At 36.8% G+C, this 72,089-nt stretch overlaps 1 protein-coding gene, 1 long non-coding RNA gene and 1 other non-coding gene across 6 annotated transcripts; 2 read left to right on the top strand and 1 right to left on the bottom strand.

Moving 5' to 3' along the window:
* Positions 1-16,292: 16,292 nt before the first annotated feature.
* Positions 16,293-31,180, bottom strand: LOC107535778 (uncharacterized). The gene is made up of 3 exons (XR_001603073.2): positions 30,755-31,180; positions 29,904-29,982; positions 16,293-16,669 (listed from the first exon to the last, which is right to left on the bottom strand). It is a non-coding gene; the product is annotated as an uncharacterized LOC107535778 (long non-coding RNA).
* A 3,660-nt stretch (positions 31,181-34,840) lies between these two features.
* On the top strand, positions 34,841-70,732 carry ITPRID2 (ITPR interacting domain containing 2). 4 transcript variants are annotated; one of them, XM_087819730.1, is made up of 18 exons: positions 34,841-35,066; positions 35,418-35,463; positions 38,596-38,645; positions 39,481-39,537; positions 41,620-41,659; positions 41,750-41,845; positions 43,051-43,259; positions 44,167-44,864; positions 51,054-51,126; positions 54,956-55,044; positions 56,434-57,639; positions 59,663-59,740; positions 59,819-59,946; positions 60,342-60,492; positions 61,541-61,606; positions 62,296-62,760; positions 68,539-68,656; positions 69,911-70,732. In XM_087819730.1, the coding sequence occupies exons 1-17, from the start codon at positions 34,856-34,858 to the stop codon at positions 68,641-68,643; spliced, it is 3,768 nt and encodes a 1,255-aa protein (XP_087675856.1). In that variant the 5' UTR covers positions 34,841-34,855; the 3' UTR covers positions 68,644-68,656; positions 69,911-70,732. The 4 variants fall into 4 exon arrangements, with proteins under 4 accessions (XP_087675856.1, XP_087675857.1, XP_087675858.1 ...); XM_087819731.1 differs by having other exon boundaries at positions 41,747-41,845; positions 59,831-59,946; XM_087819732.1 differs by having other exon boundaries at positions 41,747-41,845; positions 61,541-61,594.
* Positions 70,733-71,713: 981 nt separating this feature from the next.
* On the top strand, positions 71,714-71,870 carry LOC148092599 (U1 spliceosomal RNA). The gene has a single exon (XR_015714933.1). It is a non-coding gene; the product is annotated as a U1 spliceosomal RNA (small nuclear RNA).
* The last annotated feature ends 219 nt before the right edge of the window (positions 71,871-72,089 follow it).

Raw genomic sequence — 72,089 nt, 5'->3', positions numbered from 1 at the left:
ACATGATTTGCAAGTATTTTCTCCCATTCTGTGCTTTGTCTCCTCACTGTTTTGTTGTTTCTTTTGAAGCACAATAGTTTTAAATTTGAGGAAGACCAATGTGTCTGTTCTTTCTTTTGCTGCTTACTCTTTGAGAGTCATATTCAAGAAAACATTGCGTAACCCAGGGACACAAAAGTTTACTTTATGTTTCCTTTTAAGAGTTTTATAATTTTAGCTTTTTAGTTCTAGGGTCCATTTCGTATTAATTTTGTATATGGTATGAGGTGAGAGTCTAACTTCATTCTTTATCATGTAGATGTCCAGATATCCAGCACCATTTGTTGAAACTGCATGTGGTTTCAAACTACACTATGAACTGTTCTGTTAGTTTTCTATCACTGAGTGTCTTAGTAAGCAAATCCAACTCTGAAAGGCTTCAGATATCAGTAGTTGGTTCTTTACATTTGTGTAAACTCTGCATCTCTTCATGCTTCTGAATATTTTGTGAGTTTTTGTTCTGCTGAATACCTCAGATGTTCAGATGTACTTCTCTTCTCCAAAGCAAGTAATTAATATTCACCTACAAAGAGCTAGCAATTCACCCATTATTTCCTCAAGAAAAATTTACTGAGTACCTATTATGTGCTATGGATATAATGCTGGGAATATAGTAATGAAGAAAACAGACTGTGTTCTCAAGGGACATATTCTAGAGAGAAGAAGCAAAAGAAAAGTACACAAACAGATGTGCAATGTATGAGGGGCTGACACATGCTAAGAAGAAAGCTAGAGCAGAGTAGGGGGATGAGAGTGATGCAGAGAGGGGTTGCTAGTTTTTCTAGAATGTTCAGCGATCTCTTTGATTAAGGCAACATTTGGTTGGCGGTTGCAGGGAACTATCTCCGCAGTGGGAAAGCAGGTACAATGACCTGAGGTGGAATGTGCTTGGCTCAGCTCAAATTTTCCCTCTCCCTCTGTATTTCTAATGCAAACAGCATAATTTCTGTTCACAGCACAATTTTACCACAGTTTCTTTTCTGAGAATATTTTGCCAGAATGGATTATACATAGTACCATAACTAAAAAGATTCAGTTTAGAAAATGTTTCCAAATTAGATAAATTTAAAACTAATATATAAAAAAACCACAAACCAACCCAGTTTTTTACATTACATTCTGCATTCTTGCTGAAGCACTATTTCTTACGTTGTAGCTTCAGTCCAACTCAACCAACTTAATTGATGCCTATGGTGATACTTCTCAAATCATAATCTGTGGACCATATTTGTGGTTCAGAACTTTCACCAGGGACTTCACAATGGTTTGAGTAATTAACAATAGTCAGGCCTAAGGAATTTATGATACCTACATTTGTATTCTGACAACACAGAATATAGTGAATGCCACTGGGCTGACTTAATTCCAAGATGCTGTATGTGGAGGAATCTGGGTGGCTTATGAATAGCCTGCCTTAAGTGTCAGCGGCTATGAATCACCAGGTGTGTATCATGGGAGCATCAGTTAATCACTTACCCATATATGGCTGTGGTAACTCAATGACTCACGGGAGTTAATGTTAGAAAATTGGGTGTTTCTTATATACTACATTCCATTGAATATCAATATCCCAAGAGAAGATAACATTTTCAATGAATTTTATAGCCATTACTTCTCTTAAAAAGTCATCACTTTTTAGGAATAATGCCCTGAAAATCAATGCCCAACCTTCGTCTATTTCTCCTTGCCCATATTTGTGTTTTCTATTTCAGATGACTTTAGGCAAGTGGCAAATCTTAAGCGACCTGGATATGTGAATGTAAAATGCTTTAATACCTTCAATATTTAAACTTGGGATATTCCAGAAGGCCCTCAACTAAATTAAAATGCAATTATGGAATGCTCTCTTGCCTTTTCACCAAGTGTATTTAATTCCTACCCACTGCCTAAAATAAAATAATCCTTCTGCTCTGAATTTACATTGAAACTCTTTTCACTTGCCTAGCATTTCTTATGTCTTATTTCCCACACTGTCTTGTACATATATCCCCTGACTGACATCACTTAGGAGCATAACCTAGGGCTGTGGAGGATTCTCAATAAATATTTACTAATATATTATTTTTGTGGCTTGGAAGTATTAGGGAGATTAATATTAGGATGATCCCATGGGGTTCAACTGTGTTTCTATTTTGGTTTTTTAGTTTTGTTTGTTTAATTTGTATGGTTTTGGTTAAAAATAAATAGGAGAGGATGAGTGGGAAGAAAAGTTTAAAGTATGTTATTCTTCTAGGGATATTTTTCTTTGGTTTTACCTGCCCTGTGGTCAGAAATAGAATTAAACTTAAAAACAAAACAAAACATTGTATTGAATTGTAATGGCCATTTCTTTTAAATGTGGCTAGAATAATGGTCTTTAAAGGGTGTTACCAGATTAAATCTTTGCCAAGTAAGGAAGGTGGAGCTGTGTGGGAATGAGGCTTTGTTTAACCAGGTTGTCTGTCTAATGTTTTGCTGAGACATGTTAGGAAAAGCAACCCAAAGTAATGTGGACTCAGTATGAAATCACAGTCTGAAGCACACCTTATAAAATTTGAAGACCTTTCGCCATCCTCTTGGAAATTCGTATACCAGAAATTCTAGCCAAAGTCCCTTCCCTAACATCTGTGGGACCTGAAAAAGTACAAATAAAGGTCCACATACAATATATCAAGTTATCAATAATGGTAAATATCTTTAAATGAGGTGTCCTCTACCCTCCTACCTTATGAATATACCATTAGGCAAAGTTCAAATTTAAAATCCTCCTTGGAGCTTCAGTTTTAAAAAGTGGAGATACTGGTAGAGACAGCTCCAAATCCTACAGCGTAGCCCCCTCTTCTCTTCCCCTCTCCAGCTCCATCCCACAAGGTAAGAGGTCTCAAGACTATGCCTGCGGCCACATCTATTCACAGATCCATATCAGATCCCCTGCCAACACCTGCTGGCTTGGGCATCCCCGGGCCATACAGATAGAATCATAAATGCCTGGGAACAGATCTGGGGAAGAAGACAAGCAGGCTCATGGCTCTCTGGGTGGGAATTCAGGGTTCCTGATAACCAGAGAAGGCATAAAAGGGGGCTTGGCTCGGGCTTTGGGTGGGCACCGTCCTTCAGTTCCTGGGTTCTTTATCTTGTGCATGGGTCTGAAATCAGAGGAAGGGCAGAGAGATTCTCTAAGCATGAGATCTGGAACAGAGGATCCTCTTTCCATGGTCGAAGAGCCACACTCTATGGGTGTACATATATATGTGTGTTCCTGCCAACCACTGTTGCCTATATATTTTTTAAAGATATATAAAATTTAGTATATAATCACATATCAATTATCGTATCTAAAGGAGAGGTATAACTTTATGGATGACCTAAAAGGATGAGCAATACAACACATTTGTCTTTGGGTGTACTGCAATGATTAGTTGACAGGATATCTAAATACGTCATACAAATACAGTAATGAGACATTAAACAATAATGAGATTAAAGCCCTCCCGGAAAGGCCTGAAAGCTGTCAAGTCTACCTCATTTACGTTCCGAAGGATCAGCTTCACCTCGTTCCCTGCTGCACAGCTCTGCACTGGGGGAAGTGAGGCGCATTAGCTCCTGCTGAGCAAAGCCTAGCAGGGGCTGACTGGAGGGCTCCTTCGCGAAGTCCCTCCATCCCATTGGTGGCTTCGCAGCTTCTTCTCTCCAGTGCCTTCTTCTTGTATGCACTTTGGGAGTTTCCTTAAAACCTCATAACCTTAGTCTTTTAAACAAAAAATACTGAAGCCCTAGCTAAATTTACTTTTGTGGGATGGTGATATTGAAAGGATTTAATCAACAAAAATGTAGCGGGTGAATAAGAAAAAATTACTTTTTATGAGTTAACATGGCTGTTAATTTTTTAAGAGAGAATGTTTCAGCCGGTGTTTGCATTTTGGAGTCGAAGAAGTTAGACTAGAGGGTAGGGAAAGGAGACGCCATCGGGGGGTATAAGATGCAGTAATGAATTCTTAGTACAATGAACCGGATGTTTGAACAGATATTACAGGTGCATGTATGTGAACTACTCAGGTGTAAGACTGTATTTAATGTTCTTGGATAACTTGAAGTAGTGAGTTTAATCTGTTGTGATCCAATTTGCCAGGATTTATAATGAGACAAGATATTTTAAGTGACCAACACCCTGGATCATTATTATTATAACTATTTGTGAGTTTCCTTATTGCGTAACAATGTTCTCAAATATTTTATTACTCTTCAAAGAAGAAAGTGGGTAACTGGCATACATCAACAGAGTGGGAGTTCCCTGAGAACAAGGACACCTCCCTGGCTCACCACCCGGTTACCAGAACCAAGAATTGGAACCGGCTCTCAGTAGGGTCATTAGTTTTTGTTGGCTAACAAAAGAATGAGTGAATTAACATAAATAATTATATCGAGTAATAACTTCTGGCCCAGGGATTAGTGTTTTAGTTTGATTAGTGTTTTGTATATTGTATGACATTAAATCTTCTGTTATAGGTGAAGAACATGAGAATCCACAAGGTTATACAACCTGCCCAAGAATACACAGCTTGTGAAATAATGGGCTTAGTACCAACAACTGGTTTATTATTTCTATTCCCTCATATTTATATGTATCAGAAATTTAAATTTCCTTAGCTTTAATTGGCATATCAAGAGTACAAAGTGTTTCTGTAGCCAATAACTTCCTTTCGAGGCTAACAGCATAGTTTGAAATAGGGAAGTCAGTAATCTGGGACCTAAAACAGCAAGACCCTGTGCACTAAGTGATCCCGGTTCCTCTGCCTCAGCTGAGGGCAGAATTCCCAGGCAGACTCCTGGCCTCTTTCTGGTAGCAATCAGCAGTCAGGGACCTGTCAAGGCCACACACTGAAGGAAGAACAAAGTGTCACCTGTTCTCCAGAACCTTTCTTCCCAACTTGCTCTGACTTCCTGGACTCTGGGCACTTCGGTTACCTAGAACGACGGTGCATGCCAGCGAGGCTTGGCCTTACCTGACTTCTCTGGACTCCAGCCCGAAGTATAACAACGTTCTGCCCCTCCCAGCCTGTGTCTGCCTCCCATGGCCTTCTTGGGGCTCTTGAAGTGTGGTATCTGCTAGAACCTACCTGGCTAGTTTAGATTCCTCTGTGGGTTTTCTTGACTTGCATAACCTCAAAACCACCTAAGCACTAAACTGCAGAAAACCTTAGTAGTTCTAAAAAATAATTGGAAAAAAGATTAGATCTTATTCTAAACTGTCCTCTCTGTGACTATATTATAATACTTATGTGGGTTTACCTTTGTTCAGACAGGGCAGAGAGATGAATCAATCCTCAGTAATATAATGAGGATTGGGTGACCATTTTCTTTTATCTGCAGGTTTCTGATATTTGCGAAAGGACTGTAGAATGTGTGAGTGTGTGGGCTGGGTATGTGTGTGATGTGTGGGAATCTGTGTGCATGGGAGTGTGTGTATTAGATCAACTTTAGGCTGTTTTGTTAAGGCGTTGTTAAAGTTAGTTTGAACTGATATAAAACGGTCTTGTGAAAAATAAAATGAAATCTAAACTGTAAATACTGATAAAAACCAAACAAACCCACATCAGATACTGTTCCTACCATTAGCAACAAACCTCTTTATATGGGATAACACAGTGACTGCCATGGTTAGAGAGCAGTTTGAAAATTATTACATGTTTTTAATGTCTTTAGGGAATTGTTCTGCTTGTCATAGACAGAGGCAAAGAGGAGGAGAGAGAGAAAATGTTAACTAGCTTTCCATAATAAGAACTTGAACTAATGTTACTTACAGTGTCTTACTGTAAAATGATGTGCATTTAAAAAGATATTAGTTTTTCAATGTAAACTGTATTAATCATTAAAACTCTTTCGAAGTCCTCACGAGAAAGGTAAAGTGTTTTCTAGTTTCTAACCTGTGAAACTAAACAACAGGCAGATAAAATCTGGGAAGCTGTTCAACTGAACTAATTTGGTTTAAACATCTGATATTAAATATTTGATTAAAATTTTGCTTACCATGACTCAGTTTGGAATAGTAGAAAATGTTAATTCCAGAATATCTCAGACACTAAAAAAACTTGCAAGTTGTAACTAAATTGGTTTACAGAGAAAACATATGTTTTCAGAATATATCAGAGCTAAAACTATTGGCATCTGGAAGTTCTGTGAATTAACATGATGGTGGTATGGCTTAAAAAATAAGCAGGATACTGGGAACAAGAATTACATTTGCCTTCTGGTTCTAGCTTTGCCAATAACTAGTTTGGTGAGCTTGGGCGGGTCATTTGACCTACTTTGGCCTTAAATTTTTTTCACTGTAAAGGAGTGTCTGGGCTCTGATCTCTAAGGTTAATTAAAGCTATACACTCCTGTAATATTTCTAGAATTTTCTTTCAAACTACACATTGCCTTTTTATTTATGTCTGAGCCTATCCTAAATGTATTACTGGACTTTATCCAATCATAGCTTCGGCAAACAATACAGCCACAGAAAAGCTACTTGCGTCACTTGATTTTATTTTTTCACGCTCAAACAATACCTGGCAAATAAAGAAAGGTTCCTGAATTGTGATTGGCACAATAATACACGGTCAGCTGCACTGAGAATTTAAGCAAACTTTATATACTGTCAGGATGCAGACTGAAGGTGAGGGCTGATCTGCAATTACCTGCATTTGTGAACGAAACCAATGTTGTAAATTGTGGGTGTGGGACAAATGCCAAAACCCCAACTGCACAACAGTTTCTTTATGCATATATCCAGTTTTGTTATGTTAGCAGAATTTCCACCCTCTTCTACTTACTGGCTTTTTCACTAGAATGCACACATACTGAGCAACTTTTTCAGTCCTCCCATGCCTAGGTGTTTATTGGATTTACCACCCTAGTCCACTCTTTATACTTTGCAGTTTCTTATTTATCCCACTCTTCTCTCCATACCTTAAATTTAGTCATAATACAATATATATTCCTAGACCCTTTGCTCTTCTGTATCGGATCTCATTCCTTTAGGATTTTCTTGACTAATTATCACTAATATTTGGACAGCTCCAAAATTAACATCTTTATTTTTGATCCCTTGTTAAGTGCCCACTGACTATATTCTCACCCATTCATTTATTCACTAGGTAGACCACATACTGTGAAAGGGCTATTTTAGGGCCACTGGAGTATTTGAGGGATTTTTAAAAAAATATTTCATTTCTACAAAGACATGTTATGTGATGTATCTTGATACTTGCTCGATTTAACAAGCACTCTCAGGTTTTCAAAGGACTAAATTAGACGTCCTATTTTTTTTTTTTAAATCCTCACCTGAGGATATTTTTCCCGCTGCTTTTCAGAGAGAGTGGAAGGGAGGGAGAGGGAGAGAGAAACATCGATGTGAGAGAGACACATCGATTGGCTGCCTCCTGCACCCACACTATCCGGGGCTGGGGACTGAGCCTGCAACCAACGTGTATGTGCCCTTGGCCAGAATCGAACCCAGGCCCCTTCAGTCTGAGGGCCAGTGTTCTAACCACTGAGCAAAACTGGCTAGGGCTAGATGTCCTGTTTTTTTAAAGTTAATGACTCACATTTTTTATAATTTAGAAATTACTTAGGTGAAACAAAATTAAGTAATAAGACTTTTGGGTTTTTAGAATACATTAATTTTCAACTGAAGACTCTTGCTCTTGTATGTAAAATAGAAGATGCAGATATACTGCCATTACATGAAACATATCTGTAGCAAAATTACTCGTCCCCCTCTTCTCTCATCCAGCACCCTAAACCACTTTCCCTGCCTGCTGCCCAAATCGACTCTCCCCATTTCTGTTTATATTATCCTTTTTGGTCACCCAGCCTTAAAACAGAGAAACCCATGGCTTTTCTTCCCTTTCTCTCTTCCCCTGGATATTCTGTCAAGCAATGCATGGATTCTGACTTCACATTGTTTTCAGAAGCATCCCTCTGCATTCTCTCTGCCCCCCTCCAAGGGAGAACACCTGCACCCGCAATAATGCAACAGCCTACTAGCTGCAGTCTCAGTTCCCTAGGGGAGTTAGCCTTCTCAACCCCTCCTGACACCTGCCAGCTGCACCTTTGTGAAGCATTTGCAACATACTTATGTATCCTCAGTACCTCTCCAATGACTACAGAATGAAATCTAAACCCTTTACATTCAAGAGTCACCCCAACTACCTAATCTCTTCAAGAAAAGTTAAGCTGCTATGTTTTGAAAAAGCAAAGTGATTATTTAGAACTGATCACTTTAATGGAAGGGGAGTTTTGATCTTAGCATAGTTTGTCTAATCTATCTGCAGGTCTTTTGGGAGATAATCTTTCTCTGCAAACAGAAATAAGAGTCAACAACTTTGGAAATAGATTTTTAGAACAAATACATTGACAAAAGGAATAAGAAAGGCAGAGGCAGAGGTTTGACTTTCTGACTGAGTGAGCTTGGGAGCCCAAGGAGGTAATATCTCAAATGACAGCATTTAGTATCAAGGTCAGACCAGAAGTGAAGCAAGGCTTTAATGTATTTACGTATTAAGGCCTATGAGAAAGACTTACGGGTTGAGGTGAGAAAACTGTAATTATTCTATTTTATATTGCTCCTCCAATTGGAATAAAACACATTTTGAGAAGGACCTGTCTACTGAACAACCAATGGGTCAAAGGAGAAATCAAAGGAGAATTTAAAAAAAGACCTTGAGACAAATGAAAATGGAAATGTAACACACTAAAGTTTATGGGAGATAGTTCTAAGAGGGAAGTTCATAGTAATAAATACAATCCTTTTTTAGTCTATACAATTTAGTTTAAATTTACTCTAAATAGAAAGCAAAAGTACTGTCTCATGAGACTTCCTGAAAACTGAAAATACATGAAAATGAAGATCCTCAAATACAATATTCTTACATAACATAGTGGAACTGGCAACTCAATCCAACTGTTTGAACCAGACTCTAGAAGTTATGAAAGAAAGTGAAATGCAGTATAGAACTTAGGAGTGCCCTGGAGTCAGACTGCCCAGGTTCAAATCCTAGCTATGCTCTTATTAGCTGGCTATCTGTAGGCAATTTCTTATCTTTCTATGTTTCCTTACCTATAAAATGTGAGTAATAGCACTTCCTACGTCATAGGCTTGCACTGAGAAATAAATGAGATAGCGCATGTAAAGTGCTTAGAAAGTAGACAGTAGTGTATCTATTTCACAGATGAGGAAACCAAGACACAGAGAGATTGGAACTTGCCTAAAATAACACCGCTACTAAGCCCTACAGCCTTGGCAACTCCAAATCCATACTCTTTCTCCACACTGTCTCCTTGCTTTTGCATTGCTGGAGATATGATCGTGGATAAGACACTGGCTTTGTCTTCAAGGACAACACTCTAAAAAGGGAGAAAACAAGAAGTGGACAATTCTCAGTAGGCACTCCGGGAGCACTGGTAAAAGGATGTTTAACTCAGACTGGAAAGCCTGGGACTGGCTACCATTGAAGTTTACATCTAAACCAGGTGGTGAAGTGTTGGCAGGAATGAGATCATGGGCTTAGATGGGGTGGAGAGTGTCCCAAGCAGAGGAAACAGCAGGCAAAGGAGTGGAGAGGATGCTCTGCCTACAAAGCTACAGGGCTGTGAGAGAGGACACAGAACACTTGGTGTTTACAGTAGATCAGCTCAGCAGGAAAGTGGAATCTGGGGTAGGACAGGGGCCTTGTGTTGAGGGGAAGAAGTCGCAGCAGCTCTCCTCTACCAGCCATGAAAATACAAGTCAAGAAGAGGCAGCACAAATGCTTGTGCACAATGATGTATATTCACTGGCCCCAGACGCTCAGGACCCTTAGAAGTACAGGCCGGTACTCATTTATTTTGAGGCATAGGTCAAACTCCTTTTAAGTAAAATGTTTGCCCCAGGCCTGGGGAGGTCAGCTGTCTCTATAGGTACTGTATATTTTTTAGGGAAAAATAACCTCATTAACAATTGAGAGAAATCTCCCCAACTTCCCTCTTCCAGGTATTCTTTCCTAAGGAAACTTATCTACATTTGAATTATAGATTCAAATTCCTTTGTTTCTAATAGAAAAGCATCTTCCTGACTTCTTGTGTGAAAAATATTATTTTAGTGTTTTAATTTAACCATTCTCATGGCAGTAGATAATCTATAGAACAGGTTACACTCAATGCCCTATAATATATAGATGGGCTTACAGAGAAGTGCTGGTTAAAAGGTTTTTTAAACTCTACTCCTAACAATAGATTATCTCAAGATAATAGGGGGTTTCAATAGTCAGTGCAAGTTTATTATTGAAAACATTTACTAAAAAGAATTAAAATATCAGCTAATTAGTCACCTTAGGAAATTTTAGCACAGCACCCTCTTTACTCTGTAAGACAATTTTGTCTATCTAATGCCTTCTGGACAGTATGTATAAAAGTTATTTGTGTAATGCAAGCATATGAGAAATTACCTATCTTAGCAATGTTACTATAAATGACAGTGGAACTCCTTGTGGTATAATCTTTAATTCAATTTAACCAATAAAGTGTGACTAAGTGCCAAGGATATTGTGAGTTAAATACTAGGGATATTATGAGTAAGATACAGCTCTGCCCTTAAAGAACTCATTGTTTATGTTTAAAACATAAAATATCATGATGTAAGTACTAATATAGAAGTATGCATCAAATCTATATCACACTTGAGAATCTAGAGAGAACATCTGCAAACCTGAAGAAAAAAATGGTAATTAAGCAATTCAGAGTCTTGTTTTTTCTCTAGTAACTGGATGTGGGAGTGTTGAATCATTTTATATAGGTCAGAAAAACATCTGATTAGCACTAACTTGCCTAGTGTTTGATCATACTTCAAATGAGTGATAATGTTAGCTGGAATTGTTAGTTCTCTTATCTTCTTTTAAAACAGCCTGGTCTCCCTTATAAGTGTTCTGAAAATGCAAATTATGCAATATGCACCTGCTCCAGTAGAAATATTTCTTTAGATTATGTAATATATCATAAGATATTTTTAAAGCCAACCCACTATCTCAAGTCCGATAGTATTCGTAAGAACACAATGTGGATATCATCATTTATGAGACTCTGAAAGCTACAAAACATATTTTTCTAAAACCGTGAATTAATATTTTTGTTGCCTTTGGAGCACAGAAGTTTTCATGTGAATCTGTCAGCTTTGTTACTGTAATCTGAATGATTTAATCTATCATGGACAATTTATTATAGATAAATCACAATTTTTAACTGAACAGTCTTTACATTAAAATAATTTAAAGGAATGCCTTTTGTCTAGCCTGGGTCAGAACTTATAGTTACCAATTTACACGGAGAATTTCAGGTTTAGAATTTCTTTTACTTTTCCATGAAGGTGACATCAGCTTCTATTGTCAACAATGCTGTTACTGTCACTTCTTTAACTTATCTATTTTTTTTTAAGTTCCTCATCCCCAATAATCATATCACAGTGACATTGATTTTACAGTAAATTAATAGGGTTATTAGATATGGAATTTATATTTTATTTTAAGAATTAGTAACTTCCTCTTTTTTTTAGAGTAGAACAGAAAAGAAATAGTGGAGGTTCCATGTATTTAAAATGCAGTTTAAAAAAATGCCAAATTAGTTTCATACAAATTTCCTATTTATAATAGAATTAACTATAATAGAGGGTCATAAATAATAGATATTTCCAAATATCCCCAACTAATGGAAACATGAAAAAATTGTCATCCATTATAATATTAGAAAAGGTATTCTGATATGTTTGAAGGTAGATAATACACATTTTACATATTAATATTTTAACATTTCATATTTATTATTACATTGCCTTTCACTTCTTTTTCATTTCTGATTTTATTGCTTTGGGTCCTTTCTCTTTTTTTCTTAATGAGCCTGGTTAAAGGTTTGTCAATCTTGTTTATCTTTTCAAAGAACCAGCTCTTAGTTTCATTAATCTTTGGTATTGTTTTTTTTTAAGTCTATGTCATTTATTTCCACTCTAATCTTTATTATTTCATTACTTCTACTTACTTTGGGCTTTTTTTGTTGTTCTTTCTCTAGTTCATTTAGGTGTAAGGTTAAATTATTTATTTGAGATTTTTCTTGCTGTTTGAGGTAGGCCTGTATTGCTATGAATTTCCCTCTTAGAACTGCTTTCACTCCGTCCCACAGATTTTGAGCTGTGCGTTCATTTTCATTTGCCTCAAGGTAACTTTACCACCAAACCAGTATTACAAGAAATGTTAAAGGGTCTTCTTTAAGAAGAAGAAAGGGAAAATTAGAGAGAGATTGAGAGAGGAACATAGGTATAAAGAATAAAATGGCAATAAATAAAGAACCTATCAATAATTACTTTAAATGTAAATGAATTAAATGCACCAATCAAAAGACATAGGGTAGTAGAATATGGATAAGAAAACAATACCTATATATATGCTGCCTACAAGAGATCTACCTCAGAACAAAAGATGCACACAGACTGAAAATAAAGAGATGGAAGAAGATATTCCATGCAAATGGAAACAAACAAAAAAGCTAGGGTAGCAATTCTTATATCAGACAAAATAGACTTCAAAACAAAGACCATAACAAGAGACAAAGAAGGACATTACATAATACTAAAGGGATCAATCCAACAAGAGTATAGACCCTTGTAAACATATATGCAACCAACATAGGAGCACCTAAGTATATAAAAAAAATCTTGGAGACATAAAGGGAGAGACTGACAATAATACAGTCATAGAAGGTAACTTGAAACATCCCATTGACATCAATAGATAGATCTTCCAGACAAAAAGTCAACAAGGAAAAAGTGGCCTTAAACGACATATTAGATCCGATGGATTTAATTTATATTTGCAGAGCATTTCACCAGAACATTCTCATGGAACATTCTTTAGGATATATCACATGTCAGGACACAAAACAAGTCTTAATAAATGCCAAAAGATTGAAATAATATCAAGTATCTTCTCCAACCACAATGGTATGAAACTAGAAATCAATTACAAGAAAAAAAACTGAAAGACATAGAAAGACATGGAGGCTAAATAACATGTTACTAAACAATGAATGGGTTTACAGTGAGATAAAAGAAGAAATCACAAGCTACTTCTAGTTTTTAAAGTGTAACAATATATAATATATAATAACTATAGAGAGTAGGAAGTGTGAATCAATCATCTTTGTTAAACAGAAAAAATGTAAAGGTTTATATGTTCTACAATAGTGGTGAGCAAACTATGGCCCAGAGGACAAATTTGACTGACAACCTGTTTTTAAAAATAAAGTTATATTGGAGGAGAGCCAACCTTATTAATTTATATATTACCTATGGCTGCTTTTGTGCTACAATGGCAAAGCTGAGTAGTGACAGAGATCAAAGGACTCACAAAGCCCAAAACATTTACTAACTGGCCTCTTAACAGCAAAAACAAAAAAATGTTCTGACTCTGTTCTACAGAAAATTGTCCTTATGAACCATATTTAAATAACCCCACATATAAATTTTTCTCACTGAATGATGTCAAATTAATAATGTGCGATATATTATATGTATATTTTTTATGAAAAATCTGCATACTACAAGAGGTGAAATACAGAATTTCATAGCATTTCATGTTAATATTTTGTTTTATAATATAGGAAGCAGAATATCAAAATGTGCATGTTGACAGGAAAATAATTAGGGAAATTTTGATTTACTGACAATGTGACTAGCATGCACACAGAGAAGTGTACAAATGTCTCCTCTTAAAGTAAAACTAATATAGTTCTAATTTAGTTTGGCATGCAGTCCCATTGCTATCAATATTGTAGCTTAGCTTGCCTTAGTAAGCTCTTAACAGAAACAATTACCAAATAATTTTTACAGCTTTTAAATATGCACTAAGGCTGTTTTGATCTTAACTTTTAGACATTTCCTATTACAGAATTTTACACTTGAGCACAAATATCTGGCTCTTTCTTTAAAAATATCCTCTTCAGACAAGATGTGCTATAATTCTATGATATACAATATAAAATTGTACCAATGATAATACATTCTCACCAGTCAAACATTTCAATGAACTAAATATACATTTTTCTAGAAGGCATACATAACTTCAAATTATTGCCTGCCCCTGTTTTCCTACTCTGAAGAACTTTAACTGTAGAAAAATTGAAAAAAACCAGACTTCCCTTTATTATTGTTAGAAATTTGAGGGTAACTTAATTGGAAGCATAAAATAAAGAACCAATGTAGAAAAATGAAACACAAATGAATATTAAAATTTGAGTTTACTTTTTTAAAACAAAACTACATTTTAACTGTAGAATGCCTAGCTTTTGGTTTTTATTTTGGTGTATTTGCACTTTTGAAAAATAATGGGATCTTTTCCTTAAAGACCCCAGAACTCAACATTTTTCTAAAAAGAAATACCCAATAAACTTTCAAGTGTCTTTTCAGGGCTGTATTATACTTCTTGTGGGCCGTATCAATAGCGATTCTATTTAACTGCTTGTGGGTGGCATCTATTCCAAAAACTTCTCCCATAAATGTACATTACAACTTCTGAGCATTACCTTTATCTACTCATTTCTCCTTGTAACTTACTGCTTAATCAAACCTCATGAAAATGTTGATTACTAAACTGAAGGCATGAATACGGTTTGAAAGGAAATCGTATTTGACATTCCCCGTTAGTTTGGTGCTACTTTTCTCTCAAGGACTGCTCAACTGGGACAAAGTAGAACAGACCCAAAACAAAAAGTTTTATTCTATTTGTCCAGTTTCTAGTCCTGCTTATCCTTCAGTGGTTTCAATCACTTTCTAGCTGGCTCCCTTTAAGAAGAAACCTAATCTCATGATAGAAATAAAAGCTCAATTGCTGAGTACTCCATAAGTGTTAGCTCCCTTCCTTTCTTATATTATTCTTTACCCTCTCTCCCTCCCTCAGGCTTTCCCAAGTCAGAATTGCTCCTCTCACCCAGCCAGACTTTTTTTTTTTAGTAACAGAGCTTTTAAAGCTGGTTGCGTGGGTTCTGCAGGAGGAGGGACAGAACGTGTGACCAGGACTCTCTCACTGCGTCTCCAAGAGAAAAAGTTCCCCTTTGATACTTTTCAGAACTTATTCACTTTTTAAGTGTTTTTTAAAAGTGACATTTTAAAACTCTTGCCTATACCCGTTAAAATGATAATTACCTTAGAATGCAGTTCCTCATTATGGCCCTCATTTGTTTTCAGGTTCCTGGGCATCAGAAACAAAATCTTAGTACTCAGTTTCTATCTGGGTCAAGTTAATCTCCTTGTATAAAAAGCACAATGCAACTATTTATTGACTGAATAATAATGTGGATGGACTGAATGATTCCTAATTTAAGTGTATTTAAGTCTTAAATAACTTTTTAGTAGCAAGGACACTATGGTAAAATTAAATTTTTAGCAAGTTGTATAAATGTATTACTGTATTTGCAAAGTTTAATTCACTAGAAATAGCTTTAACAGTAAATATTTCTAAAATTATATATGTGTATATATACATATGTACACAGGCAGACATACACATTGATAAGTTGAGGTTTTCACTGAGATTTTCATGTTATAAATCTATTTTTTAAAATAAAAAATTTTGGTTAAAAGACTGTAGTATCAAAAGTTATTTTGATCAAGCCAAATTGACAGCTGAGGCAATCTGATATTAAGAGCTGAGTCAAGTTTATCTGATGGAAAAACCAGGAATTCTAAAAAATATTACAGACATTGGCAGTTATAGTCAAGTACTGTACAGTTAAAAGCAGCAACAGTTTGTTTAACAGGTTGCTCGGAATCAAGTGGAACTTACTGTTTTGGTATTTTGCCTGACATTTTTCCATTTACAAATGAATCAGTGCCCCACAGAAATAAATTTTAAATATAGTCAAAATGCGATGTCCTGATTGCACCACTGTATTTTATTAACTGGAATGATAGTATTCTTCAGTGGTACTTGTCTGACACTGGGTTTGTGTATTTCTTCACATATTTTGTGAAGTGAACACCCGCCAAAGCAATATCTGAATGATATTTATTCCAGATTGTTTCTATGTAGGAGCACAGTGTTATGCTGCTTGCTTCCTTGAAAGAATACAGAAGATCAGAAATTGTGAATGTTGAATACAAACTTGAGTTTCATTTTTTGAAATGCTACCTCAAAGGAGAATTTTAAAAACTGAAATTTACAAATAATAAAAGGTACTCCCAAACCAGAATTTAAATAAACCAAAAAGACTGTTTAAATCTTTAATCAATCCCTTGAGACTATTTTTTTTTATCAAACATTAACCATTTCTTTCCTAAGAAAGTGTCTAAAAATATTGACCAATAAAAATAATGGATCACCAAAATAGTTTAGTAATGAATCTTTTTTTTCATTTGTTTTGAGTGCTGCTTGTATTATGAGGCTTTGTAAGTTTATACGAATGGTATCTGAAGATCAAGTTCATTATTTTTAAGGTTGAGGAGGAGACTTGCTTGAGTTCCTTGACCAGAGAGAAGACAGCAGGGCCAAGGCCAGGGTTCCTGCTCTTTCTACAAAGTGCCTTCAAAATTCCTCTAAGAGGCCACAGGAGCTGTGGGGCTGTGGAAGAAGGGCCAGTAAACACACTGCACCTGTTTAACATATTTGAAATTCAAGGTAAGAATGAGTTGGGGAACAAAACAATTCTGTTTCTAAAAAACAAATTTGAAAACCACTGTATTACCTTGTGTGCCATGAGGAAAAAAGAGAAATATTATGGGGACCCAAATCTGAAATGATGTCCTCGTTAACAGCTATCATGGAAATGCCTAGAAATTGCATGCCAAATAAGGGAAACGTAATTCTGAACGTAGTTTCTTTTTATACAACTAAAACTTGTTCATTTTTTTCTTTTTTCTTGTACTTTGGCTGTTTACTTAGGTTTTTAGAAATCTGAATGGTACAGAAATGAACAATGAATAAACAAAGTTTAGTAGAGAAACTTCCAATGTGTTTCAGAATGCAGGGACAGGTGGAGCACACGGAAAAGCATAAGGATAAACTAGTAAACACAAATCAGAACAATGGATTCCTAAATGGACATACTGAAAATAAGAACGCCATTTGGACTAAAAGACTCAGGAAGAGCTTTCTGGAAAAGAGGTGCTAAAGTAAGAATAGAAGATAAAGGAGATGGCATTCCTGGTGGAGAAAACAACAGAGGTTGGGGTGGGGAAAGCATGTTTATCAGAAAGAAAGTAGATTCAAATGGAGAGGAGTGTTGTGTTCAGTGGGACATAAGCTTGAGTTGGTAAAATGGGATTATATTGAAGCATTTCAAAGGCAATAGAAGATGCTGAATTTAAAGTACGCATAAGGGCAATATGGTAATAACTGGTACTCAACAAAAGGGCTTTAGTGCTAGTTGGCTGGCAGTGTATTCTGAATATAAAAGGAACTTTTTATTTTATTTCATTAAATTACTGGTAAGGGAAATTTAGGTGGTACTTCAAAAGATGCTAGATTGCTTTCATAGCATAAAATTATATATGCAATAGTAGACATACATGGACATTTAATACTGTTCTGACTATTGAGTTCTCCTCACACACACACCCGCCCAAATAAATAAAAGCTTAGGAAGCACACACCATTACCTACTCCTTCTCATTCAGGTCAGATTTATATAATACATATAGTTTTTTATTTTTATCACTCCTTTATAAAGAATTTAGAAACTAATTTAAAATTTTTGCTTAATGTGTTATTGGTTTGAGAAATGATGTTTGAAATAAAATAGTCTCTCAAGGTAGTGTAGAAATATTATTTAGATTATTATGTAAAAATAATATTTAGAAATATAATTTAGATATTATTAGAAAAAAATGGTGCCTGGCTGGACATGGCTCAGAGGTTGAGTGTTGACCTAGGATCCAGGAGCTTGTGGTTCGATTCCTGGTCAGGGCACATACTTGGGTTGTGGGCTCGATCCCCAGTCGGTGGCGTGCAAGAGGCAGCGGATCAATGACTCTCTCTCATCATTGATGTTTCTCTCTCTCTCTCCCCATCTCCCTTCCTCTCCCTGAAATCAATAAAAATATACATATATATATATATATTTTTAAAAGGTAATTACAATTGAGGAAAGCCCTGGCCAGTTTTGCTCAGTGGTTAGAGTGCTGGACTGTGGACTGAGAGTCCCAGTTCAATTCCAGCCAAGGGTGTGTACCTTGGTTGAAGGCTCGATCCTCAGTCCCCATCAGGGCACATAAGAGAGGCAGCCAATCAATGTATGATGTCTCTCTCTCAATCAATGTTTCTCTCTCTCTCTCTTTCTACCCCCCCTCTCTGAAAAGCAATGGAAAAAATATCCTCAGTATTAAAAAATGAGGAAAGAAGTTTCCTGAGGAAGATTTGAATTAAATGACCCTGGAGAAGTGTTCTTTTTCCATTTATAGCTTTTATTTCTGTTTCTTTTTTTTAATATATCTTTATTGATTTCAGAGAGAGGAAAGGAGAGGGAGAGAGAGAGACAGAAACATCAATGATGAGAGAACCATTGATCAAGCCCACAACCCAGGCATGTGCCCTGACTGGGAATCGAACCCCGATCGCCTGGATCCTAGGTTGACGCTCAACCGCTGAGCCACACCTGGCCGGGCTTTATTTCTGTTTCTTTACTATGTAATACATGGAGACAGTATGTAAATGTTTTGAGTTAAGGTGTTCCCAGAGTTGGCTAATTCAGCAGCATAGTTATTTCAACAATGTCTTAGTGTCTATCCAAATTTCCATTTTGTCATCCTGAGTATCTAGGCTGGTCTGATGAAATATAGCACATCCAATTAAATTTGAATTTTAGTTAAACATTCTATGGCCCATGCAATATTATTCATTATCTAAATTTCAAATTTAACTAGGTACCTGCATTACAAGGTCCTAAGTCTGGGAAACTCATCAGCATCTTGGTTTTTCTTTGTAGGCTAGCTCCACTTGTGGTCAAGGGATGGCTGCCATGCCCTTTAGTGTTAGATGTAGATGCTAATACCCAGAGATATCAAAGGGATTCTGTTGGTAAGGAAGAAGGTAGAGGAGTGGTGGTTTGGTAGGTAACCTACAATGTAAGTCACCAAGGCAAATCTGAGTCTTTATTGACTAAAACATAATTTCCTCTAGTATACACACTTTAACAGCTGATAGCTCAATTTTGAAAATGAAATGTATTTTGATAAACACTGCCTTTATAATTATTTAAAGTATGTTTATACAGTTTTTTGGGATACCCTATATTCTTTCAAATCAGTGTTTCGGGTCTCTTAGGGTATATTTCAAGAAGGGGGATCACTGGTCATAAGGCAGTTCCATTTTTAATTTTTTGAGGAACCTCCATATGTTTTCCACAGTGCCTGCACCAGTCTGCATTCCCACCAACAATGCACGAGGGTTCCCTCTTCTCCACACCCTCACCAGCACTTTTTATTTGTTGATTTATTGATGGCAGCCATTATGACAGGTGTGAGGTGATATCTCATTGTGGTTTTAATTTGCATCTCTCTGATGATTAGTGATAAACATTTTTTCATTTGTCTGTTGGCTATCTGTATGTCCCTTGAGGATACTTTCCCTATTGCTTTTCAGAGAGAGTGGAAGGGAGAGTGGAAGAGAGAGGCAGATCGATTGGTTGCCTCCTGCATGCTCACTGACCAGGGTCGGGGATCACGCCTGCAACCAAAGGACGTGCCCTTGGCTGGAATTGAACCAGGACCCTTCATTCAGTCCACAGTCCAATGCTCTAACCACTGAGCCAACCTGGCTAGGGCCCTTTGCCTACTTTTAAATTGGGTTATCTTCCTGGTGTTGAGTTGTATAAGTTCTTTATGTATTTTGGAAATCAATCCCTCATCAGATGTATCATTAGCAAATATGTTCTCCCATTCCATGGGATCCCTTTTTATTTTGTTGATAGTTTCTTTTGCTGTGCAGAAGCTTTTTAGTTTGATGTAGTCACATTTGTTTATTTTTTTCTTTGTTTCCCTTGCCTGAGGAGATATATCAGCAAAAATATTGCTACAAGAGATGTCTGAGATTTTACTGCCTATGTTTTCTCCTAGGATTTTTATGGTTTCATGACTCACATTTAAGTCTTTTATCCATTTTGAATTTATTCTTGTTTATGGTGTAAGTTAGCGGTCTAGATTCAACATAGTACTGAAGTCCTAGCCACAGCAATCAGATAAGAAGAAGAAATAAAAGGCATCCAAATTGGAAAGGAGGAAGTAAAACTGTCATTATTTGCAGATGACATTATATTGTACATAGAAAACCCTAAAGATTACCAAAAACTACTAGATCTAATAAATGAATTCAGCAAAGTAGTAGGATACAAAATTAATATTCAGAAATTGGTGGCATTTTTACACAACAATAACAAACTATCAGAAAGAGAAATTTTTAAAAAATCCCATTTACTACTGCAACAAAAAAAAACAAGGTACCTAGGAATAAATTTAACCAAGGAGGTAAAATACTTGTACTTGGAAAATTATAAAATACTGAAGAAAGAAACTGAGGAAGATACAAAGAAGTGGAAGCACATACCATGTTCATGGACTGGAAGAATTAACATCATTAAAATGTCCATACTATACAAAGCAATATATACATTCAATGCAATCATATTAAAATACCATTGGCATATCTATAGATCTAGAACAAATATTCCAAAAACTTATATGAAACCAAAAAAGACCTCAAATTGCCTCTTGAGTCAGAAGAATAAAGTTGGAGGTATCACAATACCTGATATCAAACTATACTCCAAGGCTATTGTAATCAAAACAGCCTGGTGGTCATATAAGAACAGGGATATAGATCAATGGAACAAAACAGAGAGCCCAGAAATAAACCCACACCTTTAAGGTCAATTAACATTTGGCAAAGGAGGCAAGAGCATATATAATGGAGTAAGACAGTCTCTTTAATAAGTGGTGTTAGGAAAATTATACAGGTACATGCAAAAAAAATATTTTTTTGTTTCTGACGCTCTTCACTTTGTTAGAACTGGCAATGTCCATATCACTGCATCTGAAATAATTAATGTAATTTTTTATTGAGTATTCTGAACTGAGGGAAGAATATGGCTCACATTCCCCCTTTTCCACATTATTCCTAGGGCATGAATTAGAGGTTCTCTGTGTTTGCCGCTGCAGGTTCTTCCTCCTCCTTCATGTTAGTTCACATTAATCACGGCCAAATTCAACCTTTATTTCCTGTGTTCCCTTCCTCCTCCCACTCCCCCACCTTTTAAAGCTTATCCATATCCTTAGGGCCCTATTTGTCCATAAATGATACTGGTTTTGTATGGGCTAGGTAAACTAATCTGTGTTAATATTTACTTTGCTAATGTGTTGGACCTTTGAGGTAATTTAAGGCTTTAATCATTTCAAAAGTTCAGCCCCTTTCAAAAGCTCTTCAGGAATGCTGCCAGTTTAGGCATCTTAGTGGTATGGGCACTTTTGGCTTCCCTAACACACTCATAGAGGCAGAGAGTTACAAGAAAGTTTGGCCTATATCACTCTCCTGCCTCCTGGTCTCTCATCTTATGCCAGCTTTCATTCCCTCATCAAACTCACATTGCAATCCACCGGTTTCTGCAGCCATTTTCTCCACCCCACTTCCTTTCTCATCTTGAGTGATTCATATGTGACTCCAATATTTATAGAGATGCCCCACCCAACATCCTAAACTCATCATTTCTTGACCTCCTCTGCTGCACAGGCCTTTAAGTCTTAGACTCAGTGCCACACCCCAGTGCTACCTAGTCATCCAGCAACTCCTCACCTCTCTTAATTACACTTTGCAATTGTACTGTCTTAATATGAATTCCTGCTCTTTTCAACTATCCCTTTTCCTTCTAGCAAACCAACTCTTTGACTTCGGAAGGAATCCAAAACTTAGGGAAATGGTAAACATTCAAATCTCTGAGCCCTTCTACAAGCTCCTTCCTTCCCTCCTGCCCCACCTTTTCCATCTAGCTTGCATCCTATGGGTTAGCTTATTAACCCATCTCTCAACTTCTATCATACTCAACCTCTGAACTCCTATCCTGAATGAATCTAAAATTTTATCTTTTGAAATGCAGTACCTGTGTATCTAAGCCTGCGAGAGATAAAAAGTCATATATCCTTGTCATCAGCATTGTGAAGTGATTAAGAGCATGGACTCTGGAGCCAGACTACTGATGCTCAGTTCCTGGCTCCTCCACTTACCTGGGTGCCCTTAGGAAAATAGCACGACCACCTCATGACTCATTTTCTCCATCTGCAAAAAGGAGATGGTAATGAAGCATATTCCGTGAGTATATTATAATGAATAAATGAGCTAAGATTTCTAAGATGTTTACAGGAATACATAACTGCCAAACAAATATTTTACTTCCCCCTTGTAGTTTTGTTTGCATTTTTAATGATAGCTATTCTAAGCTCTCACTTTTTTAATTCTCCAAACAGCTCAGGTTCCATCACTTCAGCACATGACCTGGCCTAATTCTCTGAGTATATATAGGACATTAGGTATGAACTCCTTTAAATTATTCCCCACTCCTGAAAATTTAACTACATTGGTAGAGATACATTTGTATCTCCTTCCCAGCTAAAAGAAAGAAATGACATTCTAAAATCAGTTTTTCTTCTTTCTCAAGATCTTATCCCTTCAAATACCTAACTTTTTCTGTGTATATTTAACCTTTCTATGTCTACTTGTTCCTATTTTATTTCCATGCATTTCCCCTCAAAAATAACTCCAAATCCTTTTTCAACCTCACATTTCCTTTTAGCTGTTTTTCCTATCTTCATTCTTTCCTTCATCAGATGTTTACATTTACCTCTCTCATGACTGCATTACTGAGAAATGATAGCCTATAACTGTAAGGTCTAATATTAAAATTAATTGGGAATAAGTTCAGAGGAGCCAAAACATTAGAACTGGCTTTTTTTTTTTTTTCCCCAGCTGTACCCAGGCATGGATATTTATGATTTTGAATGGCCTTATAATGGCTTTCCTGCTCTTTTGTTCAACTTGACAAATTGATTGTTCTAGTTTGCATACCCCTGCTATTTCCTGTTTCGCTCTTCTAAAAGACATCCGTCCCACAGAGTCCTTTTGTAATCAGGGCTTCACTTTCCACTATTCCACCACAATTATTTTCAAGGTCAGCAATAACACCTGTATCGCCAAATCCAGAGGTCAATTCTCAGTCTTCGTCTTAATTGTCTTAATTAACTAATGAGGAAGTTGGTAGAATTGACCATTTCCTCCTCTTTAAAACTGTTTTTTTAAGTTGCTTTCTGAACACCACTTTTTCTTTGATCTCTTCCTGACTTCCTCATGATCTTTCTCAGCCTGTTTTGCTAGAGATTCTTCTCACTTATCTGCCTCTAAAATGGGAAGTCCCCAAGACACTGTCTTTGGATATCTCTTCATTCTTTACAGTTCACCCTTGGACCACAACTACGTTTTTGTTTGTTTAGCTTTAGATAACATCTATAGGGTGATGACTTCTAAATTTATATTCCAGTCTAGATTTCCCCCTTGAACTCTATATTCATATATCCAAATGGCCACTCAACATATCCTCTTGGATGTCTAACAGGCTTTTCAAACTTTACACATTCAACAAACTTTTATTCCTCTCCAAACTACTCTGCCTGAAGCCTCCGCCATCTCAGTCAAGGAGAGTGTGTGAACTTGAGAGGGAAACTCTCAGGAACACAACAACAATAAAGCTTGTAAACGAATAAAACCCAGTGACAGAGACCAAAAAGTAGAAGAATCAGAAAAATATAAGATCAAGAAAGAAAGGAAAACACTCAATCCTGACAAAAGCTATAAGGATACCTATACACTGAGGGCTCAAAAGCATACACTGGATTTGGTATTTTGGAGGTCATTGATGACTATGCTCTCAATGGGTGTAGTTTATAATAGCTTTTTTGGGAAATAGGAAAAGGGCTGACCAGGATTATATAGAAAGATGACTGTTTGGTATTAATGATTCCCAGTGTCCCACATGCACACACCCCTACAATATTTAAGCCAAACTTTTATCCAGAGTTTCCAGCACTGTACTGTATTTCTGAATGCTTGGAGCTATATTTCCTTCAGTGTGTCATATAAGCACCTCGTATCCACTAGGTCCAATAATGAATTAATTTCCTTTCATCCCTCTTGTTCTCTTTACTCCCAAACAAATTAACATCAAATACCCAATTCTCCTATATCCTCTGTCATGTTGAATGACACCGATACCTACCCATCCACTTCAGGTAGAAAACGTCCTTGGGGATGTTCTGTTTCTTCCTCCACTCCCATTTCTAATCTGTCAAATCTGATTGTAGCCCCCATCTCCACTGCTCTAACTCACTGGCAGCGTCTTTACCAACCTCCTTCCCTATACTGTTAAGCCTCCTAACTGGTTCCCTTGCCTGAAAACTTCCCATTTCCCACTCTTTCAACTACATAGTTACTAGTTAAGCCAGTCAGGGAAAGACAAGTACCATATGATTTCACTCAAATGTGGAATCTAATGAATGACATAAACTAAGAAGCAAAATAGCGACAGACCCAGACAGACCCAGAAAGAGTGCACGCTGACAGCTGCCAGGGGGCGAGGGGGTGCTGGGTGAGCAGGGGCGGAGGAAATAAGCAAAAACAAAAAGAGAGAGAGGAAAAGGCCTCATGGACAGGGGCAAAAGTGTGATGATTGCGGGGGGCAGGGGAGGATAAATGGTGATGGATGGAGACTTGACTTGGGATGATGAACATACAATACAGTGTACAGATGAAGTGTTGTAGAATTGTGCACCTGAAACCTGCATGATTTTGTTAATCAGTGTCACCCCAAAAATTCAATGAAAAGGAAAAATAACTTTCAATAAAAAACTTAGGTTAAAAACTGAAAGCTGCTCACATCTTCCCACCGGCAACAATACAATCCCTTAGAATAGTACATCATGGTCTTTAAAATTTGGTTCCTACTTACCATTCCAACCTCACTTTATGACAGTCCCCCTCTTGCCTTAACATAATCAAACTGAAGTACATTGCACGGGGTCATGCACATACTTCCCACACTTCTTCTACCTCTGGAATAAATAACTAGAGCTCCCAAAGTTGAAATAACTTTTTCTCCTTAAATTGTAAATACAATTTTTAAAAGTTCGCAAAAATCAAAGAAAAAAATTAGGCATAACATTACCATTTTAACATAATTTTGCATAATATTTAAAATTATTTATTCTTTCTCATGTTGCAGAGAAAAAAATATCAAAAATTGCAAAATGTTATTTTGAGAAAAAGAAAAAAATGAAAGAAGGAAAGAATAAAAAACAAGGGTGGGGACAAAACAGAGCTATGAAGAGGGTTTAAGATGCATACCATGATGACCTACTCATCTACCAGGAGTGAGCCACACATTTGGCTCTCAGTTTTCTAGTATCCAATGTAACAACAGAAACATTGTCAATTATCCAAGTCCCAGTGCCCTTGAGATTTAAAAAAAAAAAGCTCCAGTAATTTAGACTCTTCTTAGAACACATCATAAAAAGATATTCCTACTGAGGCCCTCCTAAAGAGAACACAGGATAATATACTTAACTTTGGGAAGATTCCTTTTTAGAGACAGTGCATTTCAATTCATGTCATTGCTCATACTGAAAATCAATATAGGTGGATGTCAGTGCACAATTTACAGAGTGTTTTTGTAAAAACCATGTTTTTGGAAACCATTTGACACTATTAAGGCACCCAGCTCTTTGCAGGTCTGCTTTAAATCATGGATAATACTAATATATCGAAATACTAACATATAATACATGTTAGTTACAGTAATAGATGGATTTTTATCCTTTAGAAAAACTTTCTGAGTGTTATTTTCTTGAAGATTGAGTTTCAAAAAATTCTTAGGTGAAATCTTAAAACTTCAGGTCCCATATTGGGCAGTTGAGGCTTGCTTGGAAGACCAGATTTTAGGTGGAGAAGCAAAAATTCTCACTTTTTTATTATGAACATAGTTTCCCTTGGGAAAGTCCTCTGAGTACAGGAATGTGGCTGGGCCAGGAATGTCTCTCCCTAGCTCTGGGCTTTTCTGAAAGAAATGGGTGTGCCTTAGCACTTGATCATCCTGGTATGTCACCTCTATTGTGGATAGGAAGCCACTGTAGGACAGAACATGGAAGGACAGAATGGTTTCCTATAGGAAAAGGTGTCAGACAAGAGTGCATTTTTTGTCCCTATATGCAGAACAAGTCATATAAAAAACTGGGCTAGATTAAGAGGAAAGAGGAGAGAAAACTGGTAAAAGAAATATTAATAACTTAAGAGATGCAGATGATACCATCTTACTGGCAGAAAGTAGCAATAATTTGAAGTGACTTCTGATGAAAGTATAAGAAGAAATTGCCAAAGCAGGACTGCATTTGAACATCAAGATAAAGATGACTACAGAAGAAATATACACAACTTTTACATGGAAAATGGAAACAACAAAATTGTTAAAAGATTTTGCTCACCTTGGCTCAGCCATCAATTAAAATGGAGGCTGCAGCCAAGAAATCAAGAGAAGACTGAGATTCAAAAGGGCAGCAGTGGAAGAATTAGGAAAGATTATCAAGAGCAAAGATGTGTCATTGGAGACCAAGGCTAAGATTATCCACACCCTCATCTTCCCAATTACTATGTATGGATGCAAAAGTTTAACAGTGAAAAAGCTGATAGGGAAAAAATTTATTCATTTGAAATATGGTGTTAGAGAAGAGCTCTGTGGATACCCTGGACTGGCAGAAAGATGAACAAGTCGGTCCTAGAGCACATTAAGCTTGAAACCATTAGAGTAAAAAATAACAAAACTACGGGCACTTTGAGAAAGAAGGGTTCTTTGGAAAAGATAACAATGCTGGAAAAAATAGAAGGTAGCAGGGAAAGAGACAAACCAAATGTGAGATGGATAACTCCATAAAAGAAGCCAAAGTCATGAGTCTACAGGAGCTGAACAGGGCTGTTGAGGACAGGACATTGTGGACATCACTCGTTCATATGGGCGCCAGGAGTTGAGCGGACTCAACTGGCATGTAACAGAGAAGAAACCCGGATACTAAAATCTTTGTTTTTATAGTCTCTTGGGTTTTTCAGATTTGCTAAAATAGAAGCAGTTTTTCTAGCTTTGCTTTTATTAATATTTGTATGGCTGTTGAGATATGAATTCTTGTCCCTAATGAATTCTGTCACTAACTAGATGGCTGACCTTAGGCAGACTACAGTTTCTGAGCTCAGTTTTCCTCCCCTGTAAAATGAAGATGTTGTAGTAGTTAATCGCCTTCCTAGGACTCCTTCCACTTATAAGTCACACTGACTCTCTGCTCACCAGCTGTAAGTAAAGAACCCCCTTGGTCAGGGAAGAGTGGTTGCTAATGTTTCTGGAACAGTGGACCTGGAGTACTCCAAGGCAGTCACACACCTTAGGTAAGATTATGGGCTTTGCAGGGTTAAAGTCCTGGTTCCACTCTGCAACTAGTATGTGGCTTGGGGCAAGTATTCACCTTTATGAAGCTCAGTTTCCCTATCTGTTAAGTGAAAATAATACAAGCCCTTACACAGTTGTATTAAATGAGACTCTGTAAATCCAGCTCTAAATACAGTGTCTGGCACAAAACAAGTACTCAATCAAAAAGCATCTATTTTTAGCATTGTTATTTCCTTGGGTCCATTGAAATAATTGCTCTTCTAACAGCATTTCTCCAAATTGGATATCAGCAGTATTATAATTACAGTATTTAAAGGTTTGAAGGTGCCAACTTGAGCTGACTTATTTAGAAAAATATTGGAAAGACATGGGCTCAGAGGATTTTTTAAAATAAGCAAAACAACCTGTGTGCTGACCTTTACCCTGTAGTTCTTTTATTTAATAACAGTGTATTAATAAACACAACTTTAAGCTGTTTGATTTGTATTAATGTAATCTAGGCCAAATATGCTACCTAAAAGCAATGATAAACTTTCTTGCTCCAAAGAAATTTTAATGGAGGTTTGCTTCACTTTTCTGCCTATTTTAAAACAGGATTGTGGGGAAGTTCTTAGTTTTGAGTTCCCATCAATAGATATTTAATCATTTAAACTTTTGATTATATGTAGGTTATATTTAAATACAACTAAATTTGATAAAATCATTCTTAGATGGGTGAGATAAGTACTGTATTTTATAATTTAAAAACAATTGCTTAATCAGAAAAGAAAATTCCCCCAAATGTGGGAAACCAGAGTTCTTTGCTGTGCTCTTAACTACAGCAGGAAATATGTGTTTGTTTATTGTGACCCTAGTGCTTCTACAGCCAAATTAACTTTCAAACACCAAGTTTTCATTCTATTTAACTAATTGTCACCCTGCCTTGTGGAAAATGATCCTTCTAAGGGAGTTCAAGGAGAAAACATGCATAATTACATCTAGTAAAGCCTAGTGTGTCCCCACAGCTTGGAGGTAGACTCTCTGGGAACAGGGAACTATAAGGCCCCCTAAGGGGTGTATTAATTAGCCCATAGTAACTGGCCCGGTTAAAGGTGACTTTTAGGGACTATCAAATTTTATAGCAAGAGTTCTGAATTACCATTATATGTTTAAGAATGTCTCCTTGATTCTAGGTTTCTCCCCATTCCTGAGATGTGAACCTCAACTGATTTATAGCAGGTTGTAGAAGAGTGATCATTTGCATTTCTGCTGGAAAGTTCTCTGCAGGATAAAGGGTGAGTAATATGTTTTATAGATAGATAAATAAGAGTCTACGCTGATTCCTAATTTTTAAAGTTCCTTAGGAACTAGCTTATTTTCTGTTTCTGTAGCTCGATTTCTTTCCCTTTATTTTTATTTTTTAAACATATCTTTATTAATTTCAGAGGAAAGGAGAGAGAGAGAGAGAGAGAGAGAGAGAGAGAGATAGAAACATCAATGATGAGAGAATCATTGATCGGCTGCCTAGCCCGCAAACGGGGCATGTGCCCTGACTGGGAATCGAACCCCGATCTGGATCCTAGGTCAGCGCTCACTGCTGAGCCACACCTGGCCGGGCACTTTCCTTTTTTTTAAATCCTCACCAGAGGATATTTTTTCCATTGCATTTTCAAAGAGAATGGAAGGGAGAGAGAGACAGATAGACATCAATGTGAGAGAGAGACATCAATTGGTTGCCTCCCCCACGTACCCCAACCGGGACCGGAGATCGAGCCTACGACCAAGGTACATGTCCTCAGACAGAATCAAACCCAGGACCCTTCAGTCCTTGGGAGGATGCTCCAATGACTGAGCCAAACCGGCTAAGGCTATAGCATTATTTCTTTTGATATTTTGTTTAACTCTCATGGAACTTCGCTTATTTTAAAAGCAATTTTAAAGGACTGCATACTGAACTTATAACAACTTTCTAAAAATTGCCTATAATTATTATTGTCAAAATTTAATCAGAAGAGATCATTAAGTGGATACATCTGATAGCTTCTGAATTAAAGAATAACAAAAGGGGAGCTTAAAGCTGATGCTGCCCTACAAGAGATCTACTGGTTTTGCTCACCAACACAGTGCTGGTTGAAATGGAGTGTCCCTGTTTCCTACCTGTTGAATCTTGCACTTTTTGTTTAGCAATAGTAAAAGAAATTGGTGGAGCTGAATGTAAAGAACAGCCAAAAATGGCTTAGCAGAATCCTATCTGAGTCTGGCAGAAACCCTGATCTCTCCCCACTTCGTCTACCTTCAAACTTGCCAAGCCTTGTTTGCTTCGGCTCTATTTTAAAAATGCATTTCTGGTGAGTGAGGAAAGGTTTTGTACTGTGTTTTCAATGACTCACCCAGAATAACTCCATTCAACTTGTACAGGGTCCTGCTCTGAATGCAGATTGTGTTTGTTCTGAGATGGGCATGCAGGAGCTGCAGAAGGGAGATTAGAGAAGGGAAATGCGATGGGAGAGGCCATGCAGTACAGGCACATATCAGAATTATTTTTAAAAAGACATTGTGTGTATGTTTTCAAGAACCATTTATAAGATCTGCACCATTTAAAGCTTTTAAAGATACATTAGTATTAGATAGGTACATAGCTCATCTGATCACTAACTCGTTTTTTTCTGACCCTCATAAAATGTAGAGGGAGATATTTACATGTAAATATATAATTCCAAAGATATGAATAGTGAAATGATTAAAAAATTTTAATAGTTCTAAATGGCTTCATATAGGAAGTAATCACATACATAAGAGCTAGAAATAATCTTAAATTAGGAAGAAAATGTCATCAATTAATTGATCACAAAATAGGGCAGTGTGAAAACTAGGAAATGCAACATTGACATCCTCCTGTTCAGTTGTGTACTACCAAAAAATGTTTATCACTTGATAGCAATATCTATACCTCCTTAAAAGCTTTTATGATTCAAAATGTCAGAGATCTTTAAGAGCAATATTTTAGGGCAGGACTAAAAAGAAAATGAATAAAGGACTGACCTAGCCTTGAGCATTAAGACTTCACAGCTGAATTAAAAGTATTTTGGCATTCCTAAGTGTAATTATGTCTAGTTATGAGGATTTCAAAACCTCTTTTGAGTTGTTTCATTAATTCATGGAACAGATCAAATAAAGCTTATTCTGTTATATAACCTTGCTCCATGCCATTGTTGATGAAGAATAGATGAGCCATTCTTACCTGTTGCTCAGAAACACCAGAAAATTCAGCCACTGAAAGGAAAACAGGCTTTCTACAAGGTTTTACCAACTGAGAGGGTAAATTTCACATTATGTGGCAAACCGAAGAAACTGTGATCTGGGAATGATGAAATGAGGGACAAAATTACAAGCCTTCAACATGCACAAAATCAGAAAGCATAAACACTTATTCAGACGATGTAAATAATTTTCAAGGTAAACTTCCTGTGGTATTGACACTTGCTTCTCCTTCTCGTATGCACTTTGGAAAATAAGGGAAATGAAAATATCGGATTGTTACGCCATATTAACACTTCCTTAGGAGGACAATGGACTAATATAATAACCCTTGAATTTTTGCTAAGATGAAAGAAGAAATAATAGGTGTAATTACAGACCTTAAATATGCAATTTTATTACTTTCAAATATATACAAAACCCAGAAATACTTTAATGATTAATAATGACTTAAAGGAATGTAGGAAAAAAAAACAAAAAAACAAACAAACCCCCAAAAACACAATCTAAGTCAGACAAACCATTTTTTCTCATAGTTCAATTATATGACTTGTAAACAAAAACTTTAAAAAGTTTTTGGAGAATTCCCTTGCTAAGTCACATTTTCCTTTCATTCTCTTTTATCCTATGGCAAATGATTCCAGTTATCCCTGGAAATGCTAATAGTTATATTGAGAGGTCCAAAAGATTTCATGTTGAAATAAATTTTAGAAATAGTGAGTTAAACAAAATTAACCCCCCTTTTTTAAAAAGTAAATCTTGATGACTTCTCAATCTTTAACATTCACCCATTCATTATGCCTTGGCTGGGGTAAGGGGAGATGAGGGTGCAACATGCAGTGTTTCTCAAACTTATTTCATATAGAATTTTTCTCTCCAGGTAATCCTATTGAAATATAAAATGCTGCTCTGTTTGTTTAATCTGCAATTCTACTTACTTTGTACCTCCCAGCTCCCCTGTGTCTTAATAAAGGGTGAAAATTTGGTAAACTGAATCACTATCACTTTCTGATCAGATTCTGAATTATTAAGATTTCCACGCACAAAATAAAACTTTTGATTCTGTAAATATTATTGAAGAAACAGTACCACAACTAGAACCAAAATGCTTTAGCTTACCTAATAGTACATCTCGTTTTCTAATTTTGAGGTATGTGTTAAAATCTGGAAAAGCCAAAAATAACTAAAGTAACTGGACTGGGCATAATGTTTCACTTTTGATATAAGCTTTTCTATTTAAAACTGCCTAATTTAACCAGAGTATGTTTTCTGTCCTACCCTGAATTTATGGCATTTTAAAAATTCAGCTGCATAAGCATAACAATAGATGCCATTTACTGGTATAAGAACAATCCCCCCAGATTTTTGCCTTCTGCAGTATAATAATTTCAATAGCTATACTGAGCACCTACTCTATTGCAGGTGATCCTCACATCACCTTGGGACAGTAGTCATCATGATTGCTATTTCACAGATGAGGAATGTGATGATCGGAGATATTAGCTATCTTGTTTTAGGTCATACAACTAGAGAGAGACAGAGACAGATTTCAAACTTCAGTCTGACACCAAAGACCCTACTGTTTCCACTACATCGCGCTGGTTGGAATGATCCACATGCAATATAAATTTGTTCCTTTATCTTCCAAGCATCAGTGACTCAGACATTCTCCTTTATGTAGAATTTCCGCAATGTGGATTTGCAGTTGGTCTACACTATAGTACTTGTTTGGGGGGAAAAAATACTTGAAGAAGCAAACACTCCCATGTGTGGTAGGGCATTCATTATTGAATAAATAAAATACCTTGGGCATTTTTAAAAATCTCAACAGTTGAAAATACAATTATAACCCCTTACTTTTTAAAATAGCTTGCTGTTTGAAGGATTTCCTTCTCTATTATTTCTGTACTTAACATTTTGCATTAAAAATTATCATGTAGAAAAAACATACAATTGTGCTGTTGGAGAGGCAAGAATTGCTGTTACCTGCTGGCGATTTTTGTTTACTATTTGACTCTGGTGGTTTGGTTTGTAAATATAAATTATGGTTCATTATTGCTTTTCTCAAAAATTCTTCATTGTTGTCTAAAACTGTATTGAAACAACAATAAAAGAAAATAGGTCTTAGAGAAAAAACATAAAGCAAATATTTTATCCATGCCACTGTCCATTCTGAAGAACATAAAGAATAGAAAATTTACTTTAAAAAAAAACCATTTTCCTTTGTGGGACTAGCACTGTACTAAAAGTGTAAGGGGTGCAGGAAGAGTACTGAGAAATGTTCTTCACTCTTTCACAGTTTACAATTAGTCATATTATTTACTATATAATTCAGTCCCCAAATAAATGATATAGACATTATTCAGTTGCATATCAGAAAATTACAGGGGAGATGTGACTGGCAGTGGTGGAAAGATGTAGTGGAAGAGAAGTTGTGGCTCAGCTGGATCTTGATCATGAAGGTACTGTATAGAAAGGAAAGGAATGAACTGAGAAGTGAGGATAGAGAGTCAGCAGCAGCCTGCAGAGATGGGATTGAAGCTGGGAGCAGCAGCTGGGTACGTGCTAGGGCCCTGAATGAAACTGAAGACAGTATTCTTTGTTGTCTGTGGCTTTTGACCAGAACCTTTGAGTGTCTCCTCCCTCACTCGCTCTTTACCTTTTTTCCTACAGGCAGCTAGACTCTGGCCTATTCTGGAGGACCTATAAACTGTTAGCTGCTTTTTGCTACAGGACTCTTGAAGGCTGAAAAGTCCTTAAAATTCAAAGAAAAGATTAATAGTGAAATTCCAAACCAGTAAGAGTACCACTGTTCTAGCTCCCTTAATATTTCACAGAATACATAAGGCCCAGAATGATATTAAGATGGTTCTGGAAAGTTAGTATGGAATTTGGATATGATTTTATCGATACTGGTACATCATTCAGAAGCTCGTGTCTGATTTTGAATAGGATTTCACAGTCTTCTGCTGAGATTTTTAAAAAATAACAAAAGGGAATGCTCAAACTCATTTGAAAAGTGGTTCTGAACCTTGACATCATTTGTTTCCTTGTAGCATCTTGTTGCACCAAAACCCAAGCACATTTCCCCAGCCGTTCCTTGCACTGTTTTTCTTTCCCTCTCCATGTCTAACTTCCATGTGGAGTTTCCAGATTAAACACTCTTCCTCAATCATTTGCATACCTAACGCAATCACCCTCATCAGCTTTCTCAAGCATGAACGCAGCGCACCCCAAAGCAGGGTCTTTTCCGGTTCTGGCATTTTGATAAGACGAGGCCGAGCTCCCGCCCTGCCCCCACCCTCAGCCAGTTCCTGGAGCACAGTTCCCGGGACAGTCAGGCAGCCGCCGCGCGCCCGGCACACACTCGTCCCGACGCGGTGAAAAGGCCCTTTAGCCAGACCTGGCCTTTCCACATTTTTCTGCTTCGGGGTAAAGAAGTTATGAGGAAGAACAAAGTACTAACAAACCAGCAAACAAATCTCGCCGGCTCCGCGGGCCGGCGGGCGCAACCCCACGGCTCCCGCCGCGCCCCCGCCCGCGCGCCCCCCGCCGGAAGGGGGCGTGGGACGCCGGCGAGGGAGGGGCGCGCAGACGCGCAGACCCGCGGGCCCGGGCGCGTCGGGCGGGAGGCGGGAGGCGGGGAGAGAGGGAGGCGGGAGGCTGGGGAGGGAGGCGGGGAGAGAGGGAGGCGGGAGGCTGGGGAGGGAGGCGGGGAGAGAGGGAGGCGGGAGGCGGGGGCCGAGGGCGGGGAACTGGGAGCGGGGGCCGGCCGGCGCTCGGCTCCCAGCGGCGCACGTTCAGGCCACTCGCGCTCCCGCGCCCGGCAGGCTTCAATGTGAAGCGCCGGCCCTCCGCCTCCTCCCTCCCCTTCCTTCCCTCCCTCCCTCCCTCCCTCCCATCCCCTCCTCCTCCTCCTCCTCCTCCTCCTCCTCCTCCATCTCCTCCTCCTTCTTCTCCTCCTCCCGCGCCCTCCGCCCGGGGCCCCCAGCCGGGCCGGGCGCTGACAGCAGGGGCGGGGGTCTCCGCCGCCGCCTGGTCTCGCGCAGGCTCCGGCTGGGGCAGCGGAGCCCCCGGTGCGGCCATGGACCGGCCCCTGGTGGCGTCGGCGGAGGCGGAGGAGGAACTGGAGTGGCAAGTGGCGAGTCGCAGGAGGAAGGCCTGGGCCAAGTGCCGCGGGTCCTGGCAGGCGTCGGAGACGGAGGACCTGTCCACAGAAGCGACGACGCAGGACGAGGACGACGACGACGAGGAGGACCTGCCGGGCGCGAAGCTGCCGGCGGCCGCGGCGAGAGGTCTGTGCGCGCCCGGGGACTCGGGGAAGCGCGCGCGGGCGGGCGGGCGGGCGGGGGCACGTCTCGTGCGCCTCGGGCGACTTCGGTAAGTTGTGGAAGGTCCCGCGGGCGTGATAGGCCGAGGGGAGCGGAGACGCTTCCGACCTTTAAACACGCGCGCTCGGGAAGGCGTCTCCAGCGTCAGCACAGACTCCTCGCTGCCGCCTCGTTTCTCTTCAGTCGGACCCTGAGACAAGTTGCCGAGGCTGCATTTTACCTCCAGGTTTTCCTACTTGGAAGTGTCCGGGTGTAGCCCACCGTCGGAGCCTTCCCGGTGTCGGTAACGAGCTGTCCTCTCCCCCTACCCCGCAGGAAACGTGCCCAACGAGAAGATCGCGATATGGCTCAAGGACTGCCGGTGAGTCCCCGCCCGCGCCGCTCGCGTCGCGGAGGGAGATCCACGCAGCTGGGGCGCAGTCCCTGTGGGTCCCACGGTCGTCGTAACTATAAACCGGAAAAGTGAGCCTGCGGATAGCTTCCTCCTTTAAGCGATTAGAAATGGAAGCGCTGTGACCGCTGATTATTTGATGACCGTGTTGCCTCTACAGAGGTTAGAAGTTGAGCTCCGGTGCGTGATGTTAAGTTAGCATCAGCGATCGCAAACCTAAAACAGATCCTCGTGCCGTTGTTATGCTTGCCTTCTTTTTATTCGAAAGGATTTTCACATTTCACACAATATTTCATTTTGCTTTTGTTTTGACATCTGTACATCTGGCCTTAAATCATTTCCATTTCAGATGCATTTTAGATGAGTTGAATTTACTTAACTGCGCTACACTAACCGGGCTTTGATTCTGGTGTGTGCCCTAATTCTATTTGGAGAGCTATTAAAACTAGCCAACTTTGTTCTTGTAATTTACTCCTTGGAAATGCATTTGTCAGATGGTGCTGGAATTCACGGAAGGGAAATAGAGCTTTGAAGGCATTCAGACTGCATAAATCTGTTTAATTACATGTTTTGGCAACTGGTACAGAAATGTTTGATAAAGTATGGAGGAGATGAATCATATTGCAATTAAATCTTATGACAGTGCTTGTTTCACATTTTAATTATTTTTTTCCAGTTTATTGCAACTTATAAAATCTCGAATGGAGAATGTTACTTTTTAACTTTGGTTAAGATGTTTGCTTCTGCACGTATTTTTTGCCAGACATTTTGGGCTTTTCTTAATCTTTGGTTCAAGTACTAGACTTTGGGAAGCCTTTTGGGGCGGAAAGAGAAGTGATTCTCATATATGCCAGTTTATTTTTCTTTCCTAAGGATACATAAAACAGTGGCCACTACTTCATTGCAGTCCTGTTTTGATGAATTGCTTGGAGCCTTCCTGAACACTCTTTATTACAGAACTCCTTAACCTTTATTGGGGGTGTCATAGACCCTTCTGAGATAGGATAAAATGTATGGACCCTCTGTCTAAAGATGCACAAAAAATGTGTAAGGGCAAGAGAAGAATCACATTATGTTTACTTTATGATGTAAAGGAATTAGATTGTATAAGAGATTATATCAAGTACATAGTAAATAAGTGCATCTTTTAAGATAAATGCAGTAAACAAATATTAGTATTCACCAGGACACATATCATGTCTGAACATTACAGAACTTTTATCGCTAATCTTGATTTATGTAGGCAGATTCTATAGTCTGCCACTCCTTTCCTCCTTTTTGTTCTCTACAGTTGCACCTGTTCTGTACAAAAGTGGCATTCATTTGTACCTGGGAAAGTTAGAACAAGTTTTTTAATGTTGGCTTTATTATCACAGATTTGACTTCGAGGATATATGCAACTGTATTTTGTTTTTCTATAACAATTTAGGATCCTCCCCAGAATTGAGCATCTGTCTGCTTTGTACATTATAAACAAATGATCTGACGACAGCATTTTTTCTTGATAAGTTCTCAAATGGTCTTTGTTTTCTTATTGCTGTCCATATCTTGAGTACTAGAGATACCATGTTATCTTTCCTCAAAGGGAATCTTTATTTTGATGACCTTTTTTTTTTTTTTTTTTGACTAAGTGGAAACAAATTGGGTGAATTAGCATCTAAGAAGAGAAAGTTTTTGACAGAATTTGGAAGAGAGCAATTATAAGAATGAGAGACTTGTGTTTGAAGGAGAATGTCATATTCTGCTTATTTGCCACTTTCTTAGTGCACAGACCAGTGGCTACATCTGCACAAGAGTAATACAGTGTTCTATTTTTCTTTTTAAATATATCTTTATTGATTTCAGAGAGAGGAAAGGAGAGGGAGAGAGAGAGATAGAAACATCAATGATGAGAGAGTCATTGATCGAGCCCACAACCCGGGCATGTGCCCTGACCAGGAATCGAACCCCGGTCGCCTGGATCCTAAGTCGATGCTCAACTGCTGAGCCTTGCCCAGCCGGGCAGTGTTTTGTTCTAACTAAAGACAGGAGCCATTGAGAAAAATGACTTTTTTGATGGCATAAATTAGAGTTTTATTAAAATATATGCAAAAACTTAGCTGAAAGATTTTATTAATATCTTTATGGAATGTTATGATTCTTTTACTAAAAAAGAATAAAAAGCACTAATTTTACTCAAAAAACTAAATTTTAAAGAACTATTGCTGTATATTTGTCTGTAGAAAGTCAACATTTAGTTGGCATTTCAGTAACATTTATTTGAAACTGATATTTTCATGTTGATCCTATGTCTGATGGAATTTTTAACAGGTATAAATTGTTATGAAAGTAGAACTTTCAAACTAAAACAATCTATTTCTTTAATGTAGTTTTGAGAAGGAAGTGGAAAACTTTTTTTGCATTAAAAAAGAGATGTTTAAGTTATCTATGAACTACAAGAATGTGGAAGGGTTTTAATAATGGCTAGTTCTTAAGGTTGATTCTCGAAGCCGACTTTTTATTTTCAGAGTTAAATGAAGAATATATGTACTTTTTAGTTTAAAAGCAGAAAATGAATCTCCAGCCTCTCCATTTATATCAATAAAGATAGTTGGGGTGAGGGAGGTGCCAAGTGCTGCTCTAAAATGCTGGTGACTGATTTAACAGATAAGGGTTAAGAAAGCTGTTGAGCTTTATTCCTAACTACACTCTGACTTTTGATTTTATTGAGATAAAGATTTGCTTTCTTTTAATTCTGTTTCCTGTTTCTAGGGAGCAGACTGAGGGAAGCGGACATTTTCTTAATTCCTGCTGTCATTCTCTTTTTCTGTTTCTGTAAAGAAAGTCCCAGTTTATATCATTTGTAATTCCCATTCTTGCTCTTAATTGCTGGCAGATCAGATGTGTGATTAAAGCATTCCTGGTAAACTGACTTGACATAGGTATTTGCTTAGTTCGTAGCATATTACTTATGTAATCCTCTTGCATTCCTTGTGTGTTTGGGAGGAGAGTTACACTGTGATTAGAAGCTTGCTTAGCTATAACCCTTTCAGTGTTAGGCTTGCAGTGACAGCTCTCCAGACAGCTTTCAAGACTAAGGTTTATATGTTTATGTGGTTTCAGAACCCCTTTGGGAGCCTCACTGGATGAGCAAAGCAGTAGTACACTCAAGGGTAAGAAAAAGTTGCTTTTCTAAATCTATCTTTTTGTGAGGGTCCTGTTTCATTTGTCCTCTGAGTGAAAGTGTGTATATATATGAATTATAAAAGTGATATTCATGTGTAAAATATGTTGTTCTGCGATAGAGGACAAGAGGGAGAAATCTTGTCAATAAACTTCAAAACAGTGGTGAGTTTAAGCAAATTACCAAACATTTCCACAGTGTGAAACTCTTATTTTTATTGTCCAGATAAAGATGATATAAAGACTAATCAGGTATAGAAATATGATATGTGAACATGAGGAAAATATATATTGAGTGAACTAGATCAGCTTTAGTGCAGCATTTCTTTGCTTACATTAACTGAAATTGCCACACCTGAAATTTTACCACCTGTGCAAGACAGAATTGTAAAGTTCAAAGTACGACAAGAATGTGCAGGTAGTGGCAAGGCATATAAGAAACAATTACAGTATCAGGAAAATCTAGCTTGAGCTCCTGACATAATATAAGGGATGTGAAAGAAATGATTGCTCAGGATCTGGTTTTCCATGAAATTCTTGGGTAAGATATGTTATCTATTTGAACATCTGCAAAGGTATGAGTATTAAATGGCCTGTAGATCAGCTTCTAAGAACTTTACCTGGCTGCAAATCATGGTTTCTTTGTGATAAAGTTTATACTTCTTAAAATTGTGTAATCAGAATAATTTTCTGAGGGTGTTCAGGTCTGAAACACTTTACTGTTTCATATATTTTACTTGGTCAATTTGGTTTACTAAGACAGTGATTGTACATGGGGGTCGGAGGAAAAGAACACCAGGATGAATCTTCTAATGTTTCTTTCAGGTGTGCTTGTGAGAAATGGAGGAAGTTTTGAAGATGATTTGTCGCTGGGAGCTGAAGGTATGAAAAACCATTGTGGAGTGTTCATGTGTCTTCCTTGGAGTTAAATGCTTAAAGGAGCTGTTTGGAGGCAAACTGGTGATGTAACTGGGGGAAGAACTGTCCTGCAGAAGGAAAGAAACTTAAATATTTATATGTGAGAAAACTAAATTGAAGCTTATTTTTAGTATGAGGTAGCCTTATGTCAGGCTTACAGCTGCAGCTTGTATTTCTCTTTGCTTTCAAGTGTCTTCTGTCTTTCCCCCTTCCTCTTTTTCCAGATTTTTAGGAGATTAAAAGATAAAAACAAAATAGAGTTACTAGAATTTTGTGAGAAATAATTATGCTGATGTCTTTTCCAGACTGCATTAGCATTTTAAGTGTATTGTGCTATGTTTAAATTTTCACAGATTATATAATCTTTTTTTGTGGGTTTATAATAAAGCTTTCCACAATGTAAAATTAAGAACTTATTATTTTATTACCTTTACTGGTATTTTAAGATTATTGGTAGCTGTATAGATGGGTTATTAATGCAGTATGCTTTTTCTTAAAGAATTAAGGATTTTATTAAATCTTTTAAAATTGTAATTTGATGAATAGTGAATTTATCCACTGAATTTAATATCCTTGACCTTTTTCTGTATAAAATCAATCTACATGATTTAGAACCTTCTAGTAAATATTGAAAAGTCTAGAATATGTTAGTTATTATTATCACTGTTATTATGCTTTCAAGGAATAAACTCTTTGTAAAGAACTTAAACTTACTGCTTTCCAGTCACTATAGTTGAACATGTTTTCAACCCATTTTTAAATGCATTTCAGTATTACTGTAAATAACACTGACATTTGTCTTAGTAGTTTCTTTGAAATATGGAATTATTTTTTAAGCCTTTATTTTTTTTAGAGCAATTTTAGCCTCACAAAAAAGTTGAGGGGAAGGTACAGAGATTTCCCACGTACTTCTGTCCTCATTATCAACATCCCCCACCACAGTGTTACCTTTGCTACAATCGATGAACCTACAGTGAAGCATCATAATTACCCAAAGTACATAGTTTATGTTAGGATTCACTCTTGGTCTTATTTATTCTGTGGGTTTGGATAAATGTATAATTACATATAGCCATCACTAATATATAGCATATATTTTTAGTACCCTAAAGTCCTCTGTGCTCTGCCTGTTCATCCATATTGAATGATTTTATAGGAAACCAGATCCTGAAAAGGTATTCCAGAAAAGAGTGGAGTTATTATGTTGTTTTACTGAAAATTATTTCAAAATTATTTTTATTCATTCGGTTAAATATTCATTGAGTTACTATGGGATCTTTCTGGTTGATGTACAAAGAAACATAAGAAATTGCCATGACTTTGCAGATCAGAAATGAAAACATAAATCTGGTGTGCTGGAATAGATGTTTTAAATTAATTTCATTCTTTATGTTTGTGTAAGAAAGTTAAATGCAGTAAATTTAACTTACTTTAAAACTTAACATTAATGACACTTACCTATTTAGAACTTGTAAGTCTGAGATAAACCTGAAAGGCAATTTTCAAAAGAAAACATGTTGAAATGAGTAGAAATTTTCCAAGTATGTGCATTAAACAGTGGTTGTAACTGGAGTGAATTTCCAGCCTTAAAAAAAATCACATTAGAAATTGATGCATGCTATTGCCACACTTAAATAATGCTGAATCATGTTTTTGCTTTTAAGATATTCTTTATTAACAGCTTTTAAATTTAATAATTAGAACCACATATACCATACATGCTATACATCTTCTTACCACTTATTTCTAAACTGTTAAACAAAGGTTTAATTGGTTATTTATATGTCTTTTTATTTTAAACATTCAGTGGAAGTAGTTTTGCATTGCTAACTCACAAAAACAGAAACACCCTCCAAAAGCTACTGGTTTTGTTCTTATCAATCTGTATATTACTTTTAATGACATTGATTTAATGAGTCAGACAAGAGTTTGGCATATTAGGCATTTAGCAATTATATTGTGGCTAATTTGCTTTCTTGATGATTATATCATAGTAGTTGCCCTCCTACTGACATTGTACTCCACATTTTTTGTTTTTACCTATAGCCAACCAACTCCATGAAACTGATGCTCAAATTGAAAACTGGTATGTAACTGTGGTTGTTTTCTTTCTTTTCAAAAATGAAGGACATTTAGGATAATAAGGCTTTATATAATCTAATTTTGTTTATAGCAGTAATATATTGGCCAAAGAGAGAAGACTGCAGTTTCATCAGAAAGGGAGAAGTATGAATTCCACTGGATCTGGGAAAAGTAGTGGGACAGTCTCAAGGTAACTTATTATGAAACTTTGCCTCAGTTAATGTTGTGCTGTAGAGGACCTAGTCTTGCCACTTTTTCAAAGTTGGATTTGGCTTAATAGTATGAAATCGAAAGGAATCCAAAGTGTTTCATGGTTGGGCATGACTGATAAGAGCATCTGCTTCTTTTTTAAATTAACATTAAATAAAAAGCAACAAATATGTGTATAGTGCTGTTGGAATTCATTAATAAGTATTTTGAGCCTTGTCAACAACTTGAAAGAGGAACTCCATAGTGGAATCACTTCTGCTTCCAAAATTCTTCATTCTGTTAGGGTCCTGAGTTACTCTGACATAAAAATCTGAATAAACCTTTCTAATTCAAAGCTTGATATTTAAGCATAGATTTTTCTTCATACTAAACCAAAGATTTTTATAGTATAAAAATAATCAAATATGTACATGTGCCTCTGGAACCAATTATCCAAATTATTATATTAGAATCAGCATTTTCTCGGAAACAAATAGAAATTTTCTTCTCTTCATTTTTCTGTCTCTAACAGTCCTATTTTTCTCTGTGAGTCTCAGCTTGGATTATTAGTGGTATGAGAGAGATGGGATAATGTATGTTCAATCCCCAGTGGAATTAGAGTTAGAAGTTACCTTTGTGTATCCTATACTCACCTTACTCCTCCTACTTCCTGAGTGGAAGTGGGTAGGGAGGTTGAAAGTAAGCTCCTCCCTCACTTTCCTGAGATCAGGTTGTTACCTGTACTGCCTCTCCTAGGACAGCCAAAGATAGAAGAGAAGCGCAAGTCCTACTGCAGGTCACCTGGTACCAAAGTTCTACCAACTTCCTACTGTGTTTTCCCTTTTCATTTCTCCTTTAATCTTTTTATTCTGTATTCTACCCCAGCTCTTCTCTAATTGTTTTATTTTAGCTGCTTTACTGGGAATCTCTTAAAATGACAAAAAAAATAAGGTGAGGAATCACTTAGAGAATGTAACGAGTGTGTTCTTATGGGTTAGCCCCTTTTAACTAACAGCTTGAGAGAATAGATATTTTTTAAGGGTTATTTATCACAGTTAGTGCACAGTGTAGAAAGATACTGAAAAAAATAATGGGTTAAAGCTGTAGAGGAAGATTTTATCGTAGGAAAGCAGGAATATGTATTTATAATGTAATATGGACTATAAACTTATATCTTGGTTTTCTTTTTTCTTTTCTTTTTTGTAGTGTTTCAGAATTGTTGGAACTGTATGAGGAAGATCCTGAAGAAATTCTTTATAATCTTGGATTTGGACGAGATGAACCAGATATTGCTTCTAAAATTCCTCCCAGATTTTTTAGTTCATCATCATTTGCCAGAGGAATAGATATTAAAGTATTTTTGAGTGCTCAGATGCAACGGATGGAAGTAGAAAACCCAAATTATGCTTTAACAAGTAAGGTTTTTAAATGTTAGCATATTACTTTTAAAATTATAGCATCCATGGCAAGATGATCTTATGTTTAAAGCCTTACTAATTTCTAGAAATAGCACTGGAGATTTAATTACTGAGGTTAACACAGTAACTGTTTTACTTATTTGGAAATTTTATTATTTATAGAAGTTATTTTACCTCTTCTTCCCTTCTTCCCAAATTCTTGACTTAAGTGTTACCTTACAGAGTGACACATTCTACCTTGTGGCGCTAACTTACTTGCAAAATCTTAGGCTTATACCTATCTCCAGATGGCTTTTGTTCAAGAAAGAAAGAAGTAGGGGAGGGGCCTTGTTACTTTTAAATGAAGTCAATTTGAGGTGCTTTTCCATAAACCTAAAATAGCATGGCTAATTTGGTAATTTTTATTCATATTATATCTTTGCTTATTTTTCTCTGTTCACCAGAAGTTCCCAAAAGAGGATCCCTAGGTAGTCCTTGGACCAGCTTTAAGAGATCTATAAAGCACCCCCTCCCCAATTAGATATAAAATAGATACTTATGTATACTTTATTAGGGGAACATTTAGAAGAGTCTTAGTGGAGTCCAAGACTTAAAAACAATCACAGCTGTAGATCAAAACCTAGTCCTTGTATTTTATTCAATGTTATCATCATGCTTTGTGCTTCTTTCTGATTTTTAAAACTATAAATTCTGGTGCTTCGAGTGAAAAATCTTCACTGTAAATGTAGAGAAGTTATAAGTGTTCAGTAAGGGGGAAGAAAAAGATCCGGTTTCATGATCTTTTTTATCTAAGTGCGGTTACTAGAATTCTGAACACTAGTCATGGTTTAATATGTGTGTGTGTATGTGTGTGTATATATATGAAAAACATGTATGTATAATTAACACTTTTTTCTCTTTGTAGGTCGTTTTCGTCAAATAGAAGTGCTTACTACTGTGGCCAATGCATTTTCTTCTTTATATTCCCAAGTCTCTGGGACTCCCCTGCAGAGAATTGGAAGCATGGCCTCAGTAGCCTCTGGCAAGGAGACAGACTCGCCTCCACCTTTAACCCGAAGTAACACTGCAAATCGCTTAATGAAAACACTATCAAAACTAAACTTATGTGTTGATAAAACAGAGAAGGGAGAAGGGAGTACTCCTTCCCCAGCCATTGAAAAAGGAAAGATTCTGAATGCTTCTGTGAGCGAAGAAAGTGGCAGTAAAAATGACCCAAAGTCTCAAAAAATTGTAAAGAAGAAAGATTCATCTTACATGTTGGCTACAGTTAAAGAAGAAGTATCAGTTAGTTCAGCTATTATGGAGCATGCTGACGTTGATGATAGACTTTCTGATGAAGCAAACAGTAATTTTAACCAAGAAACTGAACGTGAACAAAGTAAAGAAACTCAAAGTCGTGATGAACTGGGTGAGGAATCTGGGATTACAGGATCTGATTTAGGCAGCGACTTCAACCGGGCCAGCCACAGCGAGCTGGAAAGGAGCAGCGAAGTGAAGGATGTCCACGTGTCGACAGCGGAAAAGGAGCCGTGCGCTCCCCTGCCGATCCCGTCCATACGAAGCATAATGGTACAGCAGAAGGACTCCTTTGAAATGGAAGAGGTGGGTAAAACATTACTGAGAACTGTTTCAAATCATAAGTTAGAAAAAAAGTGTCAAAAAAATGCTTTTAAAATGAAAGATGGCTAATAGGCTTACACTAGAAAATATCTTGATTTTGACTTCCCTGGTTTTTGTTTTGTGTGTCTCAAACCAAGAAGTCGTCACAGGAATTTGGAGTCAGGGTCATGGTACAGTTTATCAGCTCCTCTAGATCCTGTGTCTTCCACTGCTGATACTGTACCCCCTTCCTCTCAGTTTAAGATTTCGATGCCCTGAGAAAGCCCGGAGAGAATGTTCACATTCAAGTCAATATTCCATAATAGTTAAAAACACAGGCTCTGAAGTCAGACAGGTTTGAGTTCTGCCTCAGCGACTGAATTGGTGTGTTCCTTTGTGCAGACTTTCATTGATGTATTTTAGTGGAAGGGGCCTGGAAAGCACAGAAAGGTACTTGAAGGGGGCGGGGGAACCTCTCCGCAAGGAGGCTTGAAAGGCCACTGAACAAGATTTCTGCAAGTCTAGAAAGGCAATGTTTGGTTGCTTTTTTCTTTTACCTAGTGATAGTTCTGCTACTTTACAAAAATTTTGAATTGGACAAGATAAAAATAATAATTTTGGTGAGGTTCATATTGCACTACTTTTGAATAGTGGGAGCTGATACTTTTGAGTTGGATCCAGCTCTATAGCTTGGGGAAGGAAACTGAAGTTTATGACAGGCACTGTATTAGGCCCCTGAAGTGCTTCTCTCTCTCAGTCTGAGAGGCAGGCAGCGGTGGTCTCATTTTAGTAAGGCGTATATGTACTGCTGAAGAGTTGTGGCTATAAATTATGTGCAATTTTTCTTTTTAAAACATTATAGAGTGGTTTTACATATAGCTCACAGAAATTTTAGAATCATATGTCATTATATTAGGGAATTGGAAAATGGGGTAATTGATTTTGCCCATAAATGCCCCTTAGGTGAGTGTGTATCTCTTATTAGCGAAGATTTTTTATTACAAAATTTCAGTTGTTGATAAAGCTATTTACCTCTTTGTGGTCTTTGAATATATCTTTTAATACTTTATTTCCAACTTAAAAATGAAATAAAAAGAGCAGGAGCAGCCCTTAGAAATATTTAACTTTTTTGTAAGTTTTTTTTTAATCTTTTATATATTTTCATATTTATACTCTTTAGTTCCTAATATATTTCTTATAATTTGGAAAGTGACTGAAACTCCTTTTTATTTCATTTCATTGTTCGATTTCTTTTTTGACTTTGTGATCAAAACTTGTTCTAGCACTCATAATTAAAGTCTAACTTCTTGCCTTCCATTAGGGCCCTTCTCCATGACAATCAGATATGACAGCTTTCTTGTTTTAATACAATAGCAGAGTATAAAAATTTAAACAGATTATGTTAGAGTCTTGCAAATCTGTTATCGTGACTCAGATGAGAAGACTCTTATGCTGCTTTTTAATTTCTAGAATTCCTGAATTCTAAGCTGTAGTTTTAAAAAAATTATTGATACCGTACACATAAAAGGTCTTGAAAAATGTTTATAAAGTGCTAGATAGATGTGGTTTGGCCTCAAGTTAACATTTAATGTTAGGTCTGTTTTTGCTCCCTCTGCTGGCAAAAATCACTTAATGAAAAGAAAGTAATGTGACAATTTAACATTTTTTCAAAGTACAAGATTATAGGCATTGGTGGTTGAAGAATAGTGGAATATTTTGTTTTCAATAAAAATATATGGTCAACCATAGCTACATTGTAAATACGGGGAGTTTTTAAAATGATGAATCCTTCTTCAGATGTATTTGAAACATGGATAAAAGCTCCTAGAATTGTGTCTTAATCTTTTTGGGAACTTTAACGAGCTTGTAGAACAATGGATAAAGAAGGGAAATGTGTTTCTTTCATTTCCTCCCCTCCCAAGCATGATTTGAATCATACTGACAAATAAAGAGAACAATCTTATTGAAGCAAACTGTTAGATCCCATTCAAAGTGTTACTATTTTTCTTTTGGATTCCTTTCCCTTGAGGTTTGATTCCTATTGGGAAATTTCTTCCTGTAAAAACAGGGAATAAACATAAGTCAGAGTGCAAACTGTCTCTCCCTCAGTAAGCTAGTTTTCAGAGTAACTGACTGCCAGCTGCTTTGGGAAGTAGGTAGGAGAAAATGCTACAGACCCAGGCCTGATCCCTTTGAGGCAGAAGGTAAGATCAGACAGTCACCAGGAGCAGAGAGAGGAAATATTTAATTGTAAAGAAAGTTAAATAGATGACAAGAATGACCCTGGCCTTGGACAATGAAAGCGACTATTTCTTATGCTAAGAAAGAGAAACAAAAAGGCCATAGACTATTTTCAATGAAAAGTTAGCTTACCTTATAAAAAATGTCTTGTAGTCTATTTGAAATGTTTCAGTGTGTCTAAAAGTTGTAAAATCTACTCTTGAGTTTTCTAATTCTTAATGACTTGGCCTGGATAATTCTTGTGTTTTTAAAATGGTTTATTTTGAATGAATACATCATGGTAGCTCCGTACAGCCATAGTTTAGTAGTATGAATGATTCACAATTAAACCAAAATGATTCTACTCATTAAGCAATTGTTCTTCTTTTAGGTGTAAAGTAAAAATTTGTCATACTTAAATGTGAGAGGAAGGAAGACTTTTATCTGTCTATTTCTCTGAATAGACTGTTTGGTGTCTTCTCACTCTGAATGACTCATTGTTGTGTTACAACGTTGATGCCATAGGAACTTAACTCTTGTCCATATCACCGAGCCTGTGATACATTCGGTTTCGTTGTACATTGTTTCACTTAAAGTCACAAAACCTATACCCAATGTTAAGTTAGGACTTACTGTACTTATTTTAGCCTTTTAAAAATATTTTTTGGCATGAGTTAAAATAATCCCCAATCAATCATGCTTGATAGTTAAGTTGTCTCTTTGATCTTTCAGATTTAACTGTATGCGTTTTGAAGGCAAGTATTGTGTCTGCAATAGCATATGAGCTTTAACACATGACATACGCACCAATGGCTGTTACTTCAAAGCCTGGTTAACCACTAAGTTTTGTTATTTGATATTTATCTAAAACAGCAAGTTTGGTGTTTTTTTTAAAAAGTATTTACGTAACAGTAAAAATAAATCATATATATGTATGTGTGCTTTTAAAACTTGAAAGATTTTTTTTAAGTATAAAAATTTGCAGCTAATTGTAGAATTATAAATTAGCAGAGAATGAGTTAGCTCTTTGAATTCATTTTCCAGTTTTCACCCTTTTCAGATAAAGAAGCATTTTCCCCTCCCTAACATTTGATGTTACTTGACTGCAGTGGTTCTCCATTATATTTCTGAGGGTAGTTATGTTCCCGTTGATATCAGTGCCTCATTGAAGGGAGGGGCAAGGGGGTTTCAGTATAGGGAATTCCTGTAGGGCAGAGAGAGATTCGTTGTAAATCTTTCCCACTTTACTGTTTCAAAATACTTATAATCATATTTGACCATCCTAAGGACCTGTGAGGTAGGAGTTTCAATTTTTAATTTGCAGTTAAGGAAACAGATAATTATCACAGATAATTATCACAGACATTGGACAAGAACTCATGCCATCGGATGCACAGCCCTATGCTACTACTTTGGAAAAATAATGCTCTCCTTTAATTTTTTTGAGATGTCATTAAAAATAGGCAGAATTGTAATTTCTAAAGCTCCAGTTTTGACTTTCTTTTTTTTAAAAAACAAATATAAAGGTCTTTTTAAACCGTAGAGGAAAGATTATTTGAGTTAGAACATTCCACATACTGCTGCTCTGTAAAACACAGTATAATAGTATTGTACCTAAAAGATAAGTGTGACAGGTGTTAAAAAAACAAAGTAGGTGTCTGCCATGGTAGCATGACATTGATTCAGAAGTCTTTGTTTTATTAAAACATTTTAGAAATGAAGTAACTCAAATGTATGGGTTACTTTTAAAGCTGTTTTCATACAGCTTTAAATCCCAAAATATTGAGACCAAGCGATTTTGTCATTTTGGTTTGTTATTTTGGCTTTGCGTGTGTGTGTGTGTGTGTGGTGTTTGTCTGTTTTGTAATTTTTATTATGAAAAGTTTCAAGCTTACCCAAAGATTAGATAAAATAGTGTAATAAACACCCATTATCCATCACAATTCTCTTATCATTTTTGAGCTATAGTTAATTTAATGAAAGACAACCTATAGCAAATGACCAGAATTCTACCTGGAATTGAAACCACTGAATAGGAAAAATCATGCAACATAAATCTAAGTTCTGTGTTTGTGTCATAATTTTCTGTGGTGCACCCCATCTCAAATATGACTGCTTTCTTTTGCATATCTATGACTAATGATAAAGCATAATCTATGAAATTCAGCCATTTTCATTAGTGTGTCTGTTTTTGCCTTCAACAAAGTGATTGATGATTTTCTGAGTAAATGGGCAAAAGGATCCTGACTTTAATAGTGTCATTAGTAAAATATGACCACAGCTTTTTTTGGGGAGGGTGTAAGGGTCTTTTTCTTTTAATCAGTTGTGGGGTTTGTGGTAAAAGGAGAGAGGGAAGGGGGTAGATTGGTTATTTTTTTGCCATAGAGAAGCATCTTGAAGGATAGTATACTGAGGATACATACTCATTAAAGTCATATTATTTTTGACTAATTTTGTAAATCTAAGGAACAGAAAATGATAATTCTGTATTTAAGAATGAGAGCATATAATTTGTTGTATCATCTTGCTGTGCCTAAATTAAGATTCCTAGAATATAATTAAAGAGACATTTATATTTCTTTTATACTTCTCTGGTCTGTTTGATATAAAACTCTTTGAAGTAGGCCAGGCTTAACTAGAGACTAATAATAGACCCTTTGTTGAATATAAAAAGAAAATGCATTTTGTTTCCTTGCACACAAAACAATGGTTTTCCTGTTGAACTTATGTCTGCTGCTTTGAAGAATATGTTACAGTGTTTCAATAACAAAGAATAGTAGAAACTGTTTTATATATGATTTATGGGTGATGGGTTTAAATGGCCAGTGTGCTTTCATTTTTCAAGTCGTAAACTTGGATTCATGGAACTGTTTAGACAAATATATCACACACACAAATCTGACCAATTTTTAAATTAGGTAATAGCGTCTTTAACCTCTGAGTTTTTTTTCATGTTGGTCATTCCACTCTCATTTACATGGAATTTATTTATTTCCTTTTCTTGAATGGGTTCATAGCTCAAAACTGCAGGGTTCTACCTAAAAACCTGTTTGCTATTTGCTCTCCGATTTGTTCAAGATTGAAATCCCATATGTTTGGCTAGTTTGCCCACATTACTCAGCTGTTATTTATTATTTTAAGGACTAATCATTACAGGATTTAAAGTGTTAGGAATTAGTATTCCCCCTACCAACCGGCCAGTGTTCAATCTTAATATAGAGTTAGTTATGTTAGAATAGTGGGTGTGGTAACTAAGGAATCTGAAAATTCCTAAATTATGCCGTTGTGCAGGTGGGGAAAAGAAGACAGTGTAAAGAGACAACTTTTGTGGGTTTGATACCTTCTTTGGACAGACTTTTCAGGGAAAATTTATGGTTAAGGATCTTTCAACATTTTAGTTCTGTAATGAAACCTGCTTTTCCACTTAAAACTCCCAAGTTATGTCTTAAAAGAACAATTATCTCTGGACAGAGAAGTCTTACACATGAGCGATTTTGATGCCTAAAATTTGGGGGATTTTGTAGAATTTTGCAGTGGGAGCATAATGTGCCATTTGTCAAAGATGCGGGACTTGTACTTGTCTCAGCTGTGTTTCAGCCATGCCATGGTCTGCTGCAGTGAGTCTGTTAGCATTTCTCCTGGGACTGACCTTACACTTTGAAGCTTAACATTTAGAGAAGAACTTTTTTTTTAATGGACCTTCTTTTCATAGAATAGCAACTTTTTAAAATGAGGTAGTTTATACATGTAGTCATTTTTCTTTGCTAGCTATAAACTTGCACTCCGATTGTTAACTGGAAAATAGATTTGGGACATTCTAGTAATCTTGAGATAAAATCTCTTGAAGTTTTTAAAGATGTGAAGCTTTGGTACCCTTTTAGTTAGGTTGATTTGTTTAATAAATGATTATTAAGAGGTATTCTTCTTTGCCATAAATTCTTTAAGTTTTAATTACTTAAAACTCTTCTTTAGGTTCAAAGTACGGAGGGAGAAGCTCCTCATGTTCCAGCCACTTACCAGCTAGGCCTTACTAAATCGAAAAGAGGTAAGTAGACCATTGTCCGCTACATCCCAAGCACATTACCCAAGTGTCCACAGTTGATTTGGAAAAGGGGTTTTATCTACCAGTATTTGTGGTAGATAAAAGTGTAAAACGACAGTTGAGACCACAGGTATGCATGCTTCATTATGTGGTTTGGTTATAGAATTTTTTGTATTCTTCTTGAAGACTTTTGTTCACATAAAGTAATTTTATTTTGCTTATTCTGAAATGACCTTGTTATACAATTCTGTGCACTTTAAATATTTTTCAGTTCTGCTTAGGGCTAGATGGAAAGTGATAGAGCAGCAGATTCAAGTCTGCATTTTTATGTGGTTATGACTGAAATATATACCTGTGTTACCTACCTCTGGGTTTTCATTATTTACATATGGCTCTTAGGTATGATACACAAATATACCTCCGTCAGTAAAACACCTACGTCTCAGCAATAGTTAAAGCTAGTTAAATTAAATTCAAACTATGGATCAAAGGTGAGTGGCTGTAGATGTTGTTCTTCTCTTGAATTATTAATTATTGACCAAAGGACCTTTGAATCCATTTCTTTCACTTTTAATTTACAACACGAAAAGTATGTATGAGCTTCTTTAAAGTCACAAAGCTTTTGAGATTTAGAGAAAAGGAGAGAGGAAGTAGAGAAGTTAAAACGACTACTGAAGGTAGGACTGTTTATTTTTAAAACTTTACACATGCTGAACCACCCTGGTTTTTTTTAAGCAAAGATTCATATGTATGTTCCTAGAATAGGAAATTACATGTTTGTTTTCTTCTGATCTCTGAAATGACTTCATAAGAAACAATTTGCATATAATTTTTCTTTTATTGCACTGTGGTACTAAAAAACAAGAGCTCCACTTAACTAGGTCACTATAGTTCTCGTCAGACACAGAACAAATTTTACTATTTAATTTTCTTCCCCTTGTAAGTCCATAATGTATGTGTTTCTGAGATGTAAGGCAGAGTTCACAACCGTCAAGGAATCTTTGTTTTAGATAGGTAGACAAGGAATACATGTGTCAAAACGGATGATAGTATCTTTTACCTCTGAGGTTTTTTTCATATTGGTCATTCCATTCTCATGCCTATGGAATCTTTCTTATTCTTGAATGGATTCATACCTCAAAACTTTCAGGGTTCTCCCTAAACCCTGTTTGCTATTTGCTCTCTGATTTGTCCAAGGTCAAAATCCCTTATGTTTGACTAGTTTGCCCACATTACTAGGATGTGGGCAAATTTTATATATTTAAATAAAAAACAGTATAATTACTTTAAGATCTTCCAAGAGTAAGCTTCCTGTGGTAGGAAAGATGGAATGTGGTTTGCGTTCACCTCTGGGTTTCTTCCTTTTATTGACATAGGGTCTCTTATTTCTGGTGGCACGAGAAAGAATATTAACATTTTTATAAATTAACAGTAAAATGGTTTTGTGTGTGCATGAGAGAGAGGGAGAGAGAACAGTGTAGTGTTTTAGTCATTTTTGAAGGTAGCCTATCAAATTTTGATAATGCAAATATTCGTGAGTATCTTAGAGTAATCATAATTGCAGAATTAGAATCACTGCTAGTATGTTTAGTTTACAACTTTAATAAAAATGCATATAGTGTATGTATAAAAATATTTTACACTTTACTGATAGGACTTTCGAGATTATAATGATCTTAATCTCAAATCCAGTTTTGGGATTTACACACTGAAGCTCAGAGAGGTTTAGTGACTCAACTCATGTCACAAGGTAACATTCCATAAATATTTTGAGAACAGTGCAAAATTTTCCTTATTAGAGAAGAGAAGCAATATTTTCTTTAGTCTAGCAGAGTAGATAGGTACTCTGTTTTGTTTCTTTATGATACTGGTCAAATGAAATGTCCAGATTTTGTTTTGTTCTCACTTTAATTAGTTTGCTCTAACTTCCCAGTTTTTAATTAGAAATGCCATTTCTTCAGATAGGACTGAGGTCTCTTTCTTTTTAGTTCTACCTTTTTCTGTGGAGAGCAGTACTTTTTGTGAAATGGAAATGTCTGACTCAAGAACCTGAATTGTGATTTATAGGTTACAGAATAGTTTTACCTGCATTGCACTTAGTTCCTAAAGTGAGCCTGTGAGATAGACTATTACTCTGTTTTGCAGAGGAGAGAGATTGTTGCTTAAGAAATAAAGTAGGAGCTTGAACCCAGGCCCCCTTGTTACTTCCTCTATCCAGCACCTGTAGACTGAGCAGTCTACACTCAGATCTAACCTTTGTGAACTCAGACAGGACTAACCATGGAGAGGTGAACTCGGCACAGATATACTGCATTGCAGATAGAACAGATCTTAGCAGAGAGAACCTGAGCATGGCTGGTCACTCAGGCTTCCCTGCGCTCTCTGGCAGCTTGCCCTTTGCCCAACGAGATAGGCAATTTCACTTCTAAATCCTTTAAGTGATTCCTTAATCCTGTTGTTGCTTTAAGGCGATAGTTACCATTGAGTCATTCCGCAAACATTTTTTATTGTTAGCTTGTGCTGGATACTGGGATACAATGAAGAATAAATAAGGTTCCTGCCTTGAGAATGCTCACAATGTAGTTAAAAAAAAAAGACATACAAACACATAAGGTGATAGATAACTGCTGTAACATAAGATGTTCATTGTTTTCTAATTAATATAATGCATAATTAGTACCTACAGTAACTAACAGCTCGTTCCAGTTCAGTTTCACAATTATTCCAGTTTACCTAGACTTTTCAAGGATATTGGTCAGTTTCTTATATTTCATTATGCAGTATTATTAACTTCCAAATGATATTACAGAATTATTCTAAATTATTAATGAGAAAAAAATTACTCCATTCCAGATGCTCTAGGTGAAACTGAGGCTACAGTGGGATATTTTTCAAAGTCAGGCAAACTTTAATTGAATTTGGGTTTGATTCCAACATATTGTAGAGTTTTTTACTTCTATCATTCAAATCTGAAATGAATGTGGATTTGGCAAGCACTCTGTATTTAGCCTGTTGCTTTTAAAGTTCTGCAGAACTTGACTCGAAGTGTCTTCCTTAGTAAATGGAACAGTAATAAAGTCTCTCCCACTGTGGTATTTGTAGTGTGGATGAGTGTGTGATTCTGCTAATTGTACTTAGTTGCCCTTTTTACATACTTAACAATGGTTTTTGGTGTTTTTTTTAGGTTATATTAACTGGGAATTAGAGTTTGGGACCAAAAACTAAGTAGGGTTTTTATGAGATTAACAGTTTTATGTATTAGTTGAACCTGTTTCACTGAGTTTTATACAGTTGTTATAAAAAAATTGTTTCATAACTTATAAATGTTTGCATCATTTGAAACACCAGAGACATTTAGGTACCTGCATACAAGTTATTTAACTTATTGACCTTAATTGTATTTTTATTTTCTTATTTGGAAGGTAATAGAAGTTTTTATACACTACATTTAACTTTCTGATTTTACCTACTACATATTTACATATTTCACCTTTATATTTTTACGTAATGGAAATGGTTTATTTGGGGACTTCTATTTTTTTTAATTCAAGCAATTGTCCTCCAAGGATAAAACATTAATTGGACTTACCAAAGTACATTATAATTAGAGCTTAATTAGCAGGTACACGTTGAGAATTTCTGATTGATTCAGTGTTTGTTTGAATTTAACTCCTGAGCTTTGAAGCCACAATTTTGAATAAGTGATGCATATTTTTCTAAGACAGAATCAATGTTGTGTATCCTATATCTGTTGGGAATCACATATGTGTTACAATACTTTCTCACTGAGGTCATATTTAGCATTTTCGTATAACTACACTTCTTTTGGTAGATCACCTGTTGCGTACCGCCAGTCAGCATTCCGATAGCAGTGGTTTTGCTGAAGACTCAACAGACTGTGTCTCCCTTAACCATCTCCAGGTAAAATTTCCTATGTAGTTTGCACTCTGATAAATTTCTTCATGTTTGGGTGATTTTTTTAGTAGCTCTATATTTTGAGACTCAATCTGTGATAATCTTTATTTTTCAAATGACAATAAGAAGAAAACTCATTCTGGGATGCAGATACAATCTGAGCATTTAACTACAGATTTTAGGTTTCACTAATTCTTTATCTCCCTCTGACTGAATATTTAAAAACAACAAGAACACCCTTCTTTATTTTAGGACCACCAGTAAACAGAGGTTATTTTAATCATTAACCTAGTCTTGTCTGTTATTTTTCTTATTTTTTGCCAGCATTGTGTTTTAGTGTTTTCCAATAATTGTTTATTTAATAACCAATGTTAAGTGTGGACCCATAGCTTGCTGATTACTATATGATATGTGAGACTATGTTAGATAGCCAAGAGGTTAAGCACATCTCTATTCTCAAGGAGCCTATAGTCTATGTGTGTAATCCACAGAATATATGTGAAAAGTGTCTAAAACACATATGCAGATTTTAAAGAAAACTGGAGTAAGAGAAAAAGAGAACCCCAGAAAGAGCCTTTAGAAACAGCGTGGGGGTAGACATATAAGAGAAGTGCCTAAGGAGACTCAAAAAATAATCCAGGGGGCAGAAAAATTGGGAGATGGAGGAGAAACTTTTCAAAGGAAAGCTATGGCCATCGGAGTGCAAAGATGAGAATTGGCTGCTTGGAAACTGAGTAGTTGAATGAATAGTTTTGATGCAGCAAATGAGGCAAAAGCACAACTGGAGAATAAATCGACGATGAGGAAAAGATATGAATGTTAACTTGTTTCAAGTAAAGACGCTAGCTTAAGGGTGATAGGTCTTTTTGTCTTTTTTCGTACTGCAGTGACTTAGGGAAGTTGCTAGGGAAGGGGCCCTAAGAGAATAAAGTTCGATGCAGAAAACTCTGGGATGGAACTTGGGGGGAGATACCCTCATCCTGGAGAGGATATGAGCAGAAGGACAGGTTGGAGGGATTAGTTTTGAAAAGGGACACAGTTTCCTTTCAGAATGGAGAGGAGGGAATGATAGGAAGAGGTATGGGAAATTTGTAGGTGTCAGGGAAGAGAGTTAAGCAGTTTCTGTCCATTTTCTGTGAGTCAGTGTTGTGTGTTGGAAGAAAAGGAGATGGGTGTTGAAAAGGGGGTTTAAGTAAAATAATAAAAGGTCTGCAACAGTCTTAGTGAGAAATTGAAGGCGTTGCCGGCTCAGGGCTGTAAAAACAGTTTTGAACAGCTCCCAGGCCCCCGCAGAGGTGGGAGACCCTGAAAGCACAGAAGCACCATATCTCCCTGGCATTTCCTTCATGATGTTTGCCTGAGGTTTTCATCCTTCCACCTGTTTTCCTTTCGCAGGTTCACGAATCGTTGCAAGCCATGGGGAGCAGTGCTGATAGTTGTGACAGCGAGACAACAGTGACTTCATTTGGTGAAAACCTCGCCACGCCGACAGCACACGACCAGCCTTATTTTCATGAGTCTGAGGAGGAGTCTCTCGGTCCTCTTAAGGGAGGTGGGAAAGTACCAACAGTTGCTGACAGAAGGCCAGACAGCCAGGATTTCCCCCAGTGCGAGACTGCTGAGGGTACGGGAAGTAAAGAGCCCACCTGCAGCACGGGGGGTCACCTCCCCGAGGCTGCTAAAGGGAAAGAGGGTTCATCTCCAGCTCAGCCGGAGGAACTGCTGAGGGAAGCGAGCGCTGAAAGTGATGTGGAGAAAAGCAGTGAATGTGAGTTTGTGCAGTATACCACACACCATATTCTTAAATCATTGGCGTCTATTGAAGCTAAATGCAGTGAGAAGGGCTCTGAAGCTAAAACTGGGCTTCCCTCATCTGTGGACAGAGTTAATACAGCTTTACAAAGAGCTCAAATGAAGATCTGTGGTCTGTCTAGTCAAAGAGGAGGGCGTAGCTTGATAAAATCAAAAGACCTGTTGAAACAGAGGTACTTACTTGCAAAAGCTGGCTACCCTCTAAGAAGGTCTCAGTCTTTACCCACCACCTTATTGAGCCCAGTAAGGGTTGTGTCCTCTGTCAATGTTCGATTGTCCCCAGGAAAAGAGACCAGGTGCAGTCCGCCTTCCTTCACCTACAAGTACACACCTGAAGAGGAACAGAAATTAGAAAAAGAGGTGGTTGAGCATGATGGTCAGTCTGTGGTGAAATCCACTATTTTCATCTCTCCATCCTCTGGGAAGAAGGAAGACGCCTCTCAGCAGGAGGCGAGCCAGGTGGAGGAGTGTCATCATCAAAGGACTCCTGCCTGTTCACTGTATGCTCCCGCACCTATATCTCGGTCCACCTGCTCCCTTCATTCTCTCCACTCGGAGTGGCAGGACCGGCCCCTGTGTGAGCACATGAGGACTCTGAGTACTCGCAGTGTCCCCAACATATCCGGCGCCACCTGCAGTGCCTTTTCTTCCCCCCTTGGGTGTTCTTACTCACACGGACATGCTGCCTATCCTTACCGGGTGGGCTCTGTGAACCCTCCTTCTGCCATCGAAATGCAGTTGCGAAGAGTATTGCATGATATCAGAAACTCGCTGCAGAATCTTTCACAGGTATGAGAAAAGGTGTACCTCTCTTCATGTTTTTTTTCTTCCATTGATCTGAGCACCTTTTAATTCATTGAGAAGCTAACACCCAATAGGCATGAACCTCCTCAGCTTCATTTTCTTCCATGCCTAAACTTACCTGTACCTACCCCTTTCCTATACTCCTCCCTCCTATCTCGGGAAAGGCTGTAAGTAATGCTGAACAAGGTTCATTTCTCTGCTCATAATCTTCCTTCTAGAGAAGAGATTTTGCCCATTAGGTATCCTTCCTTCTTTAGCCTCTGTTCTATTGTCTTTGTCTTAGGTTTTCCCTATTATTTAAAAAAATCTTCCCTCTCAAGTACTTTCTCTCCTTTTCTCTGCCATTTGACAGTGTTCACGACCTCTCCCTTTCTAAGTGTCCGTCCCCTTGACTTCCATGTCGCCGTGTGTTCTGGTTCTGCTCGTAGCTCTCTGACTAAGCTTTCCTTTCACCTACTGACTCCTGAGGCTGGTCTCCTGGCACAGAATTAATCTGCCTCCACTGGGTTCAAAGACTGAAACTACCTCAAAAAAGGAAAAAAATCAGGTAAAATGTGAATTCGAATATAAATGGTCTATGTGTCTTGTCACTTAAAGTCATTCCTCTTAGATCTGTTAGTGGGCTGGAAATAATCCCCCCTTAAAAGCTTTGAAAATAAGTAAATTCGTAGGTTTGCCCTTCCTATTTCATATTTCCTTTCTACACCTCTTTCTGAACTAGTTATATTCAGACAGTTAAGGAGATGGAGACAATGACTGTAATGCAGTGATCAGAGTGTTCAGCTGGCGTCAGGAGGCCTAGAGTATATAAAATAGATCTCTCATCATGATGACTGTAGACAGGGAGCAACTTTGAAAGTAAAAATTAAAGTTATGACTTTTCAAGTTATGTAGCAGTGTGCCTTCTTTTAAATATGTATTTTATCCTCATGACAATTATCTCTTAATGATTTTCAATCTAACCAGAATGTGGGTGTTTTTTTTCCTCTTTACAAAATGTAGTTCTTTTTGTGAGTCAGACACTTAACCTTTCAACTGTAATTGTGTGATGCTGGGGATTCCCAGGGCCTTGTCTGCCTGTGCCTTTCTTTCTTGGCCAGCGTGTTCTTCTGCCCTAAGTGTGGTCTTCTCCTCTTAGATGTCCCATCAATAACTGAGCTAATTAATTTCCGATCCCCACCTCAGTAGACAGATGCTCTTTGTGACCTGGGCTCTGCCCCAGGACTTATTCCTTATGTGTGTGCTCCAGCCATTAATGGACTGCATGCAGGCCCCTAAATAGTGGTGCAATCCTAGGTGTCTGTTTTTGCACATGTTACTTTTTTTTTTTTTTAAACCTAGAGTGCCCCACCCTTGCCTTTCTTTGCCTGACCAAGTCCTGTTTACTGTTAAGGCTTAGCTCAGGTGTCAGCACCATTGGGAATGTGTATTCCCCTAATCTGAATTTTTGTATGTTTCCAGCATATTACTCCCCTCCACCCCAGTACTCTAATTTTTTAACTTCTCTTTTATTTCTTTCTTGTACTATGAGAACATTTAAAGGCTAGGAATGCCTATTTTTCTTCACTGCCTAAAATAGTGACATATAGTAGACGCTCAAATGTCTAAGAATGAGCAATGATGGATTGCTACTCTCTCCATCCAAGTCAACAGTTCTGCTATTTTAGAATGACACTTGCTATTGCTTCTGCATTTTTGAATTTTGTTTTTCTACTTTCTGAAGGCAAGAGGGAAGTCCTGTAAGACATAGATGAACTATACATGTTCCTTTGCTTCAGCCTTATTCCAAATAGAATGACTTTTACACCTGAAACAGATGGGATTAATAGGTAGCATGAGGGATGGATTGATTTGGCTCTTGCTTACAATATCAAGTTTTCTTTTGTTTTTAATATTTTTGCCTCAAAGAGAAAGATTTGAAGGCCTCAAATTCATATTTTTAACACTTCAGATAATTTGCAAATAGTCACTTTAATGTTTTGTAACCATGCTTTCACTTTTTTTGAAGTATCCAATGATGAGAGGACCTGATCTTACTGCTGCTCCATATAGTACTCAGAAATCATCTGTTCTACCTCTTTATGAAGTAAGTTCTTACTTAACTCATTGTGTACAGGATAATTCGTGTGATTTAGAAGTATAATTTTGTTACATTGTGTTTTAGAACACTTTTCAGGAGCTCCAGGTAATGAGGCGGAGCCTGAATTTGTTTAGAACGCAAATGATGGACTTAGAATTGGCGATGCTGCGTCAGCAAACCATGGTTTATCATCACATGACAGAGGAGGAAAGGTAAAAGTTCATTTTGTCTCAATGTGACTCAGAATGTTTTTTATTCTAAAAAGCATTGTCAACTTTTTTTTTAAACTAGGTTTTATTTCTACTGCTGTGTACCCTTTACCTATCTTGTGAGCCAGTGTATAAATAAAATTCCTAAGTAAACTTCCCTGCTTTCACTGTGTTAAGGAAAGTAGTGGCCATAATCTGTTTTTAGTGTTTGGGATATTTGTGAGAAAGGCTAGATGGAGAAAGACCAACTGTCCTGGTGATCACACCTGTTGCAGTTGCTACTGTGTCAGTTTCTAAAACTTGGAATTTCACTGCATTCTCATAGCTGGTGAGAGACCCGTGACTATGAATCCCCAGACTGCTTTATTCAGACTTTGTGCCTGTCCCCATACTGACAGGTATGAAGCTGATCAGCTCCAGAGTTTGCGAAATTCAGTCCGGATGGAACTCGAAGACCTGGAACTGCAGCTGGAGGAGCGCCTGCTGGGCCTGGAGGAGCAGCTCCGCGTCAGGCACATTCCTTCACCCTTGCGCTCCTCAGCATTTGTGGTAGGTACCTGGGTGTGGACAGTAGTTTTAGTAAGGATTTGTTTATAGTGGGCCATATAATTTAAAACAAATGCCTTAACTAAAAACACTTATTTTAATGGCATTAGAGGAATGCAGAACGTTTAAGGAATCTTTCCTCCAAGTCAGTTGAATGTACATGTTGTGATTATTTTCTTAAATATTTAGTATATGTAGAAATTCATTGAAGAATTTTAGTCATAATTTTTAATAATAGAGAATAAGCAGCAATACAGAAGTTCAGGAGTTTTAAAGGAAATGACAGTGATTAATCTCTGAAATTTAGATTTTAATTCCTTCATGGAATTGCAAAGAACACAAATATATGTTTCATTCAGTTTTTTTCCCCCACTTTCTTGCCTTCAAATAAATAACTTTTCTTTAAGCTTTTCCTTTATTTTGTATTATTTTCTATTCTTTATGTTTTTTAAGGAATCAAATAAGATCTTTGTAAAGGCAAAAAGTATATACAACCAAGAGAATAAGAAACACTTTATACTTATGAAAGAACCACTCTTTATACTTCTCTTCTTTTCCATGAGACTTGAACTTCAGCGGTTGTATTCTTATTTTTGCCGATACCTTTGCAGTCGTAGAATATGTTGCTTTGAAATAGTGAACTTTTCTGTTACCTGAACAACATATTTGATTTGTTATAAATAAATGGATGATTACCACACACAGACACACACATTATGCTCAGGTATTGAATAGCATCAGTAGAATGGGGTGTGTGTGTGTGTACACATGTGTGAATAGCATAGAATAAGAATATTCTACATGATCGATGAGTAACTTTTCCCATAAAAGGTTTTGTTCCATTATTCTGAGAAATGTGTGATGGTGACAGCAGGTGTTACGTATTTACCTTCAGTCACAATAATGCATTTTATAGGATCTCGTGACAGTTAAAGGTGACCTCTCTGACATAAAGGAGTGCTTTGGGGTAATAATTAGCTTATTCATTTTATTATAAAACAGTTGCAGTTTGAAAAAACACATACACATATATATGTTCTTCCTTTTTCAGGGAATGTGTGGCAGTCGAAGCGCTGACAACTTGTCATGCCCTTCTCCATTGAATGTAATGGAACCAGTAAGCCTCTCCTTTTAAATCTCTGGGGGACCAATGACACATTTCATAAACAAACAGTTTTCTTAGTGTAGATGAACTATTTTTTTAAATACAGAATTTGATAAATTATTTAAATTGATTGGAAGTGCGTTTGGCACTTGTGAACATCCCTGGCCACCTTAGTCCACTAGAAAGCGAGTTAATTGCATAATTGACTTACCTTTATGGCCTAAAGGTGATAATGCATCATAAAAGCATTTAATTTATACTCTAGGGGGAATGTTCTTTTACAGTCCGATTCCACGTCCCTTAGGTAGTTGGATCTATAAGATAACTACTTTTTGAACAAAAGTCTGGTCTTTATCATACGTTAAACAAATTAGTTTTTGGGGGGCAGAAGCATTATGAGTCACTGTTTTGTTTTTCATTAGTTATTCTTCCTTATGAATAATTTGGACACCCACGTGGCAACAAGTAAAATTTCATTCAGCTAGATATTCTAGTTACATAGTACATGGCTTGATCTCACTGTGAATTTAAATTTTCTTTGCTCTCGTTGCAAATAAAGTTGAGTAGTTACTAAATGAATGAATTAGAATCATGTCTTTACAAGTTAAGTGACTTTTGGCAATACAGCTAGGTTTTTAAATTTATTTAACTACCAATCTTAATTTCAAGAGAGAAGAATTACAATTTTTCTGATCTCCAAGGTCACTGAACTGATGCGGGAACAGTCCTACCTGAAGTCTGAATTGGGCCTGGCACTTGGAGAAATGGGATTTGAAATTCCTCCTGGAGAAAGCTCAGAATCTGTTTTCTCCCAAGCAACATCAGAGTCATCTTCTGCATGTTCTAGTCCCTTTCATCCTAGTAGAAGAACTGGAGTACCTGCTAGTGACTCAGCGCGCAAACCTAAGGCCCATCGGGTACCAACCAAGAAAGTATTTCGAGCATCAGTGGCCCTGACACCAACTGCTCCTTCTAGAACAGGCTCTGTGCATTCGCCTCCAGAAGTGGAGAGTTCTGAGGAAGTTGGTGCAGCTGAAGAAGCCTCAGAGGCTGTAGGACCTAAATCTGAAGTGGAAGAAGGGTGTGGAAAAATCCCATTAATGCCAGCTGCTGAGGAAATGCATAAAAATGTGGAGCAAGATGAGTTGCAGCAAGTCATACGAGAGGTGAGTAAGATCCATGCTTAATAATTTATTTGATGATATGTGTTGGAGGAGGTCTTTTAAAAACATTAATTGTTTATAAGATATTCCTTTGACTGTATTCAGTAATTTTCATATTTTAAATTGACCTTCCCTTTGGTCCAGCTATGTCTATTAAGATATTTTTGTAATGTTTGTAATGGCATTTTTGCAACTTCATACTACAGTGTGAAATAACTACAGTTCTGTATTACTCTGGCAAAGAAGGTGTTTGTAGAGCTCGAAATACATAAACATGTGACAAACCCTTTAGGTCTGTTTCCACATTTGTAAAATGAGAGATTACAATTTAGATCTCTTCCAGGATATTATGTCATTTTATAATGTCAATTTACATGAGAAAATGGTGTTGTGACTTTAATAAGTATAAATAATTTGCTTGGTTTAGTGGGTGGAGAAATATGGAGTTGCTCAAAGATAGAAATACTGAATGAAAAGGTTTACCCTGAAGGATAGCAGTGTGCAAAGCTGAATCATGTAACCATAGTTCTAGTAACCAACAGGACTACAAAAAATTAGGAAAGTGAGTGCTCAAAGGTCAAAAGTTAATTAAGAAAATTAGCAAAATATCTGTTTTGGGCACTAGGATCAGGTAGTAAGAAGGAACAGTATATTTAAAAAGGGAGACCAAGCTGTATTCTAATAATCATGTTTGAGACAAACTCACATTTTCAGAACAAGCATTATAGCAGGAGCGACTAGATGTATGTAATTTCTTTTCCTGCCATGAGATACCAACTTAAAGTTCGAAAGGTCTTAATTTTATAAGTTATTTGTCCTTCAGATGTAATTATTTCTTAAGTTGGTTGTGGCTGGGTTCATCAAGCTCTGTTCGTGCAACTTGCTCAGTTAAGTATGACTGATTATCATCTATTCTTATTTATATGTTTCATGTCAGAGATCTGTTTTTGAGTGAAATTAAGTAATTGTTTTTCTTCACACTATTACTTGTTAACTGAGGAAGCAAGTTCTACGGTATTTTTTCCCCCCTTAGAAATGTGATATTTTTGTAGCTTGTTTTGGTTTGGAAGTTTTCCTTGAAAACTCAGCTTTATGTTGCTAATTTTTCACAAATACTCCCTTAATGCATACTTGAGTCTTCATTTTTAAAGTCATTAATGGATGGCCTGATTGAGCTGTAGGTAGTTTCCTAGGAGTAAATCATTCCTAGACGAGAGGGCATTGATCCTTTGACTCAGGACATAGCATATAGAAAGTTGGTTGTTCTTTTGGTTCTAGAGACTTACTTAAACATCTGTAAGAACCTCCCATTAAATGTAGAATATTTTATAATTTGAAGACACTTAAACTGATATGCAAGGCAAATGTTTCAAAAACTTGAGAATTTGTTACTAAACCATTAATTAGAGACTCCCTAAGTCAGGATTTGGCATAGTTTGGAGGAAGTTGGGCTTAACATTTATCCTTTTACTGTGTGCAGGGGAAAAAAAAATGACTTACCAAACAAAATATACAGATCAAACAATGTGAAAGAGGAATATTGGTGTAGTTAAGAAAATAAACTATTTTGAAGCACTTTAAAAGCATATATTAATTGATAAATTAGTCCAGTGTCATTTATAATTAAAAAATAATTTGTGTTAATATCACCTTAACTCAGTTGTAATTGTATTCTGTTAAATTTTGTTTACAACGTATCTAAAATTCAGATTAGTCTTGATTCCATTTATTTCAAATCCATAATCTTTTTACCTAAATACACTTGGTACTGAATTCCAGTGGTTTTTTTTTAAGCTTATTGTATCAGCTACCAAGAAAATTAAATTAGATTCTGTCTTGCCAGTAAATTCTGGGCCCCTGACCCCATTAACAAAGCCACTATTCAGGAAGGAAGCTTTAAGCTTGTGTTGAACAGTTTTGCAGGTGAGGATTAAGCGTGTTTGGCAGACACTTTCAGGGAAGTTTTCTTAATGCACTCATGGATGCATGAAAACAATGATGTCTGTCAGGCCTTTCTTTCCGTCATTTTACCATATCTGAAGTTTTTAAAAAGAATGCTTTCATTATTTATAATGTGTTAATACAGCAGAATTCTTCATTCGAAGGACAATATTGAAAGTCCTTTCAGACAAATGGTTAGTACACTCAATCAATAACTAAGATTTGTCAGATTAAAGATACCCCTTTTCTGTGCAGACTGTGTATTTTGTAGTGGGGAAAGAACACTCTCCTGGAATTTGCCCTGGTGGTCCACGATGTATGTAATCAGTGGCCTGAAAAAGTAACTAAATGGAAAGATTACTGAATAGAATGAACGAACCTGTGCCCACAGTAGCAAATTCAACAGAATTAAACTTCAAAGTGTGAACATAGAGTGCTTTGTGTTTAGAGAGTTGGTCTTTGTTTATTGAAGTTCTTAGGCTTGACTCACGCCTTTTAGTATCTTCATTACCAGTCATCTGACATGCTTTAAACATGTATTTTGGTAAATCCTCAGCTTGACTATGTTCTTATTATAACTTTTGTTAGTGATTGTCTCATATAATGGCTGCCACAAAGTTGTCACTCACTACATGTATATTAAATGGATGTGTTGCTTCATACTTCAGACTTGCAGTTGATACCAGACACAGTGGCTCCGAGGCCACCTATCACCTCTTGAGCCAAATTAAGCAGAGACAGGGTTAAATCATATATGAGCGTTTATTCCAGTAATGCTGGCAATATGGGGAGAGCAGTTGGTCACTCTGGAAATTCTGCTCTGACTCCCCTCACCAGTTAGCTGATTATATATGGGTGAGGGAAAAGATAACTACATGCAGCTGTGAGCTACAAGTATAATGGGAAGGGGAGGGGAGGGTCTGCTGTCGGCCTTCGGGAGCTCAGAGTCCGATAACCAGGGGGCTAATCTTCTATGATGTTGCAAACAGCTCAACCCATTCCTGGGACCAGAGAATGGTCAGTGTTCCTGAGACAAATTCCCAGAGGGGGTCAGGATCTGGGCACAGCAACCAAATCAAAGCATGTCCTGTCCTTGGTCTGTTCTCAAAATGTGTTTCTTTTCTGAGTAATGGACGCTTCGGGGCATCTTATCTTTTCACAGCCTTGTTTCAGCCTCCAGTTTCCCAGGGCCTGTAAGAAAACCTCTTATCTATGGTTAGTAAGGTTAGTAAGGATTATTAAACAACTGTGGCTCTATGCTTATTTTGTGCTATTCCTCTCTATCACAATCAGTCTGTTTATATTGCCAGTGAGCATTCCTTTCTTAGCCTCTAGTAGCCTGTCTTTAGCCTGTATCACTTTTTGGAAATTGTGCTCATAAAGGCAACTTGACCATCCATCCCAGTAGTGTTTTCTCACTCCCAATCCTTCCAGCCTCTCTGTAGCATGGGGGACTTTAAAATTAATGTATCTCTCCATACATTAAATCCTTCAATAAGCTGTTAAAAGCATTTTATTATTTTCAGTGCTAGTTTGTCATCCTTTGTTTTTCTACTTTCTGTTTCATTTTATGTGTGATGTGGTCTCTCTTGTGCTCTCTCCCTCTGTCTCTCACACTCTGTCATTGATCCAAACATGTATTGAGCATTTATTTTATGCCAGGATACATTGATAAATGAGCCCCAATTCTCTCCCTGAAGTAGCTCACAGTAAACACTTTCCATTTGAACTCACCCTTTCTATTCTAATTCCCGCCCACTCCCAGCAGGAACTGTCTTGTCGGCCAGGCTCCTTTTTGCTCGCACCTTCATCCAGGGTGCTCCTCCTACAATTTTCTGTTCTCACTGTCGTCTGAAATCATCTTTCCTTCTTCATGACCTACCACATTAACGTTGGCCATTCTCTGAGAATTTTTTATTTTCTCTTCTAGCCCAAAGTGGTCTCTCATTTTTCAAGATTTGTTCCATTCTTATATCATTAATGAATTAATAAATTATCTTTCCTCTTAGTATTTTATGAAACAGTATTCATTTTGTTTCCGTCTAGATTATGACGTCCTTGATGGTGAGACTTTTATGCTTTTCTCCACTAATGTCTGTACTCCCCAGATATGTTGGCACATATTTTTGGTTTGTAAATAATAGTTTTTACAAGTTGTTTTTTTTTTAAGTTTTTTTACATATATATATTTTTTTATTGATTTCAGAGAGAGAGAGAGAGAGAGCGAGAGAGAGATAGAAACATCAGTGATGAGAGTCATTGATCGGCTGCCTCCTACACGCCCCCTACTGGGGATGGAGCCCACAACCTGGGCATGTGTCATGATTGGGAATCGAACCATGATCTCCTGGATCATAGATCGATGCTCAACTGCTGAGCCATGCTGGCTAGGCCAACTTTGGTTTTTTGAATGTTGATGAATGATGAAATTTAATCAAATTGCCACATTGCATTGAACAGCAGAACTGGAAAGACTGCTGCTCATTGTCTCCTATAAATACAGATGTGCAGTGGTTCTGATCCAACACACAGTGTGTTTGTGCTTGTATATTGTGGCTAAGAGATTCTGGTTTTCATAATATTTGTATCTAACACATTTGTTTAAAAAATGAATTCGGAGTGCTATGAACTTCAAAAGCTTTTGATGATGTTTAAAGTTTAGAATATTGGTAGAAGATAGAATGATAAGCTTGTATTTATTTGAATATATTCCAGTGAAGATGGTTGGTAGCTAAAGAGCATCTGTTTCTGTGTATACTTATGTTATAAGTGTATGTATTGTGTGTGTACCAGTTTTTCATGACAGATTAGTACAGATCCATTTTTGGAAAGACTTCGACTGAAATGTGTTCAGGATGTACTTAGAAACATTTTAGGAAATAGATCAGGCTGACAGGAAACTGTGGAAATGTAGAATTTTTAAAAGCTGATTGAGAGTGTCTCAAGTGCTAATTTTGGAAGGTATTATCAGTTTATTTCAGGAAATCACATTTACAGTCTTTACAAAGGGCTATTTGGAGGAGATGCTATATCATAAGAGAGAAAAAGGCATGGATAGGCATGTGTAGTGTTTGGGTATCTGGAGAAGAAAATCTTGATGGAAGCGTCATTGCCCCTAGGCCTGTTTGCCCTTTCTACCAATAAAATGAGATGTATATCCTTACCTGAAGCCAAAGTTTCAGACAGGTGACAAACATACCATACAACTAAAGAAAAAATTATGTTTTTAGAGTTTATGGTCATTTAAAGAATGTTTTTCATGTTTTAAAATAATCTGTGCTAAATGATCATTTCTTTCTACTTAAAGTGTGAGTGTTACATTTAGAACAACATATAACTTCTTTAGATAGTCTGCTTTCAGTTGGTATAAACAGACAAAAACCTGTGTATTGTTTTGCCGCGAATGGGTTTTCTTAACAATGAGAACATTGAGCATTCCTGCTGGCTACCATACAAATGTGGACATTAATAAGAAACATAAAAATGAATCTAACGTTTAATCACTTCTTCCAGGCTATTTTGTGTCATGAACAAATTATTTAATAGAAGTTTTTTAACCTATAACATTTTTTGCTAATGTTCTCAACTTAAGAAATTGATATTTTATAATGTAGTTGTCTGAATTTTGGTCAACCAGACCTAGAAGTCTGATCTGGGTTAGAAGAGAGATGAAAGTGATTCCCTTCTCCCTCTGTATTGCATGAGGTTCACAGGGAGGTTGTCATTTTCTTCATGGTTTAGGTGATTGCAGACATGAAATGCTATTTATGTTTTTTTGAAAACAAGAAATGGATTATAGTTATATTCCTGAATTCTTATTTTTCTCTGTTTCCATTCTAGATTAAAGAATCTATTGTTGGGGAAATTAGACGGGAAATTGTAAGTGGACTTTTGGCAGCAGTGTCTTCAAGTAAATCATCTAATTCTAAGCAAGATAGTCATTAAATGGAATTAATAGGTAAACTTACTGAATTTTTTTGTTTAGATAAATGTAAAATAGTACTTAGTTTTTAATGCTTTGCTTTCTTAGTACACAGGTCTGCTTCTCTAATGAAAGTTTAATTTTTAGAATGTATGTTATATATTACCCTGCAGTGTGAAAACTTCATACAACCCCTTTTGAAATGCAAATCGAAATCTTATAATACTAACCTCCAAGAGATTGTTATACAGAGTGAGGCAAAAGTAGATTTACAATTGTTTGTACAGAAAATAATACGATAATAAATAATAATACAAGAATAACCTCTCTGTTTCCTGTATCACAACTGTAAACCTACATTTGCTGCACCCGTTATATCATTTTACTGAGATTTCATTATAATAAATAAATGCTGGACTTGGGGAAATCAGTACCCCCAAAGCTGAGTCTTATTTTGATTGCATTGGTTATAATGGTATTTCAGATGTACAATTTATGGACCAAGATTTTGAGAATCACAAATTCTTAGTACCTTTTCAATTTTTGCCTTTTTTTTTTTTTTTTTAAACCTTAGTGGTTTCTTTTTTTTTTTTTTTTTTTTAATATGTCTTTATTGATTTCAGACAGAGGAAGGGAGAGAGAGGTAGAAACATCAGTGACGAGTCATTGATCGGCTGCCTCTTGCACACCCTTACTGGGGATCGAGCCCGAAACCCAGGCATGTGCCCTGACCAGGAATCGAACCGCAATCTCCTGGATCATAGGTTGATGCTCAACTGCTGAGCCACGCCAGCCGGGCTTAATTTTTGCCTTTTTAAGAAATGTTTTTCATAGTTCCATATCTAGTAATGTCATAATATATATAGAATTCTTTTATTTATGAAGTGGATTACTTTAATTTTATTTCATAGTTCTAGTTACATTTTATAAAATATATATTAATAGTAATACTTGGTGAATACCACAGTCAGTAATACACTACAGTAGAATAATGCCTTTAACAAAACTAAAAACATTCATTCTATAGAATATGAGAAACAGATACACAATTTGAAAAATATAATATATAATTTTGGCTGCAGAAAGTAGGAGCATATCTTTATAAATTATTTCATAAAATAACGGTTTTTTTCAAAGCTAGGGATAAAAGCATTAACTCTCAGGAAGATGTATAGAGATCACAACAGGATCTTGTGTGTGTGCATGTATAGCAAATACTCTCATTTCACTTTTAAAGTATGTTTTAATAATATTTGAAAGGTATTTAATGTTCACTTTTTCTTTTTTAAGGTTGGCATGGATCGTATTAGTTGTGTAATATTGGAGTTATCATGATATACACTGGTGGAGGTATTATTTGTGCTTCAGAAGATACTTGCTGCTGAGCTGGGCTGCTGTACACAGTGTACAATGTTTATTTCTTCTATGCATATCTTTTTAAAAAACATACATAGAAACTTAGGCACTTTGCTGACTTTATTTCTCTCCTAAACTGTCAAAACTGTAGCCATTTGAAAAGCCTAATATTTATTTGTATGTCAATATTTTCCAGTTGATTCCCTACATAGAATTAATTTTAAAACTTGAAAACTTCCAGACTTAACCAACGTATGAATAACATATTTCTTTAGACTAGCTTCGTTAAACACTGACCTCCATGAGGTATTTACTGTGCAATAACTGATTCATTTTTTGAGAGCTTGAAACAACCAATGATTTTCCCTCTACTGCTGTTAATTAGTGTCACTTCCAAGAAGAAAATTTGTTCTGTTGTGAAGATTTCCTCTTAGTTCTTGAGGAAGTTACTAATAACAGTAGGCTAGAATTCTCATATGAGGTTTCCTGCAACTACTTAATGTTCTTACACTGTAAGCATTGTTACTTTACCCGAGACAAATGTAATTTTATTATAGCTTATGTAGTATTTTTCTTTTGGAAATGTGTCTTATATTAAACACTATGTACTTTTTGCATTGTCCAGACTTCTTTATTATAAGGAGATGTTTCTTCTGTCTTTTAGACTAAATAGTAGAGAATTTCCAAAATAATGGGGCCTGTGACTTGAATGGGTAAAAATAAATAAGCTGTTTTTTGGTTTTGTTTTTTTTTCAAGATGGGAGTAATTTAGATTTGTTCTCCTTACAATAGATGGTTTTAGTTCAGTTTAGCCATTGAAAACTGTTTTTATGGGGGAAAAAGAGGAAGATGGCTTTCTATTTGGTCATATGTGTGTTAAATAAGTATGTAAAGTAACAACCAAATGTTACTAGAATTATCCCTTAGCATTTATAATTTTCCACTCCTAGTATATTTCTTTGTGTGAAATTCTAATCAAAAGTGGTCAGGATGTTAACAATATTCTTTGAAAAACTAAAAGGTTTATAAATGTTTGAATTATCACACAAAGGCTGATTTCTAAAAAAGAAAAATTAAAACAATAAAGTATTTATTTTGCCTAACAGGTTTTTAGTGGTTTCTTTTCTGGAACTACAACATGAAGAAACTGGATTAGATTTGATGAGTCATGAATAAAGTCCAAAAGAATTACAGCATAAACCTCATAGGTTAATATTCTTTTTTCCTGAAGAAGCTGAAATGCCGTTCAGACTAGACCACCCTGGAGGAAGAGTGGATACCAAGGCTTCTTGGTCTCAACTAGTTCTGTGGTCCTAATGATTGCCATCTGAGGTAAAATAAAACATTTTTTAAAAATACACAGTTAAACTGTGAAAAAAGACGTTAAAATGTTACCTCATTCTGTGGTCAAACTACTCAGCAATTTAACCAGTTGATTCTAATAACAGGAATGATACGAATAAACCAGACACCCCATTTTAATAGTAATTTAGGCATCAATGATTTTTACTACTCAGCTTTGTAGCCACTTCTAGTTCATTTCTGATAATACAAGATACGAGATACAATAGTTGCATCTGGGCCAGTGGGCAAAATCACTTAATAGTATACAAATAAAATGAACCTCAACACTATTAGTTTCATCTTTCCTCTCCCCATTTTAAACCTTTGTGTACTTGAACCTTTGAAAGCTACTATATTCAAGCCACGATGTTAGTTGCTATGTAGAAATAAATGAGAAATACCTGCAGGGGAGATACCATGATACGAAGGTGATTTTCCCAGGGCGAGGCTTATCTGTTGTACGGGGGATATGCTGGCCCCTGCAATTTCCCAAATGTGGGATACTCGGCTGCAATTTGTGGTAGTGGGGGACTGTGTTCACTGGCCCCCTGGAAAAAAAATAAATGAAAGAGGGTCTAAAACTAAGTGGAAGAACAAGGCATGTTTTTGTTTTATGGGGAAGTTTGGAAGCACCAAATGAAAAGTATGCAGAAGAAGAAGAATAAAAAGAATTTGAGAGACTCCTTGGATGTTCAGAGAAGTCTACCAAGGAGATGCGGTGTGAGTGAAGTCTTAAAGAATGGGAAGAGGAAAGGGTGGGGTTCAGGTA

Source organism: Miniopterus natalensis, chromosome 8 (genome assembly GCF_054644295.1).
Source record: "Miniopterus natalensis isolate mMinNat1 chromosome 8, mMinNat1.hap1, whole genome shotgun sequence".
Lineage (NCBI taxonomy): Eukaryota > Metazoa > Chordata > Mammalia > Chiroptera > Miniopteridae > Miniopterus > Miniopterus natalensis.
This window is presented reverse-complemented; position numbering and strand designations above follow the sequence as displayed.

Bases quoted from the DNA above. Each gene is read 5' to 3' on its own strand.
- ITPRID2 (XM_087819729.1), top strand. From the start codon at position 34,856: ATGGACCGGCCCCTGGTGGCGTCGGCGGAGGCGGAGGAGGAACTGGAG. The intron at 41,660-41,746 runs GTATGTAACTGT...TTTTGTTTATAG, and splicing joins GATGCTCAAATTGAAAACTG to CAGTAATATATTGGCCAAAG. The intron at 55,045-56,433 runs GTAAAATTTCCT...TTCCTTTCGCAG, and splicing joins TCTCCCTTAACCATCTCCAG to GTTCACGAATCGTTGCAAGC.